The sequence below is a fragment of the Anticarsia gemmatalis genome, chromosome 13, assembly GCF_050436995.1.
Source record: "Anticarsia gemmatalis isolate Benzon Research Colony breed Stoneville strain chromosome 13, ilAntGemm2 primary, whole genome shotgun sequence".
In the NCBI taxonomy this organism is placed as follows: domain Eukaryota; kingdom Metazoa; phylum Arthropoda; class Insecta; order Lepidoptera; family Erebidae; genus Anticarsia; species Anticarsia gemmatalis.
The window spans coordinates 12,962,273-13,034,361 of record NC_134757.1 but is presented as its reverse complement, the minus strand read 5'-3'; the positions used below and the strand labels follow the sequence as shown (position 1 = coordinate 13,034,361).

At 33.7% G+C, this 72,089-nt stretch overlaps 1 protein-coding gene across 1 annotated transcript; it reads right to left on the bottom strand.

The window, feature by feature from the left end:
* Nucleotides 1-20,474: 20,474 nt before the first annotated feature.
* Nucleotides 20,475-63,794, bottom strand: LOC142977928 (putative inorganic phosphate cotransporter). Its single transcript, XM_076122058.1, has 11 exons — nt 63,588-63,794; nt 39,826-39,959; nt 37,455-37,634; nt 26,677-26,815; nt 24,063-24,283; nt 23,622-23,771; nt 23,298-23,430; nt 22,786-22,910; nt 22,369-22,488; nt 21,957-22,086; nt 20,475-21,667 (listed from the first exon to the last, which is right to left on the bottom strand). Exons 1-11 carry the CDS (start codon nt 63,637-63,639, stop codon nt 21,570-21,572), a joined length of 1,482 nt encoding a protein of 493 aa, XP_075978173.1. The 5' UTR covers nt 63,640-63,794; the 3' UTR covers nt 20,475-21,569.
* Nucleotides 63,795-72,089: the final 8,295 nt, after the last annotated feature.

Genomic DNA, 72,089 nt, shown 5'->3' with positions numbered 1-72,089 from the left:
AACGGAGCAAGGGCTCATATGTCACAGGATTTCGAGAACGTTCGCCTGACATTACTACTGTACTAATCTCGGTAGATTTACCACGGAATTTGGATACATGTTCTCCGTTTGCGTACGTAAATTAGTACGTTGTGCTCCCAAAGCTATCTACGCTAATGAATCTTGAAATCTATTTATACAGCTGCAAAATGTGTAACAGTTTTTGTAAGTTAGTCTTTTTAAAAAATGGGAATAAAAGTATCAGTAGTTCAATTCTTGTCTATTTAAGAATTCAATTTTATCAAAATCAGTTCAGTAGTTTCTGTATTACTGAGTAATAGACATCCATCAAACCTTTGCATTAATTATATAGAATTTCTTAAATAAGTAGTTATGTTTTCAGTCCTATTAACCTTTTCTTCTTCACTGAAACCACTTATATCTTTTAGTCGTCCGAACTTCACATTAAATAGATAGAATTTTAATAGCTTTGTTTTTAAATGTAATATTTTCTGTTTTGCTGACTTACTGACTACTTAACTCTTTCCAAATACAAATCTTCTTTTACTTCACTCAACCAAAAGATGACAAAATCAGTCTAACATACCACTTTCAGATCGTCATAACCCTAACTTTAGTATCTGAGACCTAAACTGTGCTAAGATATCACACAAGATGACACTTTACAGACGACGACGGTTATCTTAATCAAAATCTTTACTACGACATCTTCAAATATTGATGTAGAGTAGAGTAACGCCTTATAATATATTATGTTTTACAAATATTTTGGAGCTAGATAGATTCCTACTAATGCTATAAGTGCGATGTTTTAATGCCAGATTTGAATCGATGTTTGTGTTCCTTTTAGGCAAAAACATTTGAATGGATAAACGTGAAAGTAGGCAAATTCGTTCAAAATAAGTATCCTTTATATCTTAAACTTCGTACAAAGTCCTTGAAAAAGTCATATTACTTTTTTTATCGTTTCGGAAAAGTTAGTTTCTGGGATTAAAGGGTAAAAAATTGGGTACTGAATACGTTTTTGGTAAAGAATAAAATAACTTACATTATTTTTATACTTACACACTTTTTACCTCATAAGCTCACTAACACTCGGTGTTTGAGGTACATCTAGCGGTAGTTATCTATTCAGTAGCATTTAAACTCATATAAAAACACTATTGAATGTACTCAGAAACCGGGCACAAAACAGTTACTTGAATACTCAAATATCAATTTAATATATTTGACATGAAGATGTTCTAAATCTCCATTAGTCCGATCCCTTTTGAATTATTAGTACAGTAATATGAAGCAGAGGTCAACGAACCGTGTCACTTCTCGGAACATCAGCTAACTATCCGTAACGACGTATAAACGATCATTCTGACAAGCGGAGCGGAAAATCTAGACGTCTTGAACATTTTGATAGCAATTACAAATATATTTTGATAACATTTGATGGTTTGAAACCAAGTCAGCGTAAGTTTGTCTGTTTGTGTGTATTTTGCGCTAAATCATGCTATTGACGTTAAAAAGTGTTGAGTAAAGTAGTTGAAGATGCAGCATGATACGAAAGTAATATCACAAGAAAAAAAATATCATAGTAAGCTTGAACAGTAAGAAATTCACATGATAATAGTAATTTTAAGACAGAGAAATGACGACATAAATAACATCGACAAGAAACAATTTGAAATGTTATTTTTGAAGGTACACAATAGCAAACAAACAAGCAACATAACGTTTCATGATTTAGGAAAAAAAAACAGTTAAATAATACATCTACATTTTAAGACAACTATTTACTTGTTTACAGTTTCAGGGACTGTAATGAACAGTGAACAAAAAATAACGTCGCTTAAAAATACTTTTTCATATTGACGCTCCACTAGCTAATGTTTCCAAAATACAGAACTATTTTGATTTCCTGACCTTTACAGGGTGTTGTAAGTACGTCAATAATGTTTTAAGCTAATACATCTCGTGTTATACAGGGTGTTGTTTATTAAAGGAAAGGTCAAGGGTGGGCTCAAAGCGTCTTGTTTGAGGCCGGAAATTACTTCGTACATAACTGTCCTGTGTACTGTATCTTTATGCTTTATGGCTTATGTAATAATATATAATGTAGAGATACGGTTTGTGAACGGTTGGACAGAAAATTATTAATCTAACGTAACTTTTGAATAAAGGCGGGGTCAAACGTACATAATATGTACTTATCTTTAAAAATAATTTCTAAAAAATTTAATTTTTTTTTAATAAATATTTGAAAAGGATTCTACATTAAACTTAGGTACTTTCAATGTGGCAACTTTGATAAGGTATATTGTTCAACATATTCGTTAAGCCATATAAAAAGACTATTATACAATATTATATTACAAATTAGCGACCTTTTTCTTTTATTTTTTTCCCATTATTACAAAACAGCTCAATAAAGAACTATATTCTTCTTTTTCTCTGAAAAGATTATATTCCTTGCTTTCCCTTAAACAGTTGATCAGAGAAAATCATTTCCAAAATCACTGAAGAAATAATGAAGTAAACAAAACACGTACTCCCCATACATTGAATGTAAGTAACTCATAAAATGTTATCACTCGCAACAGCGTGACAATATCACCGTGAATGGCGATCCAATAACCATTACATTTAATAAGCTTTTTAACTGAATATAACGGAAGTAAAGGCGTTAACCTGTTTGAAATGAAGTGTCTATTCTCTAAAGGTGTTTTTATTGTTTTGATACTTAATATTAAGAATATATTTTGCGAAAATGTGGAGGGCTAAACTTAGTAATTAAAAAAAATGGAAGCAATAAAAATATCTGGGTTAACAAAATCTCTAAACGCAAAAATTTACTGAATAAAGATTTATTTTTGAAACGGTCATCTAGTGCAAACTATGAAATAAAATTATAATTATTAATTATTATATTTGACACTATTATTATTATTTTGTGCTACCTTTCGATTGCCTCTGTGCTGATACGGACACCAATTGTACCTTTATTTTAAATAGTTTATATAATTTTGTTCATTATAATATTCATTCAGTGTACAATAAAGAGATTTTTCATTTCATACCATAGATTTGAAGTCGATAAAATTGCTTAAAACAGAAATAATGGCAGCGGAAAACTCTCAACGGCAAAGAAAAGACGGGTCATGGATATTGCACAGATCTCTCCACACTCGGACAAACTTCCTACAGTGTCTCTCGCGAATATGATACTTCATTGTATAGCCTTCCTGGCAATACAACTTTGGTCAATGATATTATTTCGTTCTCAAAACTTCGAATAACAGTAAACATGTTTTCTTGAAACTTTTGTTTGTGAAGAACGTTGAAACTAGGGCGACAATGCTCTAGTTGCTGCAACTAAAATGTATTGACTATAAACGTTAACAAAACGACTTGGGAAATAGAACATTTTGAGATAAACATTGCTGTTCTGTTGAAGTTATAATTGGTAAAAGATCGACGTACTTAATAAAAATTATTGCAACAGTCCGTGATTTTTTTACATATTTCTTGGCTTAGAAAAACTTAAAGATATCATAGAATAGAATAAGAGAAGGGTTCGGCTTCGAGTCCACTACGTTACAAATGCCGATAACGGATTTCATTTACTTTCATAATGTTCTTTGGTTATGTCCACCCCACTGGGAAAAATGCGTGACATTATGTATGTCTGTGTGTAACACTGTACTAAATGAGCGGCGTCGTAAAGCTTTTGTCCATGAAAATTAAACAGTACATTAAAATATACTGAAAACATTTGAAACCACTGTTTCTGATAGTTTAATTATAATAAACAAAATTAAATGTCTTCACGCCATGAATTCAAATAGTTCAACGCTAAAACAAAACTAAAATAATGAAATTGCAATTTGAACACACAAAAGCTAAAATATTTTGTTCTACAATCATTTATTTTACCTTTGTGAAGCAAACAATAGCGAGCAATCATTAAAAAAACGTTTGAAAATCTAATCTAAAACATGTTTTTGAATTCAACTGATGAAAAATGTATGAAAAATTCTAGTTATTTTGACGTATTCGATTTATCTCGCTGTTCGCGTATTTAAATATTTGGCCTTTGTACGGATTAAATAGGCTTTATAAATAAAAAACTAGGCTTATATTTTTTACTAAAATATAATGTTTTTGATGGGGTAATTTATGACGTCAAAAATATTGAGAATACATTACTATTCGGCCTACAAACGCTTCCATATGAAAACATTCTTTGGTTTAAAATTATCTGTTACCAATTTGATAAAAAATAATTAATTAGTAGGAACACGTTTTATAAGTATCGGACCATGTAGCGTTCTCTGGTCTCTGCCTACCCCTATGGGAAGAAATCGTGATTTTTATGAAGTAGCATTTTTATTTTGATTTGTCTCTATACCACTCAAAGGTAATCAGGTATTAAATCCGCCTTTGTACATTTTCAGAATATGAAGTCTTAAATACATAAATAAATAAATTATTTTTTACTTTAATCACAAACCAACGTCCATTTACTGATCCATTCATCTGTTTAAAAAGCATTCTGTAATATTATAACAAGTTAAAAGCCTTTACTTTAAACCGTAATACGTAACATTATTCTGTTATTTTGCTAAAATGTATAAAAGTATGAAAGCGGGGTGAATTAAGGGTTTAAGCGTCGAATTAAGGTGAAGGCTTCGAAGGAGATATAAAGTGTAATGAAAATGTACTTTCTTTAGAGGGAGTATTTTCTTTTATGAAACTACAATATAATGAACGAAGCGTTTTTGGTAACAATTATATTTTAAAGACCTTAAAACACTATTTGAAAATATTAAATGTCATTAATTGAATACAAGCTGTTACATGTTATCTATTTAAAACAAAAACATGGTAAATCGGTGTTTTATAGTTTACATCAAAAGGCCGAAAAAAGAGTGAGTGAGAATATAAAATTATACACGAACAAAATTTACAAAATAATCCATTTAATTCTTATCATCATGGGTCATATTATTATATCCATTTGAGATTTTTTAAATGTTAAACTGATTCTACAACGCCAACGTAAAGATTTTTCTTTTAAGTAATTATACGAGTATCTCAAGCATAAAGTAACTAAGTCTTAGTTATCTAACGGCCTAAAGCATTAACACAAATAATAAACACTTATCTAAAGCAAGCCCCATTGTTGCCCAATAACAGACAAGTAAGTTAAGTAAAAGGAACCCTAATAAAAGTTAATACACTTCCCTCCGCAGGCTATACACTGAACAGCCTTTACCATCGATTTTTACGAGCTCTCCCAATATCGACTCACTTTACCTACTAATGAAAATTTGTCGATAATGTTTGTGCAAATTTCAATACGCTTTAAAGGAAAAGTGTGAAATTTAGTATGACAAATTAGAGGAAAATTTTGACGAATTTTTATGGTGAAGTCGGTTTATTGTCGGACTTGATTTTCATGGACTTTTTTGCATTACTTACGAACGATTCATTTCCAGCTATGTTTTTTCTACAGTTTACAAATATAATAAACAAGGACATTTTTTACAACTCTGGCATAGCATTTCATTATTATTTTTTTGCCTGAAACAAAACTAAGAACAGAAATCATGTAAAACAAAAAATAAAAATGTAGATTCAGACACCATCACAAATTGTAGCAATTGAGATTCTTAGGTCTCTGTCTACCTCATTAGAAGAATATTTCTTCTGATATCAACTCACTAACTATAGGTATAGGAGAACAGACATTATAGACATAGTTACTGAAATCATAGGCGATGAAAAAATTGTACTGAAACATTAATAATTCAATTGGGTACGAGACATGAAATTATAGTGTATCAAACGCTACATCATCCATATATCTCGGCCAATGATCTAAATTAACCGACCAAAAAAATCATAGTAAATTACTACAATAATATTACATTAATAATACATGATTCAACAAAAATATATTACATTGAGGTCAATAGCTAAACCAAAAGGATTCGACATCAATAAAATTAACGTCGTGGAAAAATTACCGTACATCTTCTTTGGCATTTATTATGTTTCCATTATTACTGTGACCTAAATATATTTCTGTAATGTTAACCATAATGAAACCTACACATTGAAGTCGGCTTTATTATTTCTAGAAGTCACCGATGTGATTCATATCTATCACTATAAATTATTATAAAATAGGCCCTTCGCTACTTCTATCTCCGTCTGTCTGCCTGTATGTTTGTCCGTCTACCTTTTTCTTTTTCTTTCAAGTTTGTCGGTCTGTTTACTTTAAAATCAATTTTTTTCTTCCGATTTTTACCATAGATAGAGAACTTTTCAAAAAAACTTTAGTAATTTAAGAAAGTGTCAATTGTTAAGGTTAACCCGCTGTTGTCCAAGGCTAGTTCCAAATAAAGAGTTGCTGAAAGTCGTTAACAAAATGTAGGTGACTAGTTATGTAGACTCAATAACGTTCGCTCGTAGAGTTGAATACTGAAATCAATTTAGCTTCCGTGAAATCAGGTCATTGAGGTCATGTTATGTTTGTGACAGAATAAGTAAAATGAATGAATTTATTTGTTTGTTCAGCGATTTAATTGATCCACAAAACTCTATTAAGTACAAAATACTAGCGAACCGCCTGTCTTGAAAAGTTATTTTAGAAATAACCTTTATAATTTTTACATAGAAATCTTCCGACAATCAGATCTTCGCACTCTTCTTCAATATTCACTCAATCAGACAAATGTATCAAAATCCGTTGCGTAGTTCTAAAGACCTTAACCTAAATATGGAGAGAGCGGAAAGCAACTTTGTTTTATACTATATTCCCCTGGTTTCTTAGTACGTTTAGCGGTAGTTTATCTATTCAATAAAATAATACTAAAAATGCTATTGAATAGATAAACTACCGCTAAATGTATTCAGAAATTGGGCATTAGTGAAGTACAAATTGCTACGATGAGTTTTCGCATCACAGTTGTTTTGACGATAAAGCATATTTCAATCTTCAATCGATACTCCCCCCTTCAATCCAAACTTTGTGACAGATTGAAGAGTGTTACTCAATCACGACGCAACTTAAGATTGAAGAATCAATCACTGAACAGATGAATGACCGTCTTAGAGACGAGATTGATCGATTGACGCGTAAAGAAAGCTGCATTCTTACCAACACGACATGATAGTGAGAATGGTGTAATATTAGTTAAGTGGATTTATTTGTGCAAAAAACTTGTAAGTAACTTTAATACAAAACTTTTATTTATCTCTAACAGTTTATGAAGGAAAATACTGTGATGATTATGCATGTCCGAGAGTTCTTTTAAAAATCTCTTAAATTAATGCAATGTCTCTATCACGAACTCGGCCAGTGTTGCAGACTCAAGCCCGTACTCCTACCTGAATTTGGAAGGAAGCCCTTACCAAACTGGATTTAAATCTGATATTGTGGTTTTAGATAACCTAAAAAACTGTGCTGTGGCTTGTGTAACGTATGCCGAAATGTTGAGCAATCCAAGATGGACTATGTCACGTGGTTTATTATGGAGAAAGTCTTACAAGCTTATTAATTTTCATGAAGATATACACTGTTGCACTACTCCAAGCTTATCTTCAACCTAAATTGTAGCAAGTCGAGCAGAACGCGCATTCATAATTGCACAATTTGCATTTAACCACAGAATATTGTATATTAGATGAGTCCCAAAGGTGTCCGTCAGTCGTGACTGACAGAATCTTGATCATTTCATTATCCCGTACATACAGAGATACTGAGCTCTCGAGCGGAAAATGCACTGTTTCGCTCTCAAGGGATTGCAGGGTACAATTTCTGTGTTATTAGAATAACTAAGGAAAGGCATCGTCTTATTCTCTTATTATTGTAACATTCTTCTTTAACTTTTTATATCTAGCTTATGACGAGTTCATAGTTTTACTTGTTTTATGTAGTTTGTGGCCATTAAAATAATTTTGCAATCCTTTTTTGTTACCATGATATCGGCTTAATTTAGGTGATCAGCAACTTTAGTGCTATTAGTTTATTGCAACATCTATCATCAGTAGGAAAGTCTAGCCTTTGCTACTAAGTGCACATTTACCATCTTAATACAATGGAGAAGAATAAATTAACAATATGTGATTGTGTGAAAGTCTGTTGCGGTACTTTAAATTACTTGAACAATATAATCATTGCGTGCTTGCGGTGACGTAAAAAACAGAAGTTATTTAAAGTCCAATAGATTTATATGAAAACCAAACACATATTCCTGATCGAGCCAAGAATGCTTATAAATTAAAATAATGGAACTGTCAATGCAAACCTATGGTCCCCTTTAGTAATTATCACCTCTAACGGCTACTTCCAAATTTTTAGTTCCCCATAATGAAAAGATCAGGTTTCTTTTGAACCCGTTTTTTAGTTAAAGGATTGTAAGTGGTTATTGAACGGGTTTAACAAGGGTTCTATAGGGTTTTCACTATGTTAAGTGGTAAAGGGTTTTTACTATGGACCTTGTTTTTGTATGGAGGTATGTGTTTTGTAAGTGGAGTGCTATTGGACCTTTAATATGGGAAAACTGCGTAATTTAATATAAGCCATGGTTGTATATGAAATACGGAGTGTTATTAACAAACAGGGTGAAGTACATCATTATTACAATTTTAAATCATTCCTCTTGATCATTTAGAAGTTTTACTCAAAGTAATTGCTATCCATCGCATAAAATTATATATAATGAGTATTTTCAAGTTGTGAGTTTTGCGGTTCAAATATTGATTTCTAGTGAAACTACTGAAGTGTAGGTACTCATCCATCCTGCATTCAAGACAATATTATTATATATAATGTATTAAAAATAGTTCTACCAAAACCATGGAGGACCAACATAGTAAATAATATATAAAAACATATTTGGAATACAAAATACCAGTGTATTCCCCAAACACCTGTCTCAGACCATTTCACGGAATATATATTCCTTTGTCTTGGAATGATTCCAACATGGAACGACGCGACTTAAAAGGTATCCAGTTGAATTTCAATTTCCATGACATACTGTTCCCAGTGCCGTGGAATGGAAACGTGCTTTAGAATATCGTATTAGCAGAAAGCAAATAGAATTGTTTCAGCTGAAAATCTGAATGTTCCGCTACAAAATGTGTCTTTAGTTTAACAAATTATTTGTTATTTGTAACTTAAATTACAATTGTAGAAAAGAGATAGTTTTTGGGGATGTTAGTTACTTTTCCGCGCAAGAAAAAACTACGTACTAAATAGATTATAAGCTATTTATGTACTAAGTTTTCATCGAAATCATTTGGTCGCCAATGCACAATGAAGAAAACATTCAGTTTCATATACATTCGGGTTCAAAAACATAACAGTAAGATGGATATAAATATGTCCAGTAAAGAGAACCCAATTTCATGCCAGCTCAATGCAATATCTATCTGATGCAATTCATATCATATAAGCTCAAGTCAAAAATACGACACAAGTATAAACTTATCTACTCCTATTTCCATAAAATAAAACATCAGAGGAAACAAAAATACTTAAATATCATAAGAAAAATATAAAACTATTTATTTTTCCGCAAAACAATATATATCACAACATACCAATACTAAAAACTCACGAGAAAGATACCAAAATCACTGGAAATCATACAAAATCAATGTTCTAAACTTATTCGCGGAGACGAGCACAGAATCGTCCAGGGAGATGAGCTTGAATAATCAAACACGATGTATATTTTAAAAGTTGAACCCGCTGTATAGCCTTCAGTTTTATATGAGAGTCTTCAGATACTTTCTAATACATTTCACTGATTCTCTTAACTTATGAATATGTTAGATTTTGTTTTCAGGATTTTTTTGTTCAATGTTCAGAATAATTTTATAGAATTAATAGTAACAAGATAGGTTTTGGATTCGGCGAAGTTATTATGAATACTGTAATAATATAATGTTACAAAACTAGAAATATAATTATCATTAGCTATAATAAATTACACGCAAATGATAACATTTAATTTGATTTAATATCAATTAATGTTTTAAATACTAACAAATTACACACTTTTTTTCAACAACTTCATAATTGTTATACATATTGCTATCGTAATTGCATTCATTGCATAATAATATGCAATGAATCTCCGGTCTTGAGTAACTTCATTTTCTTCAACAAAGACAAATTAAAATCCTCGTGCTGCCATCTAGTCGTTTTAATGCACAAAAGTTTCTTCTTTGAGTTTTCTCCTCATTTTCACCGAAAGATATTCTGATTATTGTAGACCAGCCTACTGCAAGGTTCAGTAATGTGTAACTAGATGGCACTATTCTCAAGTGGAATGTGGGGAATACTTCAGATTTTTCTTGAAAATATTACTCAGGTTCCTTTCATTGGACTGCTAACTTAGTACTTTACATTATACATTTGTTTAAATGGTGTATTCAGTGTGTTTGTTTGTTCAAGCATGCTAATCTCCAAATGTAGTACTATTCACAGACACCCGATTTTAAAAAGATCTTTTTCGAGACTATTGACTATTTTATATTACGCTACGACCTAGAGGAGTCAACACTATCAGTACTAACGCAAGAGAAACTGTAAACAAAAGTTTTATTTATTGTTATAAAGTTAACCAAATAATAAAGGATGTGATCATGAAATGAATCAAATCATAATAATATAATAAGTACAATAAAATCCTATTTGCAAACAAGAGCTAATTTACTATTAAGCTAGTTAAATTCACTTGCATATAAATTGTATGCAAGCGAATTGAACCGGTAAATTTTGCTTCCATTCCTGAGAACAGTGAACTGTGAGTGAAATCTTAAGCTGACGTCACAGCTCTGGTTTTAGTTAAGGAGCTTTACATAATTCTCACCAGTCATTGAATAGATAGAGATAGAAGCTATTTTCGAAGCTGGAATATTCTGAATAGGGAGATTAACGGCAGGATTCAAGGCTTATGAATAAGTGCTAGTTAACCTATCTGCTAAAAGAGTGACGGCAAATGTATAAAAACCACTGAAGACGATATAGAATGTTGATTTATTTTTATTTTAACAGTTCAAGTCTACTTTTAGTGCAAATATAACATTGATTTAGATATTACAGATACAATTTTTTTTTTAATAATTTAAAGTAAAAGTCGCGGAAAGCCGATGGAAGCTGGCGGCGCTAGACCGGACGCAGTGGATATCGTTTGGTGAGGCTAATGTCCAGCAGTGGACGTAAGCTGATATGATGATTATAATGATGACATGTAATTTCGGGATAAAGATCAGATTGTCTTAAGTGACCTCAAAACCGGTAGTATGTAAAAACGAATAATTCTAAATCGGTGATCGAAATCGGCTAGAACCTAATTCTGCATGCACAAAACAAAGACGTCCATTATTTGTACAACAATGGTACACCAGACACTAATTGCACTTAATACTCCTGGATTCTCTAAGACGTGACTAACACTGAGAAAGAAAGCGTAACGTTTACAATGCGTGAGCCACGCGTTTCCTTCTTTCCTACGCTTGCATCAGTCGAACGGGCCCGCAGTCACATCAGCACCGTTTGTAGCATATTTTTCAAAGAAAACTCGTTCACTGTATCACGTGGGTTGAGGAGTATCCAAGAAAGCGCAGACAACTTTTCACAACGGTGAGTGAAGAACGCGTGATCTTTCTCATACGATATTTATAAAGAGTCGCTACCATCGCTTGTATCTTTTACGCTTGGGTAAAGCTAGAGGTCAACTATACCAGCTGCAGCCGGTACTATTAATATCAAAACGCTTTTTGTAATGGCAGGCAACAATCGCGGCGCCCGATGATTTTCCATGGTACAATCCGAAATTATTACTCGCTTTGCAACGCATCCGTCACGCAAGCGCACTATATCTTTCTTACACTTAAACAAACACTCGTACATCCGTGTACTCCTCAGTCTGCATTCAGCTCGGTGACACCGTACGCAGTTAATAGAAGACTTATATCTATCTAACGTAGCCTTTGTGAACGTTATCGAGGCGTTAGGCGGCAATTTGACAGGTAAACTGTCGTTAGGTGAGTGCCATCTGTCTCTAGTGGTGCACTGCTTTATGTGTCGTCACGGACGTCGGACATAGATTTGAACAAGGTCGATTTGATTCCATTGTTGTACTCATAGTTTATAGAAGACTGGTCTTTGTTTCTCAAGACCTAGCCCTTGCCCAGCAATGGGACATTAAGGCGAGCTCTCAAAAGATTACTGCATTTAGTAGTGTAATCTGAATGGGAATAAATTAAACTAACACTAATTTGGTGGCTTCTAGGTAGGTTCATTTTAAGCAAGCATGCTTCATCTTAGGCCGTTATTTTGCAAACCATTTAAACAGTTAAATGCAAACCTATATGCCGCCGTTTTTAAGAATTAAAGTAAAGTTTCTCTTAAGAAAATTTTAATTAATTTTCAGAAATTAATGTCTCATATTTATACTATTACTCAAAACTAGTGACTCCAAATAAAATAAAGGTTTTTTTAGGGTTCCATGAATTTCAAAGAAAACATATCAAAACAACAAAATATTTATGTTATATTTGTGTAATAGACTGTGTTAGTTTATTCGGGTAGCGACTAAGAGCACTATATTTCAAGTAAAGCACATAAAATATAGGAAAAACAACAAGTTTGTTGATTTAGGCTTCTTACACACAACTTTGACTGTAAATAACTAAAACATAGTGTTTTTATACGAGAGGATATTTTTCATAGAAACGGGTCAGTCAGGCATATTATTATGCTTAGAATTCTTTTCGACTATTCTATGGATGTTTGCGACAGTCGATCACGAAGTCTTGTATTCGATACTTGGATCGAACATGGAGCCTTTGGGTGCTTCTAAGTTCAGTTAGAACGTAATAAATAGTGGTACGAAATTTGTTAATGTAATCTTTAATAAGATTCATAGTAGAACAATTTATTGTTAATTCTATTGTCTTTATTTTGAATCACTTAAATTACATAAATATACGTTACGTAAAAAGTTTAATATACTGAAAACCATGTCAATCAAATATGACTTTGAGATATATGAGTACAGCAATGTTTAAAGTATAAATATTTATATTTTCAAATAAGTAATTAAAACTACACTTTATACGCATATAAAATAACATCTGTCTATCTCTTGAGACTGACATCCCTAATTAACATATCAAATAATAGTAATCAAAAATAATTACTAAGCCCTTAATTAGTATAAAACAATGTAAAATGTTATAATAAACCCTAATTACTTTATTTAAAGTATATTTTTGGATATAAAACAAAGTATACTTAAGTTACATTAATTGAGTTTATTATTATCAAAAATAGAAGTCATTAGCTTTAAGGCTTAAAATACTTTAAAATCATATAATGTGAGAGTGCTGTGACAGTAAAACAGAATAGTGCGATAATTAATTTTACATGGAATAAAAATGTATTACCAAAACATACAACTCCAGGGAGCTTTTTCAAAAAAAAAACATTATGCAAGGATCCCGTCGCGATTATATAAAACTGTGTGTAAAGAACATTATAAAATCCATTGAAACATCATCCTATTAATATTATTATTGTGAACGTTGGTGAAGATATATTATGTATTTTTCTTTGCCTTTCACGAAAAATAAGAAGAAATCTTGATGATATTTCATACACAAATAGTTAATAATCTTCAATTCTTCAAGTTTTATTTCAAGATTTTTTACACGTGGACAAAGTCTTATATATGAGTTATTAAGTTAATTATTGCTATATTATTCTGCAAAATGGCCAGAAAATCTAGCTTTATCTCGGTATTTTGCGCGTTGCCCGGTGTCCAGTAACGAGACTTAAATATCACAAGTTCTTTTTGCGCGTAAATGTGCAGCAGCTGGGAGCTCCTAGCACTGCTTAAAACTAGATTGTGGCTCTCGGCCAAATACAATACAATATAACCAACTTTCCCGAGTGTTTTGCTATTTATACTAATAAAAACTGCATTATTTTCCAATATGTAACGCGCAGAATGGATTTCTAGAAAATTTACTTGGAAATAGTAAAAGATACGGGGTAAAACATACGCTTTTTTAGAACATTGTATTTGCTTTTCGAAATTAGTTATAAGCATGCTTAAGAATTCTTTGGAATGGATATTGTCCCCTACGCAAACTTTTGGCGGAAAACTCAAGACTAGAAACCTTCCTCATTGAGACGTTTACAAATACCTCTACAACTAACTAGCTAGCTAGGTTATAAAACAGACAGTGGATTGAAATTATACATTTATTTTAGTACAATTTATCCGACATTTATTGTTATAAATTGTAAATCAGTCGCTACCAGTCGTATTAGTTCTAACCAATAAGGCCTTGTTCTACAATAGTGGCACATTGCGCCGAGCTATTGATGATCAACATCCGAAAATGATTTGTGACCATTGTGGAGAGGACAGGGTACACTTTAATTGCTTACAGTTCGTTGGTTAATCTTTAAGCCTAGGTTGTTTGGTCTAGAATGTTGGTGCTAAATCAAATGTTATTGTGTTTGATATTGCGTATGACTTACCCGAAATAATGTTCAGTAGAGCAATTCCTACAGTCGCTATTATCTACTAGCGTAAATTGAACCGAAAAATAATTCTTGCTAATATGCTAGGGGCGCTGACAATCTATACTAATATTATAAAGCTGAAGAGTTTATTTGTTTGTTTGTTTGTTTGTTTGAACGCGCTAATCTCAGGAACTACTGATTCGATTTGAAAAATTCTTTCAGTGTTAGATAGCCCATTTATCGAGGAAGGTTATAGGCTATATATCATCACGCTACGACTAATAGGAGCGGAGTAGTAACGATAAATATTACAAAAACGGGGAAGTTTTGACCCATTCTCTTTTATGTAGAGCAAGCGAAGTTGCGCGGGTCAGCTAGTTCTTTTATAAATTTTGACAATGGCTATTTCGATAGCTGAAAGTCGTCAAAGTAGTAGTTAAAAGCTTGAGTGTTCTTAAAACAGACCTCGTAGGAATGTAAAAAAATAAATTATCAATACCGACTAGATAGTTTAAAAATATTAAACCAGTCCTCGACGGTATGACATAAAATAATATACATTAACCCTTAATTCCTGTAAACCAGAATTACGACAATACTAATTGGATAGTTTCAAAACTAACTATAATAATATGAGGTCAAAGGCAAAATAATACACATAAACATTCCTGTGAACCGAAATTCTTAACAGTTTAATGCCACTACTATCCCACATACCTACATACTCACATACGCAAGCACATACTGGTATAAATCATTGTAATCGTCCACAATTACTTGACAACTTCTACTAATGGCTTACACTTAGAGCTATCTCAGTAATGTGACTTAGCTAACACGGGTACATACGAGTACGTGCTCTTGTTCTTGGCGTTTGAGCAATGAATGGCCCAACGTAGTTAGTTGTGTTTGTTGAATTTTTTGCATGCAATTTTGAGAACTAAGCTTAGTAAACCACAGCCACGCGGATCGATCTATGAGGTAAAACTACGGAAGCACGGAAGCACGGAAGCTCTGTGGATGGATAACCATATAATACATTCTACGTTTAGCTGGTCCTGGTAAGACTGAAAGCCGACTCCAACATAGTTAGAAGATAGATTAGTATGATTGATTAAGAACTAATCTTATGTCGCAGAGACTTTCAACACACACACATACATGAAATACTTCTAAAATTATTTAATCAGATGAATGAAACACGTTCATATTCAAAATGATTGCATAACATTTAATAACAACACTTTTATTTAAAAAAATAGCTTTACAATAACCGAATAAAAGTTGCCATATACCGCGTAAGTTTGGCTGAAAGCGAATTAAGAAGCAAGGCCTTAGTTGCATTAAAACTAAAGTCTTTAGTTTGAAGTAGAGCGAGTTGAAAGTTAATAGTAGTTTCAGTTGGGAGCAGTTTAAACACGAACTTACTACTTATTGCTCACTACTTCTGATACTATTACAATCACGTGTAACCTAAAGAGCCGCTGAATTGCACAGATATAGTCACAGTGGAATGTGTCCTCATGTACAGTCTAGTATTGAAAGTTTGATTTTTAGAAATTACTTCAAAATTAGTACCTACAGCACTAGGTGCTGTAGGTACTAATTTTGACTAACTAGAGGCACTGATCAATTTTCAAACAAAATTTGTCCATAACCAGCTAATATGCCCGCACGTATATATTCAAACATTCAATATCTTCTTAGTTAATATTATTATGTACTTAGTTCAAGTTCGTGAAACTCAGACTTAAGGATCATTTATTAAGTTTACTTACTTATTACTGTCCCACAGATGAGCAAAGGTCCTTTTGAGAAGAGTCACAGAATGAAAAACAAATCGGACCTTGAATTGACCACTCTAGCAAGGTGCGGGTTGGGGACATTGTATTCGTTCAAGGACTGTGTTACAACTTCTGTGTTAAAATGACTTTCAGTTACAATTACCCCTTGACCCATGACTTGATCTATAGCTTATACATCTTTGCCCCAAGTTGGCTAACTTCAAGTCTTTGGCAGTCTGTACAGAGGCTTTTACGGCGCCACTGGGTTTCATTCCAACTCGTTTTCATTGCAGTGCCAGTGTATTGTTAAACTTTAGCTTCATGAACTCCTGGTTAATAAGATATTATTTTTGTCAAAAAACTATTGCAAAACTAGCCTATTCCGTGGTTTCAATCGTATTTTTTTTAAGCCAACAGCTTTGTTAAACAAAATACTATTATTAGTTTGACAAACGCAGCTGATGGTTAGGTATTTAATTGCAGCAATTTGAATGCATTGTTTTGGACACACGGATTGCTTATAATTAGCTCATACCTAAAATATAGTCTCTGTGAAAAGTATATATTTATAGAAATATAATATGTGCTAAACTAGGTTAGGTATAAACTATCTGTGCATCGTACATTAAAATTCGTTCAATCGTTTTGGCGTGAAACATCGTACATGTACGTCCATTAGGGAACATTGTGCATGTACAGGCTCTCTACTAAGTTGCTAGACACAACACACACACAAACACACAGACACACACCAAATTACTCGCATTTATAACTCAACCCTTCACCGTCGTCAGATTTAAACTGAAATATGTTCGGCTACTTTATTTAAATCGCGCGCAGACGCCTGATCCTAAGTTATGAAGATTATCTCCTCGCTCCGAGTGGACTTCCATGTTCTCATATAGCTGTGAAGCTGGCAAATGTCTGGATATATGTTTGAAATTGCCTAGAAAATGTGGGTAAGAGATACGAGTGTACGCGACTGCTGGTCTCGCAGTCTCGGGCTTCGTTCCCGGGTCGGGAAGAATATTACTGAGACTTTCTACTTAGTATTAAATATTTGTTGTTTAGTTTTTGTGTTAGAAAAGACAACGACCGCACTGAGTGAAAATTGCTCTTGTGTCGCGGGGACTATTGCAAATATACAACAAACAAAAAACGGACACAAAATACAACTAGACCCGAAACAACTGTTTGTGGATCGCACAAATATTTATTTCTGAGGGAACCGAACCCTCCCGACGCACTGGCAGTGACGTTGCAACCACTAACCACTGTGCTACGGAGGCTCGAAATATTCAATTCAAAATTCTCAATGAGTATTCTATATTATATGCTCAATGATAGCAAAAGTCTAGTCTTCTATGTACGAGATGATCATTATATGTAAATGGTAAACGTGCTTATATCCATACCTTACCCTACATATTTATTTATGTATAGTGTTATAATTGAAGGAAATGGTCCAATTCGAATAAAACTTCGAATAGTTTTAACTTTATTGCAAAAGCTAGGACATTAATTTAACGTAGCTGAAGCACAATATGTCCGTACTACACGTTATACTCTACCTCACACAAGAAGACCTAGGAAATTTTGAAGTAAATTGCCAATAAACATCGTCTTAGGGCACGTCCGCATTGAGTGTTCGTATACAGGTTACTTTTAAATGGATTCTTCGCTACCGGAGGTAAAATTCAAACAGTATATGAATACTGTTTACTTTACTTTTTTTATATGAATCCTATGAAGGATCCTTGTATGGATACGATATTCATACATTGCATTTAAAGAACCGATTGTAACGGATCAATCACCACAGGAGACTTAGTTTTTACTAGATTCATGATACTATCATGTGTGTGAACAAATAATTATAGCGACGTTTGAAAGATTCCAGCCAGTACTTAAATTATTTTTTTATTAGTATAAAAATAAAATTATCGAAATTATAAAAAGTCGTAAAACTAAATCAGTTGCTTATAATATTAACTATCTAGTCCTACGAGGTTTACGCTAACAAAGTATACGTTAAACGGATCTGTGAAACAAATCGCTGCATTTTTGTCGGTTTATTATTTTACTGGATACGAAATACTGTACTATCAACTGGCTCATACAATTACATAAGCCATCAAATAATGAATCTGTAAAACGTATTATATAATTATGAGAATGCGCCCTAACAAAAACTTCTCACTAACATTTTCAACAAAATAGTACTTATTACGTTGTTTTGCTATTTCCCAATTCATTCAACTGAGGCAACTGCGGCAAAGAGAAGTAAACTGGAGGAAACAGCGACTTATTAAAATAAAAGCAATTTGGTACAAAACAGCGCATCCGTGAGCGCATTCAACAACTGCTATAAACAGCAGTAGACTAACTTCAAGATAGGGTGCTTGCACATTTGAATTTCTTGCAAAGAAAAGTGCTGTATTTTTAAATCATTATATTAGGTTGGGAAAAAAGTCTTTTCCCATTATAGCATGAATGAACTCGTAATAAAATCTCTTTGGCTCTAGTATTTGTATCTGGCTGGTTTTGGTATCATTGAAATTAAAAATTTTAAAGAACATATGTAATTCCCAATTCAAATTAGGAAAATGTGTGATTTTCATTCTGTCAAGATGAGTAAATCTGATGAAGAAATTCGATACATTTTTAAATTTTACTACAAAAAAGGTAGAAATGCAACGCAACTTGAAGACGATGCGTCGCCGGTGCACGCGCTATAGCCCACTTGTTCTTGTTACCTTTACTAGACAATAAGACGTATATTATTATGCATGTAAATGCTCTAACGCATATTCTACCTTACGTAATACAAGCACACAATATGTAATACATGGCGTAAACGAGTATTGTTTTAACTTACAAAGAGAGCTGTTTGGTGAAATTTATCGTTGTAATACTCGCGCGACGTGCAGTGCGCTCAATTGTTCATGCACACTGTATACAAGACATTATTAATTTTATATACAAGGAACTGTAGAAGAATACGCAAGTGAATTCTATACTATTCTGTATGCAGCTATTTACGGCAAGGAAATTGTATACAATTTTGACAAGTGTGTATTGCCTTAAAAATATGCAACGTGGTTGTGATTTTTTTCTAGAAGTTCATCATACATTGTACATAGGAGACAATATTTTTAGTGACAATGAATGGTAAAGAAAGAACTAAAATGTAATCGGATGCAATCGTGTAGAAAATATTGTACTGTAATGGGCAGTCGCGGAAATTTAAGACTACCCTCTCTTTGCTACATAATTATTTAATTAAAATTGGTGACCATAACCATGCAAAGTACTTAAATGCTTAACGGGTCATAAAAATATGCAAAGAAATGTAAATTTACGATACCTTATTTGTCTCCCGATGTAGCTGCTAGACGTCGCCTCCTTACTGCGCGAGTTTTACACCTACCCTCACTTGGTGTTCACCAATTTCAAAATGTGTTAATTACTATTTTCACACACAACACAATCACTTTTTGCTTAGTTACAAGGCTTATGACTGGCTATATTTTTAATAAAAAAACAAATAGATAACTATCTAAACACATTGATCGATACCGTAGGGTGACGCGTGCACGGTAGCGTGTGCGCATCAAAGACGCCGACTGGCGACTAGATAAATGTGTCAAGTTGAAGGCGCTAGCGTCGCAGGTGCGTCATAGGAGTTTGATAACCTCATTTTTCGCTATGCACATTACATAGAGTTATGAACGTTCAAGTAATTTTATTAATATTTATTTTTTTAGGAAAATAAGAATAAAGATATAATAAAAAGTCGTAGAACGATAGTAATTGTTGCTTTTGATATTATAATTAGCTATCTATCTTGCGAGGTTGTTTGTGTTATTGAAATACGACGGCCTCCTTAGCACAGTAATTGAGGTGATCACCACGCCACTACCACTGCGTTGGGAGGTCGTGGGTTCGATTTCCACACAGGATAACTATTTCTTCCATAAATAGTTATTTCAGGTCTATTTGTACTTAGTGTTCGTAATTTGTATGTTTGTCAAAACTCCAGGTGACACAAGAGCAATCCTTAATGCTGGAGTTGTAAAAGGAAAAAGAATAAGAATATGATCGTCACGTAAGTAACAAAAAGTCTACATTAAATATTTAAAACATATTTATTAAATAATCTAAATATAAAACTAAGTATTGCAATAAATATGTACAAATAAGTTATTACATAAAGTTTCAAGGCACTGGTAACTTTGTTATTAACAGGATCCTCTTTGGTTTTATATTATGACACACTTAACGTGTAATTAATACAAAAATAGACAGACCTTAAGCGCTTTCAGCATAGAAGCAATCTTTGCTTGAAAATTAGAAATGGTTGAACATTATACGGTCTTTGTTGATTTCATGCATAAGGCCTTTTATAAGTGAAATCAGTTCTAAAGGAAATACCAAAATACCACTCATTGGTCAGTAATGTTCAGTGACGTCACGTACCTGAAAGCCAGTTCCTAACAAATTTTCCTTTTGCGATTGGAAGTAATAAAGTCTCACGCATTACAAAAATAGTTACAGTAGACAAATCTAAGGAGTAGTTTTGACACAAGGTATACACACAAAAAAAGAATAAAAAGTCTTTTAGTGAGAAAAAATATTTCTCGTATAAGTTTGAGTTCCACTCGTGTATGACAGTTTGTAAAATTTTAATAAGGCATGTGAGTACCGCTCTTAAGGCAGCAATTATTATTTTTATAAGTTTTAATTGGGGACGATACTTCAACTTTCACGTACAAAATATAATTAAGCACAAAAATTCGACGGAAATGTGAACAAGTTTCTTTAACTGTTAATTAACACAAATAAAAAAGTCCCTAATAAATATTTTCAAAAACATTGTTAAACGAAAAATTTCGGTTCATTACATTTTACACATTTTTTGATTTCGTGATTTCAGTTCTAAATAAATAAATAATGTATCGATATTGGAAAATTGTATCGGTATCGAAGGTCGAAATTTCGAGAGTTAAAAATCAAAACAATTTTTCAATTTCGTTAAAGTCTAAACAACCCAAATCTGTTAATAAATAATGACAGTTCCAAAAGGGCTGCAACATCATAACAACTGTATGTACATGTTACGTTTTAGAACGAAGGTACTGTCGACCGCGCGAAGTGACCTCGGCGCGGGGTATATCACAATACTTATAGAACTATTTATGACTAGTCGGTACAATTAACTCCTGCATTCGTTAGAACTTGCTGTCTCCAGTCACGGAGATTGTGACACTCGTCTTTTTACTGCTGTTACTCGATTTGTCGTCGCTTTTCTCTTTCTTGACACCGTCTTCTGCAAGAAGAAAAGAAAATAAAATTATATCTGTAACTTGCAATGTATGTCTAGGCAAAGTTATAAACAATACGTACAATATACACCATTAAAATTTTGGTTTTACGTGAAAGGGCGTAAGTCTATTGCCGTTTTATATACGACGTTACCAAACTTCGGGCTGCTATTGAAGAAATTCCTAGATTAATTGGGAAAACCGATTCGGGAATCTAACCCGAGACCACATCATCAGCAGTCACATAAATTATCACATATTTGCGTCATCTACCGTTTTAAATAGTTTTCTTACCTAGAGGTTTAGTTTCAGGCTCGTTCCACGATTGTTTCTGATCGGTGATGAACAGCAGGTAGAATAAGTTGGTGAGGAAGTAGAACGCTGCAGATATGAAGAACACATTCCTCCACTCTGAGGCTGCCGTCTGAAGAAAAAGACATCAGTTATGTAGTCAGATTAGTTATGATGTTACTCGTAGAGAGAGACCAGGTGGTGAAGTTTTCTGAACAGTAATTTGGCTTTAACAGGATTCGTATTGATTTGACAATCCTTAATTTTGAGGTTCTGGAAGACGGAGCGTGGACCCAAACTAGACGAACCTACGATCCAGTTGGTCAAGTCTCTTGGATGACAGCTGCTCAAAAGAGGCATTATGAAATTGTATGGCTTTTCTGCAGTATAAAAAAAATGAGTAAAAGTAGCTCACCTCATCACTAACAACAATAGACACGGTGTATGGCGCAAGGATAGAGAAGATAGCACCACAGCCGTTGGTGAAACCCATCAATGTACTGGCGTGGTTCGGAGACAGGTCAATGTGAGACATCTGAAATACATCAAAGGTTTCGTCAGTCTGTTTTCTCTAAGAAACATTTAAAAAAGGTATAAAATAAGTAGATATCTAGACTAAAAGTTTCTTCAGAAGCTAAACACGTATTCGGTATTAAAATATATCGTGTAATATTTTTTTTGGACTTAATTATTTTGACAGATAAAATAGACTCGAATTAATCATAACAAAAATATAATTCTTAATAACTATGACAGAAAAATTAATAAGGAATGAAAAACAAAAAGTGTAAACTTAAGTAGGTACACACACTCTCTATAAATAAGGACGCACCATGAAACCAGAGTAATGAGCACCGTTGAGACCCACAGTCACTGTGAGTATGACCACTGCAAGTGACAGGTTACCAGCAGGCAGGTAAGATAGACCAATCAGCGCTACAGCCGGACCCCACAGAGCTGGAAATAAGAGATTAACAAATCATATAACATAAAGTAAATACAAATTTCGTTGAAATATTATACTTTGAAGGACCTGTTAATGTTTTCGCCATAGTATTTTAGACCGTAAAACTTAACAAATTTAAGGCGCCCATAGCCAGTTGCGGTCACTGTTCGGTAAACAATCTGTGGGTTATTGTTTAACCTGGGCGCGGTCGTGCCATAGTTCCAAAGCGGTATTTGAACTGGGATTCTCCGTGCTTCGGAAGGCAAGTAAAAAGTCGGTCCTGGTTGTTATCGATAAGGATAACAGTCGTTAAGCTACGTCAAATGTCTTTCGGGCTTGAACAACTTTGACACTAGATTGACCACTAACCATCCGATAAAAAGAACCGTAAAACGTACCAATAGTGTTGAAGATCCTTCTGGAAGTGACGAGTCTTACTATCTTCCTGTTGACCATGAAGTCTGCCACCCAACTGAAGAAGAAACTCAGGATGTACATAGCGACGTACGGGAGAGCTGATAACTGGCCGTTCTGAAAAAAAAAAATGATTTCGTTAGATAATGAACACACCTTTTACTCACAACTTTTGAGTTACTGTTCTAGAGGTAGATCTGTTTTTATTTACTTTGGCGATAACCGTAATTTTAAAAAATATCGGTGCATTTGGAATATGTATCAATTGGCAAATTAAAAGACAAGGGGAGCTAATATAAAATGTTTACCTCCTTAATGTCGACATCCAAGACGTACTTAAAGTACGAAGGCATCTCAGTGAGCAGAGTCCAGAATCCCAAGTTTTGTCCACAGTGAGCTAACAGAGTTGCCCAGAACGGCAGCGACGTGAATATTCCTTTCCATGGTGTGGGTATTTTCTGGTAATAAAAACCAATCATTTTAGAAAATTACAAAAAGAAAAATTTTGTTCAAAGTAGACTACTACATATTAATCCTCATTTTTGTTAAATTCCTCTGCCTTACAATTTACCTAGGAGGTTTTCAAAAACCATCCTGAAAAAGCCAACTTTTCCAAAAATATGCGTCGCAAATAGGATTCCCACCAAAGGCATAGCAAATCTATGTAACAACTAATTTTAGTTTTATTCAAAACCAAAATATTTTAGATTTTTTCATACAAAAAAGGTAGTCTAAAAATTGTTACTCACTTCACCCAGATCGTCAGAGCCAGCATTTGTTTCAATGTACTTCCTCTCTTCCTTCGTGATCCACCTGCTGCTGGCAGGAGTGGAGTCTCCCACTAAGAGCCACAGGACCGCCCAGCCGATGCAGCAGATACCCGCCACGTAGAACACGGAGGGCCAGCCCCAGGAACTGGCTGACAGGATCCCTGATGTCAGGAGCTCGATGATGGTACCGAGTTGAGCACCTGGAAAATTAAAGTGAGTTAATTAAGCTATTTTTTTAAATCAGGCCATGACCACGCTGGCCATTAAATAAATATTTATTCACACGTATAAGAGTCATTAGAACTAGACATTATAGATAACGCAGAAAAAACGTGACAGGTATTTGTAATAGCTGCAAATGGTTTGAATTCCAATATGTTATAAGATTGTAAATTTCCATTTGAATGCAATTTTCTGATAGTCAAATGACATGCTAATCAAGTTTGAATGAAATTCGTTTTGATCTCCAATAAAGACCAATTGGTTGAACTCTTCAACTATTACTAGAAAGCAATTTGAAAACTTAGAACGATCATCGAATTCTGAAAATTCAATCTAAATGCGTAAATGAAGAACATAGGAGGTCTGTATTCATAAAAGGATCGTTTTGAAATCGATCTAAAATTTAACTTTTCAATCGTACATTTTACAGTCACCAGTTGGCAACTAGTGTACGTTGACTGCCTCTGTGGCGCGGTCGGTAGTATATGCGGCTGCCGTGCGAGAGGTCTCGGTTTCGAATCCTGGGTCGGGCCAAAAAGTATTTTCTGAGATTTTCTGTTAAGAATTTCTTAGAGATTGCCCGGAGTTGGGAAGTTGAGGTCTAAGACCTCCGTGCCTCGGAGAGCACGTAAAGCCGTCGTCCTGCGCCTGACCTCTCAATGGTCGTGTCGGTTGTATGGAATAGAGAGTGTACCTGTGTATTGTGCACACACTTGGACACTATAAACAAAGTCCTGCATAGATGGCCAGTTTCAATGAAACTGACCGCCGTAGCCGTATGTCGGCTAGGAGGACATTATTACGTTACGAGTCAGACTCTCAAATAGTTGTCAATTGAGACACATAATAGCTCCTCAGACATTCTCTCAGCAATTAAATTACCTGCCTACCTCATGCATTATGCGTATTATGAACGAAACCAATTTAATAACAGATTTTTTGCAAATAAAATTACCCTTAAATTCACTGTTTCGCAACAAAATACAACAAATATTTTAATCCTTGTAATCATTTTTATATTTTTTATGTTCGAAATTTTGATAAAATGTATTTAGCTCCTAAATGCAATCGGGTACTCACTCAACTCAGTAAACGATTAATAGGTCAAGCAACTTTTAGAACCACATTAGTATTCATATTACTCTCTGCAGCAGTTACCTGAACCACGCAAACAAACACTCATTAGCTAAGTTCCACAACTAGATTTAGCCAACTTTACTAATGACTAATCAATGTCTCACTCACCTCTAAACTTTGAACACTTCAAAGTTGAGACCCTATTTATAAATCAATTGAAAGTAATGCTTGTATAATGATTTTAATGGATTTTGTTTAAAAATACTTGTACTTTAAGGGCTAATGTGGTGTTGGGGCGTAAATGAGTAGTGAGTGAAGTACTCTTTTAAAGATGAATGACCTCTTCGAAAAATTTAAGTTGAGTATCTTCGAAATTTAGGATACATCTAACGTTGGTCCCAATCTTTTATTAAGATAACAGTTGTTAAGTCATGCTAAAGTTCTTGTAGCAACTTGAACAAGTTTAACTTATAGTACTTTAAAAAAAACTAGTAATGCAACCATCTATTTTATTGCTTATCTATAGTCTAATGTTGCCTAATCCATCTAAGAGAACTAAAAAATAGTGGTTAAGAAACTAGTAAAGTAATGTATAATTCTACAAAATTTTCATTAAGTTTTCAGAATTGATTGCAGTATGATTGCATTAGTGTTCTGTTGAGGTATTCTTGGCAATAGTACGGGTCAACTGTTGCTTCTGTAATTAATAGTTAATTAATTACAGTAATGAGTTGATACGATTGCCTCTATTGTTATATTGTTTATCTTTGCATTGTTAGAAGTTAAAGGAGAAAATGTAGAAAAATAAGTTATAATTTCTTTCTTGAGATAGTTTTAAATAGCGGTTGAGAATTGGAACCGTGCCCGAGATATAATACAATTGAATGAGCAAGAAGATAGTGAGATTAAAAAGTTTTTAAAGTCTGTCTCAGAATGTAAGTTATTTTATTATTTAAATAAAATTATGGGTAAACGAGTCGGTTAAGTTGACCCCTTCCGAGGATTTTAGTAACTGATTAATGCAAACCTGTTTATTTTTTTAATAGGAATCGAATTACGCCTAAAAATTGTTTAATACATTTCTTGGGGCATGCCAAGTCCCCAACCCGCACTTGGTCAGGATGTTGGACTAAAGACCTAGCCCTTCACTCATTCAGAAGGAGTGTTTGCCCATCAGTGGGGCAGTAAAGGGTTAAAAAAAATAAGTCGAAGACCTCTGCGACATTAGATACACAGTGTTTACTACAACCACTGCACAACACGAACGCCACAAAATAATCGTTCTATTACTTACCAGCATATACGAAGGTGCCAAGTCGACTGCGCTCAGACACCGGTGCCCAGTGTCCCAGCACTCCGTGGATGCTCGGGTACAGCAGACCTTGTGTCAGACCCATGAGAACACGACACACTATCACTGCTACGTAGTCACCCTGGAAAGATGAGAAGGTATTGGTTAAATTGTGAAGGAGTTCAATTGGTCGTGGATGAGACTTGATTCATGAGATTTGTTAAGATATTTATATTCAAGTCACACCTGTTATATTTGGAGCTGCAGGTAGAGGTGTTTTTTAAATACACCTACTTCATCGTCACCTTTTATTTGGTCCCATGTAATAATTGCCATAATATACTGCGCACATTACCAAGCTTTGACTCACAATAATATTCTAAAATAAATAGAAACGCCTATTTAATTTTGCTGATCCAGGGATCAAACTTAGATCTCTTGACAAACAGTCAAATACAGTTAAAAAAAATATAATTGTTTTAAGTAGCTGGCATTCGTTTTAAATGTACTTTAAGTGCAAAGTGACTCATAATTACAATAAATCTATTCATTTTGAATACAAGTAAGAAATAGCGTAAAATGTAATACAAATACAATTATTTCCCTCACATATTACACTGAGGGTATATACCGTGACCCGTTGGTCGACTAAGTAATGTGGGTCCTTTCTCTTGACGCGCTCTTAATGGCACTCATCAATAAAACTGCTCGGAAAGAAGTTAATACTCTTTGTTTACTTTTCTGTTTCTTTGCAGAAAGGCAGGAAGTCATTAAATTATATTGTTTAATAAAAACAAGATGTATGCATGTGAATGAAGCAAGGATAGTTATCTTATCTTATCTTAGCAAGGATAGTTTGTAAGGACCGTTCTAAGTGGCGTTGTTTCGTCTCTGCCTACCCTTTTGGGAAAAACACGTGATGTCATGTACCTCTATATACATATATGTACATTGCTTAGTGTAAAGAATCATGGATCATTAGATTTTTACGAATGCGGTTGAGTATTCAAATATTAAGGCCTCTTGAGTGATGTCTATTCTGTCTTTAATGTTTTTAAACTCTCGCGACTAGTACACATAATATTATAATGCAACGGGTCTTATACGCGATTGAAAATTTAAAGGTTAGGATACTTTATTTGCTGCCCGACGTTTCGATCGCATTACAACGACCGTGGTCACGAGCTGACTGATGTGGCTGCTAAGCGTCGTCTTCTTGCGGCGCGAGTTTCGACGCCCACCCTCACTTGGTTTTCACTTAGTGTACATTGTTCGGAATTGTCGGTACTTCGACACACTACACTAACGACGTCTTTACGGACAAGAACCGGCAAGTCAACAAATCCGCGATAGCTGAGCACTTGTTGGAAGCAGGAACCAATCACTGGATCGAGCTACATCAACCCTGGGTCCTCTCCACAGATCGTCACTATTACTCCAGGATAGTACGAGAAGCGGTTGAAATCAAAAAACATACTAATTTCAACCGTGAAGAGGGATACCGTTTATCATCTACGTGGAATCCTGTCATCAGCAAGTGCAGCCGTCGCCGGCATGACGTAACGCGGCAGTGTAAAGACGTCGTTAGTGTAGTGTGTCGAAGTACCACGGTCGTTGTAATGCGATCGAAACGTCGGGCAGCAAATAAGGTATCCTAACCTTTAAATTTTCAATCGCGTATAAGACCCGTTGCATTATAATATTATCTATTCTGTCTTGTTTCTCAACCTCTGCGCGTATAGATTAGAAATACAGACACGGAGGTTAATAATATCGTATACAGACATTAGAATGTTCAAAGGTTTTTAAGATGAAATGCTTACAGCCATTGATTGACAAAAGACTAAGGGCTAATAAGCTCACTTGCTCTTTTTAAAATGTGACTATATGGTGGCAACTGAAAGACCTACGTGAAAAATAAATTATACTTGTAAAACACAATAAATAAAAAGCCCAACTTCGTATACAGTAATAATAATTATTATTGTATATTTACATTAGGTATACGTTTACCAAAATAATATTTTATTACAAAATCAACATTTATAACCTCTATAATAATTAAATTAATGTATTATTATACAAATAACAGTTCCGAACCAAACACTAATATGATTTAAAGACTTAGGAGTCTACTCACATGCTAAGAATCTCACACATGAGTGAGTTAACTACGGACCTTTATTTTCAATGGAAGTTTCACTCGGTGAATGTGTGAGTTTACTACTCATACATTTTAGAGGTGGTTGAATCACCTGATTAATAATAATTAACTTGAACATAACGTTTTATTTCTTATTATCATCAAATATCATTGCGACATATAAAAACATAATTTAACATAATAACAATAAAATAAATTGCACAGTCGGCTGCAAATTTGCTAATTATTTAAGTTTAATTTAATCAAGTACTTAATCAAAATATTGTTAAAAATAAAAGTCACATTATTGTTTCCATAATCATACCTATAAAACGAATAATGTCACGGAATCCTGGAACTCACGTTTGAATAAAAAAATTAGACCAAAGCCAAACATTGCAGTACTCTTGAAGGCTTTGATTAAAGACGCAAATTACTACTTAGCATTGTGGGAAAAAAATAAATATATCACAAAGCGAACAAATGAGGCTATCCTGCAACAGAAAGTTATCGAATATGCAATCCGGGAGTTAATCGATTCTGAAATTTCGATAGGACACTGCATTGAAAAACTGAAAAGATAAAATCGTCCTTTTAATTTTAACAATAATTTGATGAAGTACTTGATTAAATTAAACTTAAATAATTAGCAAATTTGCAGCCGACTGTGCAATTTATTTTATTGTTATTATGTTAAATTATGTTTTTATATGTCGCAATGATATTTGATGATAATAAGAAATAAAACGTTATGTTCAAGTTAATTATTATTAATCAGGTGATTCAACCACCTCTAAAATGTATGAGTAGTAAACTCACACATTCACCGAGTGAAACTTCCATTGAAAATAAAGGTCCGTAGTTAACTCACTCATGTGTGAGATTCTTAGCATGTGAGTAGACTCCTAAGTCGATTTAAATATTCAAAACCTAGTATTTGCTATTTAATTATCATTTTAGTAGTATTACCTAACATTAAAATTAACTTTTCATAACAATTACGAGTAAAACCGGGCAATTTTACAGACTCTATGATAATAGGAGCGGAGAATAACAATTAGAATTACTACTACTATTAATGATGTACTAACTTCAAAATAGGCTCAAAAGTTTGTTTCGAACTTTTACAAGACCTGGGACCTGGGGCTTCTAATTTAACATTGCGCAGAGCAAGCGTTAAGGGTTTCAAATGCTTATAAAATTGATGTACTAATACAATTAAAACTTTTCATAAATAAGCCGGCAAAAAAGCACATTTTTTTTATTAACCTCAACATCTTAATACATAAGCAAATATAATAGGTAATTAAGCTAAGTTTTAAGTGTTATATGGACTAAAAAACCTCTTCTGAATTTTATAATATCTAAATAAGTCCTCATTTATTCCAGTTTTACTTCAGTTTCACATACAAAATATTTCGACACCAACCTTAGCTATATAGAATGTCTATAGATATCAGACCAGACTATAAGTCTATAGCTGAAGAACGAAAAATACTGTCTTTCAAAAAGCAAAATCATTAACAGCAAAAGTCCTTGCATTCCTCACACACAACACTTTGACATCGTAACTCGTTAAGTCGCTACACTTGCTACCGTGTGACATTGTATACAGTTCCTTAATACTGAAACATTCCAGTCTCAGCTAAGCCTTGAAGCACACCCTTTATTTCAGAATAAAAGCTGCTTCATGTCTTAATGAAAACACTTTTTTGTTTAAAACGCTTTTGTAAAGACTAAAGCAACGTATAAAGGAGATTTTTGTTAGAAAATCCTGTTGAAATTGTAGAAGGAAATTAAGGTCTTCGTAAGTTTGAGCTTTCGTGTTGCATGACTGTTATATTACATGCTAGATTACTCGCGCGGCTCTTCTCGAGAGTAGTCTTTAGTCCCTGTTTCTTCATAAGTTTGTTTAAAAAATGCCTTTTTGATTTTAAGTGCCCATTTTAGGTACGGTAGTTTTGCTGTAAACGCCTAACAGACAGACATACTGTCATAGTTAAAATGTCAGTTTAGGCTAGGTATAAACTACCTGCATACTTTTAGTAAAAAAAAATAGGGATTTTAGATCAAAACCAATCACTTACAGGATGCGTGTTTATGGTCTGACTATTGAAGTTTAAATCCATTTGGTTACATGTTACATAGGTGCACTTAAGTACTACTTAATACTACACTACAAAATAATAAAACGTTTTGGGAATTAAATTAGAAATTGGAAAACCAATTACATTACACTTTAAAATAAAATATAGTTTCAGGTAAATTTCAGTCCCAACGCAACGATACAATAAAATAAATAGCAGTACTATAAATAACGAGTCCAATATCATTCGTCACCGCGACTGGCCATTTGAAACCGAAATAAACATAATGTATTGGACCAATAAAGAATATTATATACCTTCACTCAAACCACTTTATTTTGTTAACACCTGAATTAACTAAATTGATACTTGAAAATATATTTCACTTTATTTTTTCAGTATTAATTTTGCTACGTCAAGCAGACCAAAGGCGAAATATATGATTGCATTTTATCCATATTGAATCATTATGGTTGTTAAAGGCGAAACGTGGGTGAGTTTAATACACCTTTGTGTATAACACGGGGGATGTTATGTATTTTTGTATTATTTCACAAACTGTAGACGTGAGAAGATGTAAATAGTTTTATCTCATTAATATCTGTAATACCTACTTGTTTAATCCAACTGCCTGTGACAAATTATTATATCCTCATACAAGCTCCCTAACTTTTTGTGTACTGTATAATTAAATTATATGACGTAAGTTAAGCATGGCTTTCCTATTTATTTTGAATAAATTGATTGATTGATTGACTGTTGGTCAAGGGTCTCCTCTCGGAATGAAGGAGCGAGGCTTTGAGTCCACGTCCATCACTGGCCAAGAACGGCTTGCCGTTTCAACATACCTTTAAGATCTATTATATTTAAAGAAAATGTTGGAATTTTCATTTCGGTAGGAGCCGTTAAAATGAGTAACATCTCGGTTTGCTGCTGAATATAATTGCTTTGGAATAAGGCCAACATAGTTAACGCCACAGCGGTTGTATTTCAGTACAGCTGCCTACACCTTTACGTAAAACAGACGTGGAAATTTTACTTATCTGAAACTACAATACATATATACATACTACTTAATATAAATAATTAATATACCTAAGCGTAATTTGTGAAAATATTTCTACCTTTTTGTGATTCCGCAATCAAAGGGAATAATCACTCTTTTAATAAAACCTTGTTGTTTGTCTTAAAACAGTTGAAATTATTTTGTATAACAACAAATAACTGAAAAACCTAAAACACAGATAAGAGCAAGGCTTAGATGGCACTTATACAAGAAACGGGATTATTTGCCGTATTTTAAAATAATGGTAGGGAGTCTTATAGGTGATCTGTTTAATATTTTGCATATAGAAGGCCTCAAGTCAAACATAGACAATGTAATTTTCCAAAATCTACGTGAAATAAATCAGAAGGTAGTATAACATACAATGTAAGGTCAGCCAAAGCTATTGGCCATTACATTTGCTAGGATGATATTGTCCGATGGTATCTCAGTGAGGGATCGTCTCGACAAATGCTGGCCTAATATACCATCGTAATGTGAGAACCTTGCTATTCGTCTTGACTTCTACTTGAGTTAAGGAGAATGTGTACAGTCAACTTGGGTAACTTTGAATCATTTAGGTAACATTGAACGTGGGAATTTGAACTTGTTTCGATTATTTGATAACACAATTGATAAAGATTCATTTTAGTTTTGCAAACTTTTATCAATTGTGTTGGTTTCATATGAAAAAATAATCGAAACTAGTTCAAATTCCCACGTTCAATGTTACCCAAATGATTCAAAGTTACCCAAGTTGACTGTACTTTTATAAGATTTTTTTTGGATTCGACGTATTTCTGCTGCAGTTTGGAGCCACTATATTGTTATACCTATTTTTTCCTCCAAAAAAATCTCTCAGGTTAGCATTACCTAAAAGATTTTTTTTATTGGGATTATAATTTGCTAACGATCGGTGTTGGCCAGTATATACTTTAAACTTGTGTTATATGAGGAAGCTTGTGTCAAAAATTGTAAAAAAAGTTAAAAATAATAATCTTTTAAGGATTTAGTATGACTATACATACAAAATCTTTAAAAAACTAATAGAGTTGTGTAAAAACCTATACTTTTAACATTATAGAATACTAAATACCTGAACCGATTAAGATGCAATTTTGTATCGTGATAGTTCAATTCACAGACTAATTCATTTACAAATTCAACACCTAAAGAGTCACAATACGAAATAAAAGTTTGAGCAGGTCATCTACTCAAGTATGAACGTCGAAAAAAGTCTCCTCGTGATTCCCCTTAAGGCTTCAGTAACAAATGACACAGTTTTGTTTCGATCGAGGCGGGAACACACGTCTGTAACCTACGTCCTACCTTCTACGGAGATCCCTCACGTTCATCACTCAGTGCTGATGTAAAACGTGAATGTGTTTGCTATCAAATTAATTGGCGGTTCGATGTAGCGTTTGATTTTAGATATGAGTAATGTGTGGCGAGGCAATCATTTCTGATTTTAGTGGGAATATTTAGCAATATTTTTTTTGGGGTTATTGTTGGGTATATTGTTATATGTCATGTGTAATAATAATATGTTGATGGTATGTTGTAGGGTCTTTGATAGACAACCATCTTGTAATGATTATTCGTACAATTTCTTACATGTTTAAATTTACAATTACATGTACCAATTTTTATTATGTCCTGAGGACATAGAATAAAAGAGTCCTAGGATTCGCAAATTTAGGAAAATATTGTAAGGTATATTCAAAAAGCCCTTTTTTTGGCTTATTAAATAAAATACTTACATAGGTAATATTACGCTTGTTATGCTGAATCGCTGAAAGATTAGGCAAAGGTTTTATTTCATGCACCCAAAATTGAAGTTTAAAACTTCCCTCATCTAAAACCATAAATTATTTAAAAAATGCACTGCAGCCTCCTTAGCCGTGCACAGTATATATAAAGTAGAACAAATGACGTCATAAATATAACCCGGTGACTGCAGCCAGCGCTTTAACTATGACACTTGATACATACTGTGCCTCTATGATAGTGGCTCTCAACACTAGTGGAATAAAGGCTTATTATCATTTTTAGTAGTCACTAGTCAGTATTTTCTGGAACACTAGTGGTGTACACTGATAATAAAAGTAGTTAACAATAGGTACTAAAATCATACTTCTTGGTTTTAAAGCCAAAATATAATTCTGAATGTCCATATTTTGTAAAAATTTTTGGATGAACATAGTTTTAGCTATTTACTAGTTCTTAGGTGGTCACAATTTTATTTTAATATGATAGCTTTGTTGAAATAGTAACAAACCAATTATGACTGAGTTACATTGGCCTTATAGGGTTGGTAATCAAAACAAATTCGGATAGTTTTTCACCACGTAAATTTTGAGAACCACTGCTTTGCATCATAGACAAATAAATATTTGGTTTATGTAAAATTCCTAACGCCAGATGAATGGGAAGATGTTAAAATTCTCTCCCATGAGTTATAAGGCTCATATTCTCGGGATTGCTTCTGCATTGTGCATGCGGTCGCATATTTGATATGATACATTTTGTTCGCTAGAACACTTTATTTATGGGAATAGCTGGATAAGATGCAGGAAAGATCACTAGAATGACACATTATTACGTAATATTTTCATTTAATACAGATTCACGTTTTAGTGTAGCGATACACCTGCCAAACGACGGTGAAGAAAAGTTCAGAAATACTTTTACAATTGTTGAATTTTTTCACTGATAAGTGATTTATATTAGGCGGCGAGCGTGTTGAGCCGAACGTTGCGCAGGTGTGTCACCTGAGCAATGCAAGTTACAATTTAAACTTTCGTCACATATAAAAAGCGGCGAGCCTTCTAGGAAAAAAATCTATGAGGATACATTTAATTATTATGATACTTTTTCTACAATTACATACTTAAGTGATTTTTTAAAAGTCCCTCGAACAACCGAAACTAAAATTCGTTATTTAAGGTCTGAAATAGCTATTCGTCGTTCGGAGTTATGAAACTATCGTAACTGGCCGTTAATATGCTTAACTTAAGAGTGAATTAAACTTAAATTGTGTAAAAGTAGTTGATAATATCAAAAAAGTGCGCAACGTTTATTCCTTACTCAACTACAGGAACTGCAGATATACAAAGAAGCCTTGTTGTTGTAAGGATTAAAGTGTGACACACACAGTGAACGGGAGCGTTAAGTCTTTCGTACACAAAACAATGCAAGTCTTGGACGCTCAACGATTTTAGTCTTCAAGCAACTACCACCATATAAATTCAGCCGCGGGACTAATATCGGCACCACAGAGCGATTAGCAAAGCATTCGTTGGTCGAGTCGAAGACCTTGCCAGCTGAAGAGGTTGTTTTTGATATGAATGCTGATGGGCGTGGATCCCGCGCGTCCTCTACCAACTTTGTATGCGTTGTTATCGATACTATAAGTAGGTATTCCACTCGCTGTAGTCCCGCGCCCGCCCCGCAACCGCACAGTATATGTAAAGTACTTAATAATACTCTCATAGCAAACGACTTGGAAAATTTCTCTTACATTTTTTAAGCTGAATAAATGTTGTAGAACTATTTTACATAGTTATTATACACATTTAAACCGCTAATGGCTGCGTCCAAGCATTCATTATGGTTCAGTGTTTTATCCTTTCTGTTATGTGTAAAATTTTATAAGTTTAATTATAGTTTAAACTGCTACGTTTTACATGGTTACTATTATTTTCTGTAGTATATGACGCTAATTGTAACTGTTATGTTTCTCGTTGCGCTTTCAGAAAAGCTCTCTTTATATCTTTTTCTATTTGTATTTAAAAAATAATAAAATATTTTTATCTTACTAATATTGTAGTGCTTCTAAAAAACCGAACTAACCCTATTTGACCCAGTGGTTGTAACTACATTCACGCAAAGTTTCATCAAAACTAATTAAGACGAGAAAGTGTAACAGACAGTCAAACTTTCGCATTTGGAATATTCCGTATATAAACTCCTTGTAGTTAAACAAAAATGATGCGGAATAAATTAGTGGAGAAAATCCTCCGCTATTTGTCGAAAATAAAAGCAACACTATAACTGCAGCACAATTTTAAAAGCGCTATAGCATTCAGGGTGTCCTTTTATCTGTAATGCTTATGAGACGTAAACTGCAGCGTTGTAACGTTGGACCGGGGCCAAACAACTGAAACAGCTCCCACCTGAATGTGCGCTTGCAGGATGTTGCACTAAAATTATATTAAACGAGCTTCCCCGTACAAAGTTAGCTTACAAGTTGCCTTTTGAAAAGGCCTTAGAAGTAAAGAAAACTTAGTACCTTTGAGTTTATAAATAGACAGACAATTAGAGTATGTATTGTTGCGATGTTACAAAACTAAAATGGGCCTTCGGTACTGTGATTAAAATTATTGCTGTAAAAAAAAAACTACCCAATGATGTTTTTTTTTGCTTCTAAACACTCTCTAAGTATGTAAGTGTATGTAAGTCTGCGCTATTTAATTTTGAGTATTTATCCAGTCTACTCTATTCTTGAAAGATGTCAGCTAGTGACTTCATCATTTTTAAAGTGAAAACTCAGACAATTTTGAAACAAACATTTTCTTTTTTTTACTATCAAACTAGTACTGTAGTAATTTACTAATTAACTTGTATTTCAAAATTCCACACAGAAATCCTCCAAGTTCTAATCATATTCAACCTAAACGATCGTTAGTACAAAGTATGAAATAATGAGGGCAAGGTTCGATTAGTTGCTGAAACTCTAATCTGCTCTAAACTTGTTTAATGTCTGTTCTATACTTATTAGATAATCATTAGTTAGGAACTACGGAACGGTCAATGAACTTTAACACCGACTGTCATTAGTGTTAAAATTTGACCCAACATAGTACTGCAGCTGTTGGGTTTCATTCCCGGGTACCATTTCAAAATAGTGCTATTGATTTTTACCACTCATCAATTAATCAATCTTTCCCAGTCCTCAATAGTAGCTTGGAATTTTGTGACGTGTTCAGAATAATTGTCCATAGTTAAACGGAAAGGATCCAACCCACACTATGGGTAAAATGAGTTATGTATACCAAAACACTCCTTGAAGTTAAAATTTTAATATCACGAAAACAATCCAAGTAAAATTCAAACCCACCATGAAGTTATAGTCCTGAGTTAGTCCCCAAAGTTAGTGATCTGAACTTAAAAGTTAAATATCTCGAAACTACGTCTGTGTGGGTTGGATCGTTTCCATTTAACTATGGCCAATTATGACACCAGGATCACTCCTTATTGCATGAGGCGAAATTATAGGTGATAGTAGTTTATTTTACACACTTTTACCCACACATTATGGGTTAAACAGACTGGGTATTTCTGGAAGGCCAAAAGGAATAAATACAAAAAGTTTTCTAACCTTTATATGGAATACGAGCCTATCTTATGTACTTCTGCCTACATTTTCGGGTATAACAAACCATTAACGATTTGATGTTACTAATAACAAAAAAGCAACTGGAATAAATACAAAAAGTTTTCTTACCTTAGTAGCAGCATAAGGCAGCAGTAAATTAATGATCCCGGTAGCCGCCATAGCGCTGAACATTAGGTACTTGCCACCGAACCGGCCGGCGATCATACCAGCCGGCACTTGCAGCAGGATGTAGCCCCAGAAGAATGAGGATAGTATCGTGTCTTGAGTGCTGCGGCCCCAGTCGAAGACCTGGCGGAGACGGAATGCTTAATAAGAACTTTACATAGTAGTACATGTTGGTTGAATTTGAAAGGAAAGTTTTACATGTTGAAATTGAAGGAAGTAGTTAAAAGCAGTCAGTTTTTACATATCCCAGTGGAAAAAAGATGTAATATTTTAAGTAAATATTGTTGAGTTTGAAAGAAGATTGATCAATTCATTTATAACACGTTTTTATTTTAATGAACTTGTGTCAATAGATGTCTTTTTTTAATTACTAGTTGTTTTAATTGATTACTTTCATTTATGGGTTACACATCTCGTAAAAAGAAAACGTGACTGCGTACTACCCGTTACAGTATATTTCTAAACAGTGACCTAGCTAACTGATGACTAATGACATAAATCAAAAATGTATTCTACTTTATCTACAAACAATTTATCTATTTATTTCTTTAGATATCCTACTTTCTTTTGACCAAAACCCTTTAAATTCGTAGCACTCTCAACTTCTAAAAATACTATAAAATGGTTCAAATTTCTATAACAGCCACTACCACTGTCATAGTTGCGACAAACAATTAAGCCGTTACAAACGTGCGACATCGTTGTTATAGTCGTACGTGCTGCCATCGGTCGGACGTGTTCGTGAACATCGCCACTACTAGTACTATTTGTTTGTTTAGTATTGTAGACTACAGCGACTGTAGTTAAACTGACTAGGTATAATATTATATTATTTTCTCATAGGTTTTCCAAGATTAACGTTACCATAAAACTTCAGGGAGATGAAGTACTCTTCAGTTGACATAGTGCTATTTGGGGACTTTTTAAACCTTATAAAGCGCTCTCACTGATATTATTTTTATGATACTCATTGTGAAAACAGTTAATGGTAATTATTTCTAATACAGAAATATTTTTTTTCTGTGTTGCCTTAAGTTCTATTTTTTGTCGACTTGCGTGGGAGTCAACAACTATACTGACTTGTGAAAAGATTTTGTTAACTGTAACTACTGTAGTTTTGACCAAAACTAGTAGTAACTAAAACATACAAAAGAGTTTTTGCGAGTACGCCACAATGGTTGTGTGGGCTCTCTTTTTGTGGTTTAATGATCGTCTTTACTGCGCCAATGTTCTCATAGCAATCGTTCTTTCAAAAGACCAATGATATCATTATCGTGTCTACGTGCGGGGGAATATCTTTACTTTTTATTTTTGCTCTACTTTTTCTAGATTTAGGTTTTATTTTTAGACTAGTTGTGTTCAAATTGAGCTTAGGATTGTGATCATGAGCCTTTAACAATGGAGATTCAGTTATATAGCACACGTCCGATATTTTGAAACTATGTTAGTATTAACACTTATATCGTCTAGTTGATGGTAAATAATTGAAGCTGTTTGTGAGACTTTCAGTCTCACAAACAATCTTATCAAAGGGTGTCATGTTTATAACCCAGTTAACTGGGTTGTGGAGGTCATATAGGCAGTCACTCCATGTAAAATACTGATATGCAGCTGCATGTGGTGAGACTGGAATCCGACTCCAAGAGTATGTGGAAGAAAGGCTTGGCTATAAAAATGTTGCTAAATATTTATCCAAATAGAAAAAAGAAACATTTGCCTAACAGTGTTATATTCTAATATTGAAAGTGGGATAAACGATAATAAATGTTATGGTATGTTAATACGGTTAATATATTGGAGCCGGTTTTTTAATCTAAATACTTGCCTATTAGTTTAATTAGGTGTAGAATAAATGTATATTTTATACGTGTATCGTACAATTTATCAATGTTGTGGGTGCCTATAGCTGGAACAAGCATACGACCTTGTATTAGCTAAAGAAATAATTGTAATTGTTGATGCTTATTTTGTTAACAATTAGCGTAGCCTTTCTTCCAACTATGTTGGAGTTGACTTCCAGTCACACCAAATGCAGCGCTAGTATTTTACATGGAGCGACTGCCTATCGGACGTCCACAACCCAGTTACTTAGGTTATAACACAATATGGTAACTCAAATTATTTATCAATATTGTAGTAGTCGTAACCGGCGGTCTTGTTTGACAAGATGTATGTTGGTAAGGATCGTGCCAAGTGGCATTCTTTGGTCTCTGCCTACCCCTGTGGGAACAAGGCTTGATTTTATGTAAATATGTATGTATGTATGTATCTATATGTGTATAAATGTAGAGATGTATTAGTATTGTATACTTACAGGAAAGTCCCCGCTAGAGCTGTTGGAAGTCATGGCGACGATGGTGACGCTCATGGTGACCCTGGTGCCGTACGACACCGTCGTGGCGAGGAACATCATCAGAGCGATGATGTGGCGCATGCCGATAAAACGATCTGTTGACAAACAAAACATTAACAAATATGTTAAGTGTGATTTATTGTTTCAAAAGCGGTGGATGTTTTCTGTCCAATAATTGTTTTATTTTTATTAGTCCGTTTTTTAATCGTTTATAATTTTCTCAACAACCCACCAATATATTTCGATTCAGTCAGCCTACAACCCCGAGTGCAACCTGTGCCGTTACATTAGGACACCAAAGTAAAATGCGTTTCCGCGTTAATTCCGTACCCTATTATTATATTAAACATGCAACATGAGAGTTTAAAAGATTTAAACACTCCGATGTTTGGTGGTATACGGCGAGAGGAAGCCTATTCCCATGTACCTACTATGTCTACACTTTCATGTACACCAAGCGTGAAATTCTCTCTCGAATAACTATCCCGTTGAAATATAAAAGTGTTCATTTTATTCCGGATTGCAGCAGCGAGGTGCATTTTTACTGAAATATACTCGTTACAATGTATACGATAGCGCTGTGTCATTTCGCAGTTCACAGCTCGTTGGCTTCCAACATCACAGCGTTAAAACGGAAGAAGCTTGTCAATAGCGCGCGAGAGTTTTACTACGAAGATAGACATGAGAACAAATAGTACCATTAAAATGACGAAAATATTATGTTCTACGAAAGTGGCAGAAAAAGAAGAGTCGTTGAAAAGAGTACTAATAGAAGATCTTAATGCTTTGAACAGTATTAGCGTAATAAGCACTATGTAAAAAGTGCTGATGTGGTGTAAGGACCCAGATTTGATTCTTGGGTCTAGCAAAGTATCGTGGGTGTGTTGCTGCTAGAATCTTCTCAATAGCTTACATTGAATTCAGAGCCAAGGCAATATATTCAAACGGGACCGATAAATATAAACAATATTTAGATGATAGATAATGCAACAAAATTTACATTTGAAATTGAGTTTTTTACATTAACAGATACTTAAAAACGTTCTTATGTACTTAACGTATGAGAAACTAAACAAATCCTATATTTTTACTTAAACCGTTAAGAACAAAACATAGTTTAATAAAACTTTTTAGTTTAAAAATAGTGGTGCAAACTGTCCAGTCTCAAGTATATTAACCTAGTTCGTTCTAGTTGCAGTGTGACCCTACATTCTTATGTCCCCCTGGTACTCGGGATTATGTGACTACTACTACTTACTAACTTTTTGTTACGACGCGGTATACATTAGGAATTAAAACTTAGTTTTTATGACTTTATTTTTGAAGTTAATATATATTTCATGTGTTTTTTGTTTTCTCTGCAGTGAACTGCTGCTATTATATTCAGAGAAACCATGTTATTTGGCACTAACAAACTAGATGAATAATAGATAAATGACACCCATTGCTGGGCAAGGGTATCTCTTGAATGAGGGAGGGGTTAGGAGGCCGGCACGCTGGCCAAGTGCGGGTTGGGTAGTTTGGAAACATTTAAGAACTTTCAAAGGTTAGTATTGAAAAATACTTTTTTTTATAAACATTTATGAAAACTAGACCTATTAAATATTTGTGCAAACTGTCCAGTCTCAAGTATATTAACCTAGTTCGTTCTAGTTGCAGTGTGATCCTACATTCTTATGTCCCCCTGGTACTCGGGATTATGTGACTACTACTACTTACTAACTTTTTGTTACGCTGCGGTTTACATTAGGAATTAAAACTTAGTTTTTATGACTTTATTTTTGAACTAAGTAAATGTGTTATTTTACGTGTTGGTTTTGTTATGGAAATATTTGCTGCTATATTCAGATAAACGATGTTATTTGGCGCTTATAGTAAACCAACAACTGTTACAAACTAGATGAATAAAAAAAGTACCATGATCATTAATATACACTAGACCTATTTTTGCAATAAGTTTGCACAATTTACGGAATCAGTTTATTTCAAAAACCGTAAAAACGCACTATATAAACTCTGAACGGACAAAAGTAATATTGTGTCTGGAGAAGAAAATTCTACCTACCTTCCTTCCTACGGCATACTAAAATAGTTCCATATACATCCGCTAGAGGCACTGTCTTACTTCTGATATAGTTGCAAGTTATTGGTACACTTTTTTCAAAAGCACAACCCTTAAGTGAATTTAAAGCAACCAATTCATTTCAGCTCTTATTGTTAAAGTCACCCCGAGGGTTGTCAGACAAATGAGAAGAAAACACCGTTATTAATTGTAACAGGAAAAAGGAAAGAATAAATAATGGCTCTTAAGACCTTTTGCAAATGGGTTGAAATAATTACTTGTGAGAATAAATTGATTAAGATTTGTTTAATTGATGACGAGGAATTATGGTTTTATGAAAGCTGTTCGTTTTGTTTTGATTTAAGCTTGTTTTAATTTTTTGAATTATGACTTTGAGGTTTTTAACAGAGAGCCAATTGATGTTATAAATATAAGGTAACATTCCGGTCCAGTGACAAAAAAATATCTACATAATAAGGTGTACCTTAAGGTTAGACCCTAATGTGTAGGCAGAGGTGTATGAAATACACCCAGGCTTTGCCTTTAACAATGTTAGTACCACGTAATATGAGGCAAACCTATTGCCATTTACCAAACACCGGGCTACTATTAAAAAAAATGTAGCGTAAATTAGAAAAAACAAAATAAAAATATCACTTTGTCCGACCCGGGGATCTAACCCCAGACATTTTGAATATCTGTTGCATATACTACCAACTGCGACACTTAAGCAGATCAGCAAAATAGTTCTTATCTAAAACAAAATACCTTACGACAAGTTTAACTTTCCATAGTAAAAAATTGCTATTAACATCATAATATTATAAGCGCTCAAAACAAAATAAGCAAAAAATATTTCTTTTATACAATAACTGGGAACTGAGAAATACTGTTTATTTACCCAATAAACTTTCTCTAGAAGCAATCCCTAGGTGAGCGAAGTTTAATAAAAACATTATATTTTCTTTTTATTGAGAAGGAAGTCATCATACTTTTTAATAGCTGGCAGTTGAAGTGCTCTGATTGTTCCATATTTAAGGCTCCCAGGGGCCGGACTCTTTACAATAAAACCTATTCAAGTTGTATCATGAAAAAGAGACAACGCTATATGAACTGTATAGTTCTATCCTTTTCACACACTAGATAGAATTTAGATCGTTTTAGAGTGTGAAAGTACGGCCCTTGATTGTTATATTGTCGGCATGTGTTGTAAACCTTTTACTTCCCATGAACTGTTATTATTAAAGTTTTTATATCAGGAATAACGAACTTTTTTATTATTTTAGATTTTATTTAGCTGAGGTTTAACTGGTAGTATGTTTTGGTACTCAATCTGAAATCTGCTATTAAAATTACTTTACAATTGTGGAAGGATGGATTGATGTGAATAATGTAAATGTATGAAAAAAGCTGCGAACCAGGTTTTATGTACAAAAAAATTCTCTCCTGTCGTAAGTAGGTTTTTTCTATACGGCTAAAAAGGTTGGTCAGACAAACAAACTAAGTCTATGGATAAAATTTTATGTGGAACCCAGTTTTTCCTTTTGAGGACCAACAGACATACAGTTATCCAAATGATCCTATGTAAAACCAATGTTTTTCTTTTAAAGACCCCAAAAGCGCTGAATACACTTTATTTATGATTTTAAAACATTTCATCAACGTTTATACCTCTATATCGTCATTTTGGAGAGTCGTACATCTAAACAACACATTACACGGGTGGGAATGTAACTGTGGCTGTAAAACATCTCATGCGATACGAAACGATATTTTCAGAGAAGAAAATGATGTTGGACGTTGTATAGTGTTAAAAATCTAATTTAAAGCTTAGGTTGAAATATAAATTATTAGATTATGCTCGCGGCTTATCAAAATCCATTCAGAGGTTTGGTTGTAAACTACAATTACCGTGGACTGAAAATCTAACTTGCAACTTTGCTTTACTTTATTGTCTTTGAAAATTCGAAAGTAATTTCCTTTACCAAAGTTAATATTCCCTTTGTTGCAATTATAATAAGCCAGAATGTTATCCTTAAGCCAATTAGTCACAAATATACAGCCTATTTCCGTTAAAATGACATTAAATTTTAACAGTCTTGGACATCGAACTTTGTCCCTTAGAAGTATGGAGTTGTCCACCGCATCACTCCTTAGTCACAAGTAATGACGACTGTACGACGTGATACGGGTCTTTACAACCAGATTACACGTTTTATTGACGACTATTAATAATAAAATGTACATACAATAGGCAATTAAAAGAATTGTTAGTTACGCCGGTAGGACGGTTGAATTTTTTATTTTATTTAGTGGTATTTAAAGGTATTAGTAGCTTAAATATAGTTTTGTTTGCGTATTTTTCGAATAAAATGTCAATATTTTCGGAAAATAAGATAACGTTAAGCTATGTTTAACGCCCGGTTGAACTATATTTATGCAAAATTTAACTTAAATCGGTTCAATGGCATTACCCCGAAAGCATAATAAACTAGTAAACAAATATACTTCCGAATTTATTAAAAAAATATGACATGGAATTAATACAATGGCTAAAGCAAAATATTTTTTTTTAAAAAAGGAACCTTTTTTCCCGAAGTATTTTAGGTACGTATAAGGTGTGTCCTCATAAACAAATCCAACATCAACGCACACGTGATATCAGTACATAATTTGTGTGCGTCATGAGTCTTGCCGCTGTACATCTGTAAAACGTGTACGACTTGTTTCATGGGGTATCACCTCATATACTCCTACATCATTGCTGATGAGCTACGTAATTGTGTGCTTGCTTTACGTTGTCTGTCTGTATGTTACGCGTTCTCATGTAATCGGATGAACCGGTTTAGATGAGATTTTGGGGGTTATAGATTTAATAGCCGTTTCCAGGATTGTAAAAGACGTTTTTTTTTTATTTTCCCTATTATTAAATAAAGCGTGATTTGGTGCATAAACGTCGTATTTCTATTTGAAAAAAGTCAAAGAGTGTAAGTAAGTACAAAGTAAGTAGTGTAAAATAGGTTTTTCTATTCATGGGAAAGTCAGCTTAAAATTTATTTATAGAATAAAAAAGTCTTTAACTAACTAAAGTTACTTGCTGTTTCAATATTGTAACCGTTTCCTAAAAAAAGGAATTTACTTACAAACTTAGTTTAACTAAACTTCTGTTTCAGACGTTCCGCTTTCAATTTGTTTAGCAATTTACTTACATGTTACTGTAAATGTATTTGTATTTCGTACTGTATTTTTGTTGTAGTAGAATAATTATTATTTCTGCTTACTGTAGGAGTTTCATTAGAAAGTGAGTTAGTTAATCAGTAAAACACATCTTAATATGAGGTCTAAGGTTTGATTCCCGGAATAAAGCTTTGTTGTAAAAGACTTTATAGCGAAGTTTATAGCGCCTACAGAATATTGGACAGTATTTTTACAAACAATGTATCAGAAATTTTTTTATGAACGGCTTATACATATAAATTACACTCGGACTCAAAACCATATTTTGTTATCAAAAACCTGTATAAACAACAATGCCTCAAAAAAGTATAAAATTCACTCCACACATAACCAAAATCAAAATCAAATGATTTATTCATTTAGGTCAAATATTGTCACTTATGATAGTCATAATATTATAATGTAACGGGTCTTAATCGCGATTGAAAATTAAAGGTTAGAATACCTTATATGTTCACCCGACGTTTCGATCGCATGACAACGACCGTGGTCACGAGCTGACTGATATAAGGTATTCTAACCTTTAATTTTCAATCGCGATTAGGACCCGTTACATTATAATATTATGTGTACAAGTCGCGACAGTTTAAAATCGTTAATTACTTATGATAGTCGTTACAATTACTGAAAAAATGCAACTATTCTCCCATTACACACACTAGCAACTTTTTATACCAGTTTCATAGATACTAACCTTTAGAGTAAAGTACCTATACATTCAAAACCCCATTCATATGATTCATTCATCGCACGTGGAGAACTAACAAAACTGAGAGGCTTTCGAAGGCTTCAAGGAGTTGCGGCCCGTTGTGGCCAGTTGCGGCCGATTGCGCCCAGTGGCGGCTCGCAATTAGCTTCTATGAATAGACAGCGTGTATTGCTGTGAAGATTATAGACGGTACTTGTGATTGAATGAGTTATTTTGGTTTGGTGATTCCGAAAGAAATCGCTATTATTGTTCTGTTCTAAAATTTATAACGCGAAAAATGCTTCGCTGCGGGGAAAATGTTTACTGTAACAGTATGTATTTAATTTTAATCGTCAAAAATTGGATTACAATTTTAAATTAGTAGCATTTGCTTAAGCAATAAAAGTATCAAAAGAAGACAACAAAAAATTGTTAAAATCAGGTTACAAAGAATTCTAAAATCACATAGTAACTCTCCGTATTGTATTGTAACGCACTGACCCTACATAATTGAAGGTCTGTACTCGACATGAGGGTATCTTTACAAGTCATTACTTTACTTCACTCCTCACTCCTCACCCTCTTCAGAGAGAGGCTAATCTTTTGTTCTTTTATCTTTCATGTGTGACCCTAAGGTTCAGGAGCCACTGGACTATTTTTTTACAGTAAAATTTTGACTAGTGCCACGTGATTTAGAGCGATATTATTATTCACCGACGAAAAAACATCCATTTAACTAAATATCGATGCATGATATATCTAAATAATAATAATAAATAATTTTATGTTTTTTCATAATAAAACACAAAAATGCCACCGTCAGCTGAAAGCAAAGTTCTGAATTCTGTACCTACATCTATGCCAGCTACTAACTTTGTATAAAAGGCTCCCTACTATGTTTTTGATTTATAGACAGGTTATTCTCATTCCATATAGATTTAGCAGCAAGCAAAAATTAAAGATTAGGATACCTTATTTTGTTTACCTGAAGACGTTTCGATCGAATTACATCGACCGTGGTCACGGGCTGACTGATGTAGCAAAAACTAGTTGTACAAACGCTTTTATGTGTTCTACCTTTATATTTCTGCCTATATTCAACTATTTAACTTTCAAAGGATTAATCTAGAAACGTTAAGTCTAGCCTTTTATCTAAAATGTCAAAAATCTTTGTCAAAGTAAAGACCTTTTTATCGCGAGCCTTTTGAAGATTAAGTTAAAACAATGACGATTCATTCTGAAGCACTATTTAATACTTAAATGTAACTTTAATTTATAATATAAGTACCTTCTCTGCTTAAATAGAAAATCCATTCAGTAGCACAATAATGCAAAAGAGTATTAAGACTGAAAAATACGCTCACAATTTGCCATTAACAAAAACAGTCTTATGCAATAGGGAACAAGTCTATTGCCAAAAATACAAAGCTATTTATTTTTCCAAAAAATGGCTATTCAATGCTAAAAAGTGTATAAACCTGAACAAAACAGCTGGGGTCAGGAAGTTTGACTTAATTTTGATCAAAAATGTATCTAAAAGAATACAGTAGGTATGGTCAAAACATGAGTATGATTATAAGACTTAAATAATTTACTTTTATCTCTACATCCAATACACGTTACTAAACACGACTACAAGAGTACCAGTTACATATACTAATACATATACTTGGTACATGTATTAGTATTACAAAAACAAATAATATTCACCCCTTTTCACAGATAAGTGTAATCTAAAGTACTTATTAATTGACAAGATAAATACTTAGTTGATCAGTCGCTGATAATGATTACTGCGAATGCTGTTATCTTAATTGCAATCTTTGAGATTTATGTTTAGTATCTTACTTATCAATTTGGCTAAAGCGACTAGATGATGATGTCATATATTTTTGGATAACTTACATACGGTCGTCTGATTCCAAACTACGCGGGCCTAGTACTATTGTAACCAGAAAGATGAAAATATATGGATATATTTCTAAATACATACTTATATAGATTATTTACAACCAGACTCAGTATAGGTAGGTCGAGTGACAGAGAGCTCGTCACACAAAAAAATATTTGTCCCAGGTGGGATTCGAATCCATCACACGTGGCGCTACGGTTATTGTGGCAAGGTGACCACGGTAATCACTGTGTCAAACGCAGTAGGATGTCAAAGTTTTGGTTGAAATTAGACATTTGTATTTTAATTTTTTTATTTATTTACGCTTTTCTAGCCTCTACTATGGTTACGTATCCATAGCTATCTATCCCACTTTTAGAGGTATATACCCAATACCTACATTGCCAGCACGTTTATTTACATAGACCCACGTGTTGTTTACATTTCAACACGCTACTACAGTAGATAAACCACTCGATACTATCTATCGAGTGCAATCCATTGAAAGATGGCACTCGATAACAAACTTGTTTGCACTGGCAAGGTGCCCTATTTAGTATCCAGTTAATGGCACTTCATGATGTACCGAATTTAGGACCTTGAATATTGTGCAATAACTACTTGAGACTATTTTAAGGGAGTACCTAAGTGAGTAAATTACCTACTATCTGAACCGAAGAAAATTAAGTCTCATATTTTTAGGTTTAAAAAGCCTGTGTGATTACAAGTCTTCAGATATTTAGATTATGCTAAATATCTTAAATTTAGTTTAACAGTTTGACATTGAAAGAGTAGCGGACAGTCTTAAACATTGATTTCGCATAAGGCATCCTTTTACTTTAATAAAAAACCCTTAACTAATGTTTTGTTTAACCCAATTTGCACGGGAGCATAGCCAAACCGCGCCGGTGCAATATTAGCAGATACAAAACTCTACTGAGAAAATGCCATAATCAAAAATTTATCATAAGACCTTATACCCACTACGGTACAGTCGCGTTTTAATCAGAAAATCAACCAATATAATAAAATATGACACACAATAATGACATAACACAAGGCGACATTCCACAACGAATAATGTTATACAACGATGCACACAAATTGCCACACATGGTAGTTCACGGGAGGACATAAATCATCACACACTTAGTGCTATCACACAATGATCATTGCGTGATGGGTGACAGTGATTATGTACACGCTATTAACTTGTCATCATCATCATCAACATATCACTGGGCCTATTTTAAAATGGATTGCCAAGGCCGCTTTTCTATCAAAAATAGTAAGATTTTTAAAAATGTATTTCATACATCAACGTTTCGTTACATCGATAGTGGATTGTGACGTCACAGCTTTTTTTTGTGTTTTTTATCCACAATTTTATTTCTTGTGTACCTTTCCTTATAAAAATGATTCGCCAAATATTTTGCTAAGTTAATATATAGAGTGAACCAAAAAAAATACAAGAACAATATAAATTAAACATGAGCAGAGCCGATGTGTCATCTAGATTCAGAATTCAAGAATGTATACACTAATGCCAGTGAACCGAGATCTGTTGCCGACCTATTTTAAACTATCACATGTATTGATAAAACGTGATAGATTAAAGATAAATATAACAACATTATAAATGTAAGTAAGTAATAAAATTATTAACCTTTGCTGGGTTCATCTGTGTATAACCAGCGATTAAGTTATCTAGGCTTTTAATCTATCCGACAGTGAAAGTTTCACGTGAGTGAGGTCAGATACCTATGCGCATAAACTGCTGATGCACTCTGACAAAATAGTTTCAATGATTAATAATTAATAACATTTAGATTTTATATTTCCTAAAATTGAAATGATAGAATTGAAAATACACACTTAAAGGTACATGTAATAGCTAGACTTTCTCTCAGGTATAATAATTGGGCCCCTAATAAAATCTCTAATTGTTCAGTTCGATGTATTAAAAAAAATAAGAAAAATGAAATGCAACTTAACAAAAAAAAAAACAAAAAGCGCAAGTCTACTTTTTTTTTAAACCAAAGCTGAAAACAATTCTTAAATCCCTTTTAATACCTATATAATAATTCGCAAAAGCAATAATATCAAAAAGTATATCGTAGTTGACCTCCTCGATAGTCGAAAGTCAAGGAACTGTTTGCAAAGGTCCAATGAATTCAAGTGACAATGTTACTCTGCAACCGAAACCTGTTATGACGTAAGCACTGGTTAGTTACTCGTTCAGTTCATGTATAGAAGGTCATATGTGCAGTTTAATTTATTACTATTTATGTTTTAATAAAGCGAATTAAACTAGTAACGTTTTTGCTTTGCAAAATTCTAGTTTCAGTATTCGCCAGTGTTTGTTATATAAAAAGATAAAAAGATTTTTATCAAATTTGCACACAGCTAATTTACATATTGGAAATAGACCTAAGATACGCACTCGGCTAGTGTGGTGAATACAACGCCTAACCCCTCCCTTATTTAGTAGGAGACCCTTAGCCACTAATAGGATAGCTATGGCCTAAAAGATATATGGGTTAAATAAATAGATAGAAAAATAGTATCTTCTCTGCCTACAACTGCCTTCCCTTGCAACAATCGAGATTATTGAGGGCTTTTTCATTAATACTGTTTAATTTCGGATATTAATTTATTGTTTTGTTTACAAATACTTATTTGGAATGGAATTCAACTTACAGCTGCTTGTACGTAATATGTAATTATTTCCTATAAGTGACGTAACTTTAATTAAAATGTCATCAGATGCACTTTATTTTAAAACATTAACGTTTAATGTTCATGTCCATAGTCAGCAGGCACTTTTAAGTATGTAAGTCCCCGTATAAACTATTGTGTCGTGGGGACTTTTCTAACAAATTACGGACACAAATTACAACCGCACATAAAACTTTACATTCTCGCTAAAATATTTCGCAGCGATAAATAACACATTTTTTACGATTTTTGTAATGTGTCGTGGAGACTTTTCATTTTTTTTATATTTTAGCCAGTTGTGCTCATCGGTCTGTGAACGATCTGTGGGTTAAGCAACCGTAAACGTGGTCATGATATTGCTGGGGGACCGCATAGTGATATTTGAGATAGGCGTCTCTATGCTTCGGAGGGCACGTAAAATGTCGGTCCCAGTTGTTGTCTACTAAGATAAAAGTCGTTAAGCCTCGTCTAAGGTCTTTGGGCGGCTTTAACAACTTTGACACTAGGTGTCCACTAATCATACGATAAGAAGTAGAAGAAGATCGTTATATCCAAAGGTGAATAAAATGTTATTCCCGTGCAATAAGAGGCGAGCCTATTGTCATTATTAAAATCATATAATATGATTGTCGTTTCAATTACTGAATCGACCATTTATCGGGCACGTTCCTAATTCGAGTACTAAAAAAATATAAAGAGATATTCTCATGTAAATTAGAAAAGACAGGCTCTTTTTAATACTGTTAGAACCTTGTAAAGCAATCAATACCTATGCAAGGAATGTGTAAGTTGATTTATTTGAAGGTTCATTATAATTTCACTTCCTAAATCATAAATTTGCGTCGCGGAAGCATGTCACTGTGTAAGTATGACTTTGTCCCAAAACAGTAGACAAGCTCAGGAAGTAGTGATAGTTCAATGTTGATTTATCGCCTATACTTTGATGTTCTTTTGCGTTGCTTGAGTATATATTGAGTATTTTGTTAGTACGAGATGTACACTTTATAAAAGAACTGCTTCTTACTAGTCTGCGGCTGATCATGGATCTATATTGGGTCTCCTTCAAAGGCTGCAAATATACCTAGGCTAGCGGATTGCGAAATAACTCTCATGCACGTAAAATTTCCTTTCAATGTTCTACTTCATTATTTTCTCGACGGATCACAATGTTTAACCTTTTTCTTAGCATCAGTTGTTGTCTTGTTAATTTGCCTATATTCAGCTATTGCAGAAAATTAAGTAAGTGATATAATCGTTATCCAAACGCTGATAAATTCGAGAAAACACATACTTTTGATCTTTAATCTTCAACAACTTTCAAGATTTTTTTTTCTAATGAAAGTTCTTTTATCCTTTCTTTAACACAATAAACAAACAAACACCCAGCTATGACGATTGATATCGGTCGCCATTTTAGTAGAACCAGTACCGGTCGACCTCACGCTGTCGCACGCCGCTCTCACAAGATCAACGCTGACGAAAATGTACTCGTATCACTTTACACTGTCAGCAAGCTTTTATTATGTAACGTCACTTTATCACATAGCTGGGGATTTCATTATAATACAGGTGCCTACTATACCCGAAATTATAAGTAGAGGTGTATGAAATGCTCTATACTACTCTATACCATGTTTCACTATTTGCAAATTTAGTCTCGTGCAATATGGGGCCAAGCTTTTCCCATGGACTGGGTACGTAACCACATTCCGGTACTACTGTTAGAAAATAGTTTAATGAAAACAAGAGAACACATATAGCACTAAACCCGACCCCCCTCCTGACACGTCTTGATCAGCAGTCGCATAATTCGTTTATACTACTGCCCAGACTAAAGAGGCAGCCTTGGATAATGTAGAAATTTGGTGTCAAAGTTGTTCAACCACGAAGAAGATATCGGTACCTAACATATCCTGAGTAACCAAGTCTACTTGTACCTTTATTCTAGACACGCGAGTCACGTGTAAGCTTTCCTAATAAAGATGTATTTTCTAATGATTGTTAATTACATGTATAATTTAATTGATTGTTGTTTGTTAGTAATTGTGGGAGAAACGTAGTCACATGCAATTAGTTCATTAAATCCGTAGAATTATTTCTATGATTGTGTATTCAAGGAATCTAAGCTTGGCAGCTGGAGGTTCAGCGGTTAAGTAGTAAAAACGTAAAATACATACCTACAGACTAGAAAATATACTAAAATATTGGTAAGTATAGATATGATTGATGAAAGGGATGTTTGTAAGAATCGTACCAATTGGCGTTCTCTGGTCTCTGCTTACCACAATGAAAAAAGACGTGATTTTATGAATGAATGAATGTTGGGCTTATTTTATTTATATTACTGCCGGTTGAAAGCGATACTATGTAAATATTTATTTGGAAAAGTAATAGTTTATTATTTCATAATTTTAACTATAAAGTTAAAAGTATCAATACAAAACAATATAATGAGGATCATATCCGTAAAATGTTGTTTAATTCAATGTCAAATATCTGCGTACAAGTTTGACATTGAAAGCAGACATTTTTCCAAATAAATTGTCCGTGACAAACCTCATATATTAATGTCCTATAACAATAATAATGTTAAGCACCAAATGTTGATTTGTGTCAGAAATGTTGCAAAAGTTTATAATCATTTTAGTAGAGTAGACTGGGTACGGTTGAAACAAAGGACGATTGAAACAATTCGATTGTCCCGCAAACCGTTTGCGCGGCGGTGAGGGGTCCAAGGAGAGAACGAAGCGGACGGCCGGTCTAAACACAAGCCAAAAAGATAAACCAAACTAGAAAGAAATCGTGAATCACAAAATAATTTTGTATCGTGTTGCGACCGATCTTAAGACGTCGCACTTACGTTCATGACCCTTCTGGTCTTCTGACAACAGCGCCAATAAGTCATCAAAAAGTAGCAATGAATAAAAGTAGTTTTTACTCTTTAAATTTTATCTTTATCAGTTCAATAATTCACCGCATTATATTAAATAAAAAAAACAAACCCAAAATATCTCCGACCAAGGTCATTGACCCCAGGGTCAAGTACACATCAAAGTGTTCACCTAAATACATGGAATAAACATAGTTCTGAACCCTCTGGCTTATTGCTATCTACTGGTTTTCGATGTGAATGCACTTTACAGATGAAATGATTAATGATTTGGGACCTGTTTTGCGTTGGGCCTTTTCGTTTCAGTGCGTTTGATATTAGGCCGTGTCTATAATATACCTACATTTTAACTATTTAGAATTTTGCTGCATTAGAAGGGAAGTTTGTAAGGATCGTACCAAGTGGCATTCTTTGGTTTCTGCTTATCCCTATAGAAAAAGGTTTATGTATGTATGGTTCTTTAGAAATTAAAGTTTTTAACGCAGCTTAGATACATTATACAAAAATACTAAACGGGTCTTAAAAATTGATACTAAGGATTTTTCCGCACTTAAACGTATTAATAATTGCTCTGCCTCTGTCGCGCAGTAATTAAAGTCGCCACGCCGTTACGAGAGACGCACGCTGAGTTCGATTTTCACAAGGGACATTTATTTATGAAATAACAAATAGTTGCTTCGATTCTAGTTGTACTTTATGTCCGTTATTTGCATCAGTAAAGTCCCAACAAAAGCAATTCTTAGTGCGGGAGTTGTCTTTTAACAAGAAATAATTATATTTTCATTGGAGAATATAACCGTGTTACGAGTGCATCAGCTGGCTTCAACTTCCGACATCCTCATATGTGTAGAGCATTACTAATTCAAAGAGAGTACTTATTTCAATATTCATGCGTCGAAGTTGTGTCGTGAATACTAATTACTCGATACTCGATAATGCTACCTTTTCCTCGAGTATTTGAGACTATTGTTTTTTTTATTGATTTGTGTGTGTAGAACTAACATTATTAGGATTCTAATGTGATGAAGATGTTGCATGAGACCCGAGTCCAGCAGTGGGATAGTATTTTTTTTTACAATTGAAGGAGATTCATCATTTTCGCGATTTAAGGACTATAGCGGTTTAAATGTCTCTCATCCTTACGACTCACTACTTACACATTGCCTTTTAATTTTGTTCGACGGCTTCAAAGAAACCCTGCAATTGCATTTCCTACGATCTATATTTAATATGATGCCCTAGTCAATGTTTTTAGTTAGTTTTAACATTGAACTACTGTACAAAGAGTTGCAGCCTTTCATGAATTCTTGCAGCTCATGCCTAAAACCGTTTTGCAGAAAAAAGAAGTAAAAACATTTCACTAAATAATAGCAGTCGTACTCGTGTAACCGGCCTTATCTAACTGTACGCATTGCGTTGTCACACATGCATGCATGATGCATTGCTGCTTTGCACTATATGAGCCGATTTTACAGTAAACTGTGATGAAATATTCAGTAAGACAAATTATGGCAGTAAGGGATTTTATTAATTTGTTATCTAAATCAAATAGAACCAAGTAGCTATACAATTATTATTATTAGCTGGAGCCACATTAAGCAATCCGATACTTTCCGGATAGGTGGATAGCTAACGCGGCTCGATCGCTCTCAAGAGAACTTGGTAGACGGGGTACATGCAATCCAAAGTGCGGAATTGAAGGACGGGATAGCCAATCCAGAATCATGTGGTGAGGATCCAGTTACTGAGCTTTTAATATGAAATATTAATTACCTAGTTAGAAGATGGGCAATCATATAAAACTAGGGAGGAATTATATACAGGTTGCGGGATTTGCATCTTTTTAAGAACTAATTTGAAAAACTCTCAGGCAAATAAAGTTTCATTGCAATGTTTTCCTTCACCATTAGATCAAGTGATAATTATTTATTAAAAAATTAGTTGTTCTACTGAATATTCTCTGTAGTTAGTAATAAGTCATGCATTGCGGCGTCTATGGGCGGCTGCGTTGAACGCGTTACATTAGCGCAATTGAATCCTATGCCCAACAGCTTGTTCAAACAACATTTATGTAACTGGCTATAATTTCTACTAATGTTACAAACTAGCTTATGCCTGTAGCTGCACCCTAGTGGTTTTATTTAAGTTCAATGCAGTATTAAAAACTTAAACTGTCAACATTACAATCTATTATGTGGGTGTGAATGAAACAAGGTAAGTATGAAAAGATCGTTTGTTTCAAGTGGCGTTTTCTAAATATGTAGACATAGTGTGTGGCCAAGATCTCAGGTTTTCCTATACCTCCGTCCTCCATCCTAAAATACTTAAAAATGACTGCAGTCGTGATACTGTGCCTGACTAATGGGCTTTCATATTTATAAAATACCACCAACCCAGCCTCCACTTGGTCAGTGCCTCAAGGTCAAACCCCACCCTCATTTCAGGAGACCTTTGCTCAGCAGTGAGATATTAGTGGGCTAAAATTAGTTTAGTATAAAAAGCATGGATTTTTCCCCGAAATATTTAAAACAAGATGGTATTTTAACGTAAAGGTCTTCCTAAAATGTATTTTTACTTACGGAAACTAAATTATGTTTTCAAATATAACAAAGTTATATAATCCATAGGTCAGCTTATTCTTAAGCCTACGTTATTTCCCAATTTTATCAATAACTTAGCCAAAATATTTTTCGATAAAAATTCTAAGCTTCTACGTAAAGGTTTTGGCATAATATTGTTTATGATACGGTTAGTTTTTTATACGTAGGCAGAGGTATTTACTAGACAGCCTATTTTTTTGCTGGTTGAATTAGGATATCGTATTTAGAAAGGAAACCCTTTTTTGTAAGTTTTTCGGATCAATTTTGGCTTTATGACTCAGTGTTGTGTAATGATTGTTGCGTGTGGGGTTCCAGGTTCTATTTATTATATACCTATAAGCAGTGTCTTAGTTATATCGATGCAAATTTTGATTACAATGACAAAAACGCGGTCTGTATATTACGTTGAGTAGTAAAACTGCTGAACATTTTTTTTTTAATTTTCCAATGCTTTAGCTAATATCGTACAAAATGTAGAGATGTAGAGACATGAATCAATAACGTTATATGACAAAACTGCTGTTCAGATTTTGATGAAGTCCTATAGCCCGAAAAGCCCACGTACGAGTGGTAGCACGGTTAAACACTAGAGTAAAAATAAACCTTCAATTTAAACAATGATACATAACAGCGACAAGGTTCTATCGATACTATATCAATCAGTAACGGTGCATTATGTAAATTATTCTTCCTACATAGCAAGGATAAGCATTTTACGATGCAACTCTTAAGGCGAACAGGTGACTACTTCCTAAAGACAGCTATGTAATTATTATGAGCTTAGTATATAAAATTATATACTTGGAATATATACTGGTGATGTAGGTTAATGATGAAACTATATTTATGCATAGACGATGTTCGTATGTAGAAGTTGACTAGAAGTTTGTTCAATCATTCTTACAGCCTTAGAACGAGCTACATAATTAACTAGCTGACCCGCGCAACTTCGCTTGCGTCACATAGGAGAGAATGGGTGATTTTTTTCCCCGTTTTTGTATCATTTTTACTGGTACTCTGCTCCTATTGGTCGTAGCGTGATGACATATAGCCTACAACCTTCCTCGATAAATGGGCTATCTAACACTGAAATAATTTCAAATCGGACCGATAGTTCCTGAGATTAGCGCGTTCAAACAAACAAACACACAAACAAACAAACAAACTTTTTAGCTTTATAATATTAGTATAGATTATAACTGTATTTACCTAAACGTCTATCCAAATAAATAATTAAGTAAAGAAACCCTGATAAGTTTATTTTGTACCTTAAGTGTACTTCTTGTAACTTAAAAGGTGGTTGTCTCTCATATTGTGTTAGTCGTACAGTTACAATACGATAGAGCTGGTCCCAAGATTGATTATTCGGTTACATCATGGATACATGATGAACCATAAAGAAAACCAGCAAATTTTAACACAATTTCATTACTCTAAGTTACTTTTAAATAAAACAACTACACACATTACAAAACACAAGAAACATCAACACTTTATCTCTTCAAAACTTAATACGATATATTTCCGCAGCCGCAGTTCGCTTGCTCGTTCAACTGTCGGAACTCGCGTTAAGCTTCCCAACGAGCCAGTGATGCACGTGCACAGAACACGGATTGTCGATTGCATTACGATGTATCTTACAATCGATGTTCTGTATAATATTTTCTTTTAGAGTTACGATTTTGAATTGGGTGAGAAGATATTGGATTTTTAAGTGTTTTTGCAATAGGAATTTTGTAAAATGCCTGGTATATAATATGGCAATAGGCTTGGACTAACATTACTAATGACGAAACGTCCTCTTCTGCCTACCTTTGGGTATACCAGGCGCCATGTATGTGCAGGCGTTTCATGACAACGGACAGATTACTAGCTTCTGCTCGCAACTTTGTCCGTGTGAAAAGGTTTTCTTCGATAAAAACTATCTATGATGATAGACTTTACCGAAAAAAAAACTAATACAATATTTGTACTTCATTTCATCAAAGAAAAGCTATATACATACATAAATCTATATACACAAACTTTCTAAGTTATAATATTAGTAAAATAAAGAGAGCTAACCAGAAATCCAAAATCGTTCTCAAATTTCCTATAGCCGCTTCTTCATGCTCATCTTTTAACAACATAATTAAGCTTACATAACAAATTAACATAGTAAATGGACATTACATAACTGTCATTATCACTACAAAGACTATCGATTTAAAGGTTTTTGCTACACAATGGCATTGTCATAGGCCAAACTAATTATGGTACAAGTAAATTACATGTCACATTCCATAGTTAATGCCTACGTACATATTATGTAAAGGTAGGTCTAGGCTAGAGGATCTAAACAATATCGAAGTGCAAGCAGAGTGCAAGTGGTGCACGATGAGCATGATTTTTTTTAGAAGTGCGCTGGGCACTGTATTGTCTCTCCCGTAGATTGTAAAAAAAATCCTATTCACTTACTTTTAATTTTATACAAAATCAAATACTTACGGCGATACATTGAGTTGGATACACATGACGTCACATTGTCGGTTGATTCTTACTATGATTTATTTCTAAGTTTCACTGGAATGAAATTTGAACCTTCCAAACTTATAGGTAATTCGTGAAAGTACCAACCCAAAATAATTCTTCTAAGCCTATTATAGTTTGCAAAAGTACGAAACCGAAATCAATCAAAACTCGTCATAGTTATCCAACATTGAAATTGCAACGAAAGATCGGATTTACGAAAATGAGTAGTAGTAAAGATGTAAGTTAGTCCACACTACTGTTACACGAATCTGTGCTTGTATTCTTCTAGTGTAGACCCACCTTTAACATTACAATATGAATCAGCCACAACTAAAATAACGACGATATATTTTATAGTAATTTTTACATTGTTCAGATAACAGTTGAAATAATTTACATAATAGTTGAAATTGTTATACAAATTGTAATGTACGATAATGTGCGTACGTGAATTTCTTTGAGAATACATTTTTGGCTGTATATTATAATATTATTTATTTATCGTACGTAAATGCTGAGCAAGACTAGAAACTAAACCATTACCAATAATCCAATTCTAATAAAAACTGCAAGTGTGCATACTAATGTGTTCTACATGACCAATAATCAAATTCTAGAATTCTTAAAGCATTTACTAATGGTAGTAGTAGTACACCGAAGGTGTTACGTGCTTTCTAAAATACGTAAGAATTTCTTGTTGGAGTGGTCACGGAGTCTTGGGTTCAATTCCCCTGTCAGGCAAAGTGCTTGGTCTTTTCTAATGTATATTAGAATATTTCTCAATAGTAGCCCGGAGTAAATAATCTTACCCAGTATACAGCAATAGGCTCGCTACCTATTACATGGGACCAACATTATTAACTGCAAAACGTGGGTGTATTTCATATACCCCTGCTTTAATATTATGTATGTATGCACAAAAACTAATTTTTAATATGAGCCGGATTCGAACTGGATACCTTCGCGCAACAGCATTTTTTAATAAGATCCGCTTTAGCACTGGATATCTCTAACCTCACTACAACTATGAAGAATCAGTCACATCTAAAACATAAAAATACTCATTTCCAAGTTTAACAATAGGATCTACAACAGCATGAGTCACAAATAATACACTTTTTTGTTCACAATCAATGAGATGTTAATAAAATTGTTTTGCAATCAGATCGTTAATGGTGCACTGATTACGAGTGACCTTCGGATAGCTGATTATAACTGGTTCGAATTATTTTCGGTTAACGTTGAACGGTGAGTGAGTTAGGGTTTTAAAGTTGTATATTTGGTTTTGTTTAAAATAAATGTGGCTCTGATAGAAAGTTTCAAGTATTTATCCTATATCCTCAGAATAACAATTTTATATTTGCTGATTTTTCTATGTATAAGTTCAGCCGTTTTTATATAAAAAAAACAAATAAACTAACTCATAATAGTAGTAACACTATCAGAGAAGTAAGGTATAATTTTATTTAATAAATTACCTAATATTGAGTTATTAAACTTATTTGACTTTCACCTACAAGATCTTTTGTTATATTTGTAAATACACCAGCTTATTACATTTTACTAAATGTAAAATAAGAATTGACATTACTGCAATTGAAATAGGAATGTTATAGTAGAACGATGATGACTAGGCAGTGATATAATGGATACGATAAACAACACTCCACTAACACAACAAAAGTCCTCAAAATTGAAAGAATGTTGCTTAATATCAGGGTGTTACATTATATTTCTACAACACTATGGTGTCATAAGAAAACATTATGAAATCCAAAACCAAAACAAAACAAAACCAAAATATTCAAAACAACAGTTGCAAATATTATGAAATTTTAACACCATAATAGAAGAAACTAAACTAAAACAATTGTACAAAATTTTCAAAAACAAAAGTCAATAATTAGTACCCATAAAACAGAATCACTTGTCAAAGTGGGCCAGTATTGCATTATAATGTACTCTTCAAGTGGAGTGTTTGTGCATTGTGAAGACGCTGAAAGCAGGTCAACTGTTTGTTATGAAAGAGTATGTCCTTCAGGTGAAAAGGTTTATCGGGAACTTGTAGAATTCAAAACAACTTATAACATCACGCCTGTTTTAGTCGAAGGTGTAGGTTGAGTTGCATGAAAATGCGTCCTTATTTTGCATTTTAGTTAGTCATTAGTCGCATGTAAAACAGGCTTTTGCCATTATTTATGTCGTCAATGTTTTCATTTTTGTGATAAAGAATATTGATATATAATAAGAATATTATGTTTTTACAGTAGAGTTTATTTTGATGTTGTGATCTTTTTTTCTTTGTGTTTTTTCTTTCTTTTTTTATTTCTTGTTTTCTATATTATATACAGATTACTCTGTTACTTTGAAATGTACAATGACTTGGATATAAATCTGTAATGTTGTATGTTTATGTAAAAGTAAATAAATAAATAAATTACTCGGGCTACTATTGAACATTATTAAAATAAGAATAAAAAATAGCACAAAGAGTTTTATATGATCAATATTCACTGAGTTATAGTTACAAAAACAAGGAAATAACAACAGCACTTCTCCCGCGCTGAGAATCAAACGGCTCGCTATATGTAATCGCCAAGTCCAAGAAGGCAGACCGAATCATTATGTATATATTGTATGTTGTAGCGGTAAACCTAGTGTCAAAGTGGTTCAGGCTACTGACATGGCTTAGAGCCTGATGTATTTATAACTTTATACTTTCGCATTGCATATTTATATAATAAATGGATATGGGAATTAACGCGGACACGCATTTCGCCCCAGGTTGTCACCACGGGAGTGTGACCTGTGCCGAAACGTTAGGCATTCCAAAGCAAAATGCATGTTCGCGTTAATTCCCGTATCCTATTATGACTGGTATACTGACATACATCGGGTTCAACTTGTTACGTGCCCTCCGAAGGACGAGGACGCGCAGCACTTAGCCACCCACCTACTTTTGTAAAAAATACTAGCATTATCAGAATCCCACCCAAGACTTTCAATTTTCCCACAAAAATACAAAAACATAGATAATTATAATTTATGTAAATTATACTATAGTATTCCGCTTAAACAAGTTTTATTTCAATTATTTATGGATTTAGTTAGTTTCGTTCAGACAAGTAGATAAAAAAATATTTGTTCTAAAACTATTCATGTCTTCTTTTCACATACTTGTTATTATCAAGGTATGTTTAGGCATAGAAACGTTATTGCTTATATTCAACGTATTATCCGTGAAAAAAACATTTTTTTTACTGAACGACGAGCATGTTTTTCTTCTGAAGGGCGTTAGATAAGCAATGATTTCCAAGATCATACTTCCACTAGTTCTATGTAAATGTGAGGCTTATGTACTTCCACGCGCTATATGCCACTACTGGATAAAACCTTATCAGTTTACCACAGCAGTGAAAAAATTCAAACGTACTAGTTTACTTTCTTTCAATTGCTCTTCATAGACATATTAGTTAACTATATTGCTCTGGGCATAATTAAGAAAAATAAATTAAATTCAATACTCAGATCCCTTTAAAGCTATCAAACATAAGATTCTACCCTTGACTTTGCTCGCATATTTCTTTTCCCTTAAATCTTACGTTAGCATAAACCTTATAGGAATACAATAAAAAAGTCAAATTCTCAATACCTTTATTAGTTTCAGCGTTTTTACACCCAAACATTCGCACATAAAAAATGTATAGATTATTAGGATATTGAGCTAAATAAACACGTCATAATGTTATCATAATCAGTAAAGACAATCACTATCGACGAAAACTGCAAAAAATTCTTATTAATCTGACCATCATAAATAACGATTATCTGTTCAAAGATTAAGGGTTGTAAACTACGTCATCGATTAGATTAATAAACAACATCCATATATTTGTGATATTTGAGTCAACAAAGAAATTATATTTTGTAATATATCGTTTATATTACTTGAGAAATTGGAGACTATCGTGTTAATTAATTATAATCAAACTTTATAAAATGTTTGTTTGTCTGTCTATTATAGTATTATAGCTAAACTACTTAACTGTTTGAGATTAAATTGAACAGTTTAGTATAGAATATTAAATGCTAGGGAAAATCATAGACTTCTTTTTCTTAAATAGAAGCCCTTATAAAACTAACCTACTGCTGTTTACCAAAAACAATAAAGTCTACCTCACTTCAACTTAAATGTTTAAAAAATACCCAAAAACATTTTCGCAACCCGGAACTCGAAATCAGCATCAAATAACCAGTTGTTACTATTACTGAATTAAAACCTTAATAATATTAAGGTAGTTATTAAATTAAAGGTAAACAAAATAATAAAAATGTTTCAACGTACAAAAATAAATGCATTTATTTGACTTCCTCGATTGTTTCCAATTATTTGCATTGAGCTTTATATTAAGGATGCTATTAATTTTAACGGTATTTAAATGGTATTTAATAATTTAAAGTCCCCAACCCGCACTTGGCCAGCGTGGTGAACTCAAGGCCTAACCCCTCGTTTGGGAGGAGACCCTTGCCCTGCAGTGGGACAGATATGGGTTAAACAAATTAATTTTAATGGAGTTTATAGGTATTTACAAGTGGTATGTAATATTTAACAAAAATATGTATTACTAATAACTACTTTTCATAGTATTTTTTTTCGATATGTACAATGTTACATATACAACATTAAACATAAGCTAGGTTATATAGTAACAAACACTATATTATATTATATACAAATAGAAAAACAATAACTACTCAAAATAAAGGTTTGGTAGTAAAAGGTAAAATGCGCTAAAGTGCTCCGAAAAGACATTTTGTCTAGGTTACAGGGTAGCTGAATAAACCGCACTCAGAAAAAGTGATTGGAACCCTTACTAGTAAGTATTTAAAAAAAACAAAGTGGGTATGTTGAGAATAAGTTGATTGTTTTTATACTTATCTTAAAACATTACTTTTAAAACTGTTTTATATCAAGAAAGTCAAGCCAAGGGGTACTAAAATGCATATTTATACCTAATAATAATAGACTATATTTCAACAATCTTATTTCTCGACTAACCAAAAAAAACAAGGACCCATAAGACCTAATACTAATTAGTACCTAGTTAATTAAAATTTTCACTTACCGGGCTTTGGCGCCTCATCATGAGCAGCACTGGCAATCATTTTGTCGCACATTCACACACAACACTTGGCATAAAGTCCTCAACTTGGTATAATTTACGTTGGCATAAAGTGTCAAGTTTGTATAAAGTACTGTGCCGGTACAAGGCGACGCGAGGAGGAAGTGGTGCGTGGTACGCGCGCGAAGCCTGTGCGCCGGCGCATGCGCACGCGACAGTTTTATTGCGACTATGTATTGTTACTGACGCGCGGGTTTGCTTGACATATATTTTTATTGATTCTTTTATAAGTTTCATTAAGGATTTTTGGGCATTTTTTTTTTATTTCATGTTAATTTGTCACAGTATAATTTTGCCAAGTTACTCCTAATAATTTTTGAGTATTTGAGAAGTTAAGTTCCAAGTAATTCCTTCTTTTTTAATCACCAATGCTATCAAAAATTTAAACGCAAATGATTAGACTTTTGTTCCATGATACTTAAAACACATATATAAACATTAAGGCCTCATTTTTATAATCCAAGGTTTTATACGCCACTAAAAGCACTCACATACAAACGTACACACAATCCCACTCGCTCGGTGTAATGACGTATGCCAACTGTCCTATCGCCGATTGAAATGTTTTCCCAACGTTATCAATACACATACATACATACATACATAAATGTATACATACACACTTGCTTTTTTAGACACTATGATACATACTTACTTATTGCGTATACGTGTGTCAGTGATTTTGAAATATCATGCCCCGAGAGTAAAAAAGGGCATGAAAGATCATAAGTATGTTTTTTTTTTATTTTTGGTGTTAGTAGATTGTTTTTTCATTTTATTTAGGGCGTTTATTTAAAAACACGTGTTTCAGCGCATTTACAAAATCATCCTCTAAGGAGTTGTGAAGTGGTTACGATTTACAACTTTTTCAAAGGAAGTGGTACTTGTATGTGTGGTATCCAACCCGCACATCTCCGCTTGCGTGCAAACTATACCCCAACCCCCGAGAGGAACTCCTCACTTTAAGCTTTAAGGGGCTGATTCTTAAAAGTGGTATTTTATCTTAGACCCCGACCATTTGGTTGCGAAAGTGTAAGACAAACAGATAGACAGACAGACAGACAGTCAAGTAAACAGAGACACGGACAAACAAAAGAACAGACAGATCGATTGGCGTACAAACAGAGTTTAACATCTATACTACTATTATACCTATTATTATTAAATATACTTATTACGGGTCGTTTGCTTTCTAGTGCTTTACAAAATAGGAGTACATTTCCACAAGTATCATATACTTGGGAAAAACGCTGGTATTTAAAGGTCAAGATGATAGATAAGTGATGTACCAATTAATTGATAATCGATGCTATTGACAAAGTACTGTCCAGTTTGATTATTTATTTGTATTTTCTTATTAAGCAACAAATAGAGGGTGTTTACTTGTGAAGTTAAAAGTAATTTTATTTTAATACTCGCTGACCGCAGCAACTTCGCTTGCGTCACAATAAAGTGAATAGGTCATAATTTTCCCCGTTTTTGTAACATATTTTACTGGTACCCTGCTTTTATTGATCATAGCGTGATGATATATATTATAGCCTTTGTCGATAAATAGGCTATCTAACACTGAAATATTTTTTCAAATCGGACCCGTAGTTCCTGAGATTAGCGCGTTCAAACAAACAAAAAACGAACAGACTCTTCAGCTTTATAATATTAGTATAGATTCCGAAAGCGTTTAGCCTTGATTCCACCGCATAGTACAACGGTTTGAACAGGCAGATTCACATTTCTTTAATAGCTATTTGAAAAACTCCCAAGTCTGTAAATTTTGATTTCGATTTCGTTAAACTTTTAGGGAAAAATATTTAAGAAAACCATATCTAAATCTGCAATATCCATTGCGTTGGTCAAGCGTGCGCCCTTCACCTTGATACGAGGTTATTGACCCGTGCTCGTGAAATTTATTTGTCATCGTCCGATACGAGTGGTTTTGAAAAAGGTAGCCAGTGCCCTTTTAGGAATATAATCTAATACCGTCTACTTACATAGGTTTGGGAGCAATGAAAACATTTTTTTAAAAGTAATGTACCTAACTAAATGAAAAACGGGTATGTCAATTTTGGAGAAAATCATAGGGGGTCGGACTGAAATTCATTCAAATATATTTTGTGGATATAAATGTATTATTAGTAACTTTCTATAAATCTTTAGCGTGGACTATTAAATTTGAACTCTTACCCAGATGATTGATAGCATAAGGCCGGGGACCGAGACCAACGGAGGAATTCAGGGCAGACCTTGTCCAACAATCGGTATTTTTTACATAACTTCGGGAAGTTATTGGTGTGTTGCCTCGGGTTTGAACCACTTGCGTTATGGGAGGTACCAACTTATACCACACGGCTATCATTGCTCTACTGGGCATACCAAATCTAATTTTACCCTAACCTGTACAATGAGCAGCAGAGGTTAGAAAAATAAAACTTTCTCCATTACCTCCCTATATTTACAAACTATTATTGTACCAAATCTAACACTCCAACGAACGCGCAAACTTCTTAATAAGGGCTATTTTTCTTCACATTGACGTCAAAACAGAAAAAAATGATCATAGTCTATAAATATTCTCCTAAAACAAAAAAAACGTAATCGTATTACAAGTAAGTGGTGTAATGTGACGTAGAACATCGTGTTGTGAGAATTGTCTATTGTTCTAGTTTTTGTTCGCGCCGGTGAGAATAGATGCGTGGCGAATTAATTTGTAGTGATATTGTTAGGAATATCTTTGTCTAATCTTTGTATCAAACACGTGAGTTTTGGCTGTATTAGACCCTTTTTTCATAGATTTTAGAAATATGTTAACAATGTGATGACTTTTTTAAAATATACATAATATATCAATCAGCAACCAATATTTCGAACTTTCAAAGAACTCGAGTCCGTTCGTCAACAAACAGTAGGATAAGTAGCCTTTCGTAAAATATCGTAGACCACTTAGTAATAGTATGAGTCTTTATCATATCCGTGTATTATAGAGCTCGTTGAAATTGGTCCCGGTTGTTGTCAATAGCGATGGTATCGTGCCTTATTAAAAACCTTCAGACGGTTTAACCAAGCTTGACACTAGGCTAACCTCTTGCCCTACGAAGGAAGAATGGCTGTTTAGAAATGTACAGTACCAAAAACGATATTGTTACCCACGTACCTTATGGTTTATAAACGGTGCCTATACTATGCCTAAGGGTAAAACAAAACTCAACTCAGCACTTTATATCGTGACGTATCATTTAGAAAAACAGGAGTTACCTATGTTTAATGATAATGTATATTATTGTTTTATTTAGTAATTGCACTATCTTTGTTATCTGAAGTGATATTTCTATAAAACTCGTATTTACCAGTACAGCTTTCAATAATAATAAAATGTTTTGTTTGTCTTATTCGTATCTGATCATGTATTATGAAAATGCAATTGCTTAGCTTCTCTTGTAAAATTTTGAATTGAATTTATTGTTGTTAAATAGATTTTAAACTTGTTTCATTTTCAAGGTTTTTTACATGAAAAACGGTATGTTTATTTATGGTGATGGAATTTTCCCATCTGCAACTGACCAGATTTTTTTACCCGGCTAATGCATTAGGTATAAAGTTGCGCCCTGGGTATTGTGCAGGGTTATGTGAGACTCTCCCGCCAAAAGAGAAGGTGGGATAACTGCCGAAGCACGTACCGCAAGCCGCACACCCTATAATTCCACATGCCGATGGGCCAGACACAAGACACAGGTTAAGGCCTTTTTTTTTCTCGAAGGGGAAAATCCGGGTTATGTGGAGCTGCCACTAAAAAAACCACCCCGGTAACCTCCTTTGATGATTGAATGGAGGAGCTCTGGGATCTTAAAAACACACCAGGGACAGGTTAAGGCCTACCTCTACTTACATCCCGAAAGGAAACACTTCCTTAGCAGAGACCTAGCTATATTCATTTTCCTTAATAATTGACGTTTAGTCTATATCGCTGATTGTTGGCAGCTCCTCGCATGATCAATTATTGTATCAACCACATTGTAAAACTTTTGGCGATTGAAAAGAGTGGCCGTGAGTTTCTCGCTAGCTCTTCTCATAAGGCTCTATCCCCTTTCCGAGCTAAAGGTAGATTCAGTAATTGTAACGACTATCATAAGTGTCAATATTTGACCTAAATGAATAAATGATTTGATTCTGATTTTGATTTTGATTTTGAGAGTCATTTGCTTTTACGATCGAAGGAAACGAAGCTTAAAAAGATATTCAAAGGAATAGATCCTTGGTATGCATACAGCCAAAGTCAGGAACATAGACTAGTGAAATACGCCCACATCTGGCTATCAAACGTGAGTAGAAGGCGCCGGTCATCACTTATCACACCATACTATGAGTAGATAACAATATGAAAAGTCATCGTGAAAGTGGACTAGCTAATAGGTATGGCTTGTACTTGTAGTAATGATTACTTTTAAAAGGTTTCGATGTTTATATTATTTTTAAGATTGTTTGTGGAAATGCATTCGCACGATGTAGCCATGTAGCAGTGTATGCCACAGTAATAACACGGTGTTATTTTTTATAATGTAGATAGCTTACGGCTCACCTGAGTAAAAATAGGTCTTGAAATTGCTTTATCTTTGGTGAAAACCGTATGCAAAACTTTGAGTTATCACAAAGACGTGGCTATGGAACTTTATATTATAATACGGTACGGAAAGAATTTATTAAATATGTTTTACATTCATTTGGAGAGGCTTTATTATTTTACAACAAACTAGATGTTTTTGTTCGTATATTGTTTTTTCTTTAATAATAATCTTCCAAGTGTAAGATTTTATTACGGCTAATTTAAATACATTCAAGGAAATAAGTTCATTGTTTTATATGACGTATTTGAAATTGTTATTACGTATTTTTAAGTAATTACTTATTCATATAGCGTGTTTCCAAAACCACGTAAGGAGCTGTACGTCGAATAATCTTGTTTTAATCTTGTCTTATATGATTTGGTGGTGCAAAGTGTTTGTGGTTGATAATTTGCTAATCAGTATTATGATTGATCGTAAATATGCTTTGAATCGCGTTGGATGTTGAGTAAGTAGATAGTATTGTATAAGTTAATAAGTAAGCGTTTACATTTTCGCAAAATCTATTATTTATGTGCTCTGACAAATATGTGTTGTTTTTTTTGTAAATATTTTTTTTTTGTTAGGAAATGCATTGTTGCTCGACTTTTAAACGCAATAGAGAACAGTTATCAAAAAAACGAAGCAAGTAAAAATTAGGCAAACAGTTTGTCACAAATCAGCAGCTCCCCAAAACATGCTTTACATCACGTCCTCTCATCAAAACAACCAAAAAACCCTTAATGAAAATAACCATTGAAATTCAAAACACGATCTATTTTCAAACATTATTGATTTTTCATTTTCCTTAATGGCCATCCATTTTAAGTAAGAAGGAAACTCCGACCAAAATATTCTCGTATTTGCTAAAGGAAAATTCTGGAGAAGTCTTGAGAGCGTCCTTTGCACCTAGTCATATCCGTGTCATAGGCTGGAATATTAATTTGTGCTAGCCTTTGAGCTCAAACCTTTAAGGATAGAGCACCGATACAGCTTGAAATTAGGAATATGTTTCCCTGCAATTTTTTTCTTTGAGAAAGTTGATCATCGACAGAGTTCATTGGTTGGTAGTGCCGTTAGATTACTAGATTACTACGGCAATTTTAATAAAAATAAGTTTTTAAAAAAGTACGGTTAAAAAGTAGGGAACCCGCACTAGACCAGCGTGGTGGTCCCGCGTAATGAAAAAATAACCCTGCACCAGGGGCCCCCCTTGGGACAGTAATGGGTTAAGTTCAAGTTCAGGTAAGGTTTAGAAAAAGTAGATTTTTCGTTTAATATTTCCTTTTGCGGTGAAAATACGGTGACAAAATTCTCAAACGAAACGGAATTCGCTAATCAATTTCTAGCTCATTACTCTTTTGCAACGAAACCTAGATCTAAACTCAACGTTTTGATTCCTCGACATACATTATACAGATAATCCATTCTACAATTTTCCACATATTACAAAGTCTAATTGCAGTTAACATTGCAATAGTGATGATCCGATGATGCGAGGCTCTACGTGATAACTAATACTGTTCAATATTGTCAATGTTTCTAAGAAATACGGGGAAGTAACCTCAAGTGCTCGGTATCCGGTCATCTTTTGGAGGTTGATGATGATGGATCTCGTTTAAATGCAGCTCAGATTTATGACCATACTATACTAGTAATATACATACATACATGACGAGGAAAACCAAAATAATTTGGGGGCGAGAGAAATTTTACACATTACAATAATATAATACAGGAAAAATCTAGAAATTTAATGTCCTTTTTGGAATGATTTAAATTTGATAATACAGTATTTATCAATTGCGTGAAGACTTTCATTCGCAAGCTCTATAATTGTCCTACAAAATAAAATCTTGGTAACTGCATAAAGATAAGATAAAAATAACATTTCCATTACATTCTTCACAACTCAATTTAATTCAAATGCGCAATTTTTTTCCAGTTAAATGTAAATACGATAATAGAAAATCATTTCAGTTATATCTTACGTAGTATCACGTTGTAAGTGGGGCTTTACTGTTCAGTGAGTCATTTACTTCGTTCTTCAGTATTTATACGTACTCAAAACTTAACATTATCACCCCACTAATATCCCGGTGGTCAAGAGCTTTCATACTCTTTTCAAGAACATGACTTAAAGAACTGATTTGAAGCAGTTGTAAATACGAGTATTTAGTACATACCTTATCACTAGCTCCATCTCGTAAAAGAGAGGCGGATAAAAAATTGCACTTGTTATTAAAAAATGTAAGTAATTCACTTATTAGTTTATTATTTTTCTGTTTATAGGGAAATTGATGATTAGTTGATGAATATATTATCTTGTCATATAATCATAGATATAAAGTTTAAAACATTACTCGTTTACAAAAATTAACCATAACCGAAACAATAAATCTAATAACCTTTACCCAACCCGGGAATCAAATCTAAAACACGTTTCTTTGCTATTGAAAAAAACACGTGCACAATCACTCAAACCAGAATCATAGCACGTGTACAAATAGCATAAATTATGTAAATGTGCATAGATGCCATTCTTACGGAAGTAATTACTTACTCGGAACTGAACCGAAATACTTGTCGAATTAACACCACATTTCTCACTGCGACCTTGTTCGTAAGTTGAGTTTATTGTTAATATTGTCAATGACGTTATATTGACTTTTATATGCTAGCTTGTTCACACAGCTTTGGATGCACGATCACTGCTTGCTAAAAGACTTATTTATCTTCATTATCTATTACTAACACTGTAACACATTTTTCTTACATCTTTGCCTAACTATGAAATCAATCAATTAATTAATTAATATATATTATATAGCTCTTCCGATACTTAGTAAGTCACTGACTAACTAATGGACAACACACAGCTTACTAGAAACTACTGAGCGTAGAAACTTGAAATTTAGTATGAAGATTCCTTAGGAAGTGTAATTCCCCCCTGAAGAGGGTGAAACGATACATTGCATTTTTAATTCTTTTCATTAAATTGACTAACAGTTTTAGTTTTATTACATCAGTCATAGATGGAATTTTTCAAACGTGTTCGTTAGCCAGTAGTATTTCTGTTTTTTATTTATTTTGAAGTACCAAAAAGCTCGTTTGTTCCTATTCGATTTATCACCGTCAGTCTGTCTGTCGGTCACGGCAACTGTCCACATAACCTATGGTATACCTATGAACCTATAGTATGCCAAACTTGTATTTTGTACTACGCGCCAATGTTTTACTATTTCTGCATTTTTATTAGAAGGTATCTGAAGGAGTAAAAAATATACACGACTCAATCAATCAATCTGCTGTTTAAATCATGATTAAATGTAAGCGAGGTTCGGCTATATCCATTTACGAAACAGATTTTATTTAACCCATGGCTTGTAATAAGAATTATTATTTTATCAGAAATCGATGACACTTAGCAACTGCAAATGGTCCGCAAATCATATCCGATGCAGTCACAAAACATAACGTAAGGTGTTATTTTCAAAAAGTGAGGTCAAACGGTGGTCATCAACAAAACAAATGTGGATGTCCAGGGTCAAATATTTTGTTATAGATATTTAATTAACCATTGAATAGTTCAATCACAAATCCTATTAATATGCTCTTAGTGATATAATTAGCAGGTCGGCAGGATAAACGCTAAGACTACGTGACAGTTGTGCTGATGTGGAGGTTCCGGAGACGTGGTGCAGGGTCGAGGTCTGAGGCAACTGTGTGAGTAAGCTGATGATGTGTTATGAAGGCTAATTACGATTGTTGGAAACCGACCGTAAGTGTTCCAGGTTTTTAAATATATGTAGACAAGCAATTTATCAATTACTTTGGAAAGAATATTGTT

What these genes read in the sequence shown, in the direction of transcription:
- LOC142977928 (XM_076122058.1), bottom strand. Translation starts at nt 63,639, where the DNA reads ATGTGCGACAAAATGATTGCCAGTGCTGCTCATGATGAGGCGCCAAAG. An exon ending in GCTCTAGCGGGGACTTTCCT is followed by an intron (nt 37,635 to 39,825) that starts GTAAGTATACAA and finishes CGTCTCCGCCAG; the next exon opens with GTCTTCGACTGGGGCCGCAG. An exon ending in TGCCTTATGCTGCTACTAAG is followed by an intron (nt 26,816 to 37,454) that starts GTAAGAAAACTT and finishes TCATCTTTCCAG; the next exon opens with GGTGACTACGTAGCAGTGAT.